The sequence below is a fragment of the Phaethon aethereus genome (assembly GCF_964289735.1).
Source record: "Phaethon aethereus genome assembly, chromosome: 4".
In the NCBI taxonomy this organism is placed as follows: domain Eukaryota; kingdom Metazoa; phylum Chordata; class Aves; order Phaethontiformes; family Phaethontidae; genus Phaethon; species Phaethon aethereus.
In genome coordinates this window covers 76933838-77005926 of record NC_138578.1, presented here as the reverse complement: position 1 = coordinate 77005926, position 72089 = coordinate 76933838, and the positions used below count along the sequence as shown (strand labels likewise).

Below are 72089 nucleotides of genomic sequence, written 5' to 3'. Positions count from 1 at the left end.
TGGCCGTGGCGGTGCAGCGAGCTGTGTGCCCCAGGCCTCGCTGAGGACCGCTACATACTCTTGAAGGAAGGAGTTTTACTTCCATTTGGCAACTCTCAGTGCAACAAATCAAGCGACACATTGTTAGTTTGAAGACGAAAGAGGAGGGGAAGAACAAAAGATCAGAGCAGGACTGATTTCTGTCTTGTCGTCTTCCCCGGGGCTCTTTCCTGTTTATGAGAAGTTTGCTGAGGGCTACAGATGAGCCTCAAGTACAACCTCTGCTCCAGACAACCTCAAGTACTTGGGAGGAGGAAATGACTCCAAACTTGGCAACGCGAGGCCCGTCTTTGCCTGCACGTCCTGCCACTCGCGGGAGAGCGGAAAGCAAAATCACTCGGAGGAGGCATGCAGAGCACTGCTTTTTGTCACAGCCCTCAAAGTGAAGGTGAATCCACAGTGAAACCGCAGCACTTAAAAGGATGCAGGGAACCCACAGGTCCGGCAAAGTCATGGGTGTCATGGAGTCGACAGCACATCTAGAAATTAGGTTGTTTTGCAGTGGGATCACACAGGGTTTCTCATGAATGTGACTCAGAGGGAACAAAGATCTCACACCTCAAGGCTGCTGAGTTTGCTTGTTGTGCTCACATGTGAACGCTTTGAGCCTACAAACCTCAGGCGTGCTGCCAAATAGTTATGGGAAGACTTTCCCCTGTCCAGATTGCATTTGCAAGAAGGTAGCATTTGCTGTGGTACTTGCAGAGCCCTTGTTCCTGCAGCAAGGGCATGTGTGGAGGGTCCTGGGTTGAGACCTTTTTTTTTTAAAAACCCTTGGTTTGCAAACACAAGAGCCACTCTGCCCTCAAAACAGGCAAATCTGCTCGTGATGGCTTGGCTTATGAGCACAAGTGCAGACTTAGGAGAACGTGCAGGGTTCTGGTGGTTCTGTGAGAAGACCCGCATGTCAACCAAATCGCTTACCAGCGGTGTCTCTCCACTCTCCCCTCTGGGCCTAGCACAATGAAGTCCTTCAGGGAACATGGTCCTCCCTCATCCAGTGCAGAGTATGCTGGCCCAACCAGCCATCAAGATCCATATCCTCACCTCACCAGCAGTGCTGTCCCATGTAAGATATAAGGCTCAAGTAACATTTCACCGCTTGGGCTGGACTGTTTCTCCCATGGAAGAAGAGGCCTTGGCACCACCTTCCAGCAAGGAACATTTTAAGTTGGACCCCTCTTGGGGCACCTCTGCTGTCTCCTCTTGCAGTAACCCCAGGCACTGGGCAGAGCCAGTGAGGAGACAGCCATGACTGTCATCAGTGCACCAAGTAGGACCTATTTGGGCTGCCCACCTGGGAGGGAAAAGCCAAGAGCCTCTGTAAAAGAGAGGATTTGTCCACCAAACCCTTTGTCTTTCCTTATGGGAGGAAATCCGGGGGGAAAATGCAAAGCTGCTCCTTCTCTACAGGGGCAGGTCAGGATTTGACCTACCAATGATGCTGCAAAGGATAATGCACACACAACCTGTGCCTGTGCACTACTGCTCTTGACAGAGACCTCAGGGTGATGAACAGAAGGTCAAATAACTTGGGGAGGGGGGAGATAAAAAAAAAGATTTTGCCCAGAGGACAAAGGGAAAGGGAACTGCCATGGCACTGACCCTGTCCCCCTGCTTATCAGCAAAGCTGCTGCTGCAGGAGCCTGGAGAGGCAAGACCCTGAGGACCAGCTCTTTCCTCAATCCCACTGCTTCAGCAACAACCATCACCCAAGAGAGAAGCAAAGGCTTTTACCCAGGCGAAGCTGAGGGACCTTTACCCTGCCCAGGACCCTTCTGTTCAAAATGACCAGCTAAAACATGCTCATTGCCATGCCCCGGAAAAACCCTCCTGAGGCCCCTCGTGTAAAAAGTCAACACACAAACCATCCCTGTGGTACAACAAGGAGTGCATGTGTAGAATCATAGAATTGTGTAATAGTTTGGGTTGGAAGAGACCTTTAAAGCTCCTCCAGCCCAACACCCCTGCAAGGAACAGGGACAACTTCAACTAGATCAGGTTGCTCAGAGCCCTGCCCAAGCTGACCTGGAATATTTCCAAGGATGGAGCATCTACCACTTCTCTGGGCAACCTGTTCCCAACCTGGGCGACCAACTTTAAAGGTGACCTTTAAAGGGAGAGCAAGCACAGTTCAAAGGCACTCTGTTGACCAGCAAGACAATGTTTTCCTCCCAGCATCAGCACATGGTCTCAGCGCAGTGCCCCTTTGGCTGTAGCTGTGGCTCAGTGAGGCTGTAGTCCTCCAGAACCCTGCTACGTGTGCTGGCACAGAGACACCCCGGCTGTCGGGAAAGAAAGGAGACGGCTCAGCTTTCCAATTCCCAGACAAGTCTCAAAGGCAGGCAGTAAACAACCCACAGCAAACAGAGCAAATGGGACCAAAGAGACAGTAAAGCGACAGAGCCATTTTCAGAGGACTGGAGTATTTTGCAAACCAGGGGTGATTTAAGTGGAATTGCCCCCAGGTTTGTGTGTAGGCAAGGCACAAATAGCCTTTGTTGTCCAAAACCCAGCATGTCCTACAAAGGTAAGAGAAGGAATCAGAGGAGATCCTATAGGTTCCAAGTGCTGTGCGCCCAAAGCGTCCTTCAAAGGTAGGACCCCACCCTTGCTGGCACCACTGGTACACAAAGATGCTGCTCAAAATGGGACAGTTACATTTGCACTGCATGAAAGGCATCCTTTCCCTATTCTGCTTTTCAGGCTGTTTAATTCATCATTTAATTTAACCTCTTCCCCAGCCCTGGGAGTTCAGGGGCTGTCACCTTGCAGAGCTCTTCCTTCCCACAGCCTCCCCGTGATCAGGTCTCTCTGGCCAGAGAAGCAGCCACCAGAGCAGCTGTGTGCAGGAGACCTCCTGATCCCCTGCGTGGGCAGCAAGGCTGCCCTGGCACAGCCGGACTCATGCCACCCAGCCCTGGGGAGGTGAGACTCTCGGCCGCACAAGGGCAGTTGTTCTCCAATGCAAGGCCCATAAGTGTCCCCCCGAGGGCAGGTTGGTGCCAAAGGACACTCTTGAGATGGGGTGAAACATCCCACACGGGCAGTGGTCTCCACCCCTGCCAATGCACTACAGGTGGCCACAGCAACTGCAAGCTGTCCTGAAACTGGAGCCTTTACAACTAGTTAGATAACAGATATGGTCCATTAGTTTGGCAGGCCGACAGGCCCCGGTGCCAAAAAGCCCATCTCTTCTCAAAAGGGACACTGTTAACAGTAACTCAAGAGGATGCAACAGAAGAAAATAAACAACAGTTGAGGCAGTTGGTGTAATTGGCCAGCAGATGAAAATAAATTTATGCCAGCTTGTGAATACGGCTGCTGAGCATGATTCAGTGTGTAAATCTTGTAGCACAGAGCATAGGGCAGGCGGGAATAAAATTAAGTAAGAGACAAAAGCCAGGCTGCCTCTTGGAGAATATCACCCCCCAACCACCCAGCTTTTCCCATTTCTGCCTGTTTCACACACATGTGTCCCCTGATGTCATTAATGTATGGGTTTCCCAGCCAGCCATAATGTTTTTCAGGAGGGACACATGTCTGGGCCACTGCTAAAACAAATACCCAAATCCCGCCAAACCCAAGCAGAATTAAAGAAAGAAAATGTCCGCAGAAAATCCCAACCATTTCAAGTGCTCTTTGAGCACCATACATGAATAACAAAGAGCAAGCCTGCCATTTATTCCTTTGCAGATCACTTTTAAGATCAGCTTTTGTTCTGTGCTTTTTAGAGCAGCTCGAGCCCAATGGACAAAAATTCCATTCCCAGGAGCACAGAAGAAAGAACTGGGAACCCTGGGCTGTACATTTCACCTTTACTTTTTTTATTCTATACTATAAATGTTCAGCGTGGTCTTAACATGCTTGAGCCAGCGTCTTCCTTTATGCAGTGGGGCCGACAGCTTGGAAACTGGGATTCAGCAAGGAGGAAAGGGGCATGATGGCTAGGAAAGGAGGAAAGGCTATAGATGATGTGAATCACCTAGAGAAAAAGAGACCTCAGCCAGGGTCGATGGGACCCTACCAAGCACGACCATAACTGTTGCTTTGCAGATGTTGCTTCTGGATCTTACAGGCAGCAGAGGAGAAAATGCCTCCCTTTTTTGCATCCTGACCTGGATACGTATACGGCAATTTAGACACCTACTCATCTCCCAGTTTAGCTGCACCCCACTTGCTCTCGTCAATGCTCTCTCTGTGAAACACCGACCTATCTTTTTTCAGGAAAGCTACAGTTCTTGCTCACACAAAGGTGGTTTCAAAGGCAACAGAGCCCCAGTGCTCCTGTTCTCTCCCACCTTCACAGAGATGTCCCAGCTTGTTGCCAGCTCAAGCCCGTCCTTTGCAGAGAGCTGGGGGTCTCCTTCCTACAGAGAAAGCACTGAACTAACTCCTAGCGAGAGCTGCTTTTTCTGCCTTTTTCCTCAAACTAATGGGCTGCTTGTTTCCCCCCTCAAATACTGATTTAAGTGTTCAAAATTACTGATTTTAAGTGTTCAAAAAACGTGTGGATGTGGCGCTTCAGGACATGGTTTAGGGGACATGGTGGTGCTGGATTAATGGTTGGACTTGATGATCTTAAAGGTCCTTTCCAACCTAGTGATTCTGTGATTCTGTGATTTATTCACGCTACCTATCTTTTTCAAAAAACAGTCAACTAAATCACAGCACAAAGCAATGAGATCAATATAAACTCTGCAGATGTCATCACTTCTATCCTACGATCCCCTCAGCCTTTGCTTTGACTGCCTTGTTTTCCTGAGCCGTATGGGAAGATACTGCCTCTCAGCAAAATATAGACATGAGAAGTCTCAAGGGCTATGCCTCACATAACAAAGACACTAGAATTTCCTTGACAATTATAACTCTAAGAACTAGAATGTTTCCTTTTTTTAATTATAGAAGAAATATTTGGGAGATGTTTTCAAAGATTAGTTCAAAACCCATTTAGATACGGCGAATAAATGGCCTGGTTTTTTCCCCAGAACTCAGAGGCTCTTCGAAAAATCAGGTCATAAAAGTCACAGTGGGAGCTGCTGAAGGCAGAGACCTTCTGCCAAACCTTGCCTCAAACAGCTTCCCATGCTGAGAGAGTCACTCCTCTTTACAGCCTCCCATGGAGCCTGGGAAATAACGTCATACTTGTGGCATCAGACAGCTGGAGGAGGTAGGGACCACCAAAGTTAGTGTCGTTCGATATAGTTGGCATATTTCAGCAAATATATTTTCAAGATGCCAAGAAGATCCACAGCAGTCATCCAGCTTGGCCTTGCATGCCCAGTACAGAAACCATTTCCTTCTTTCAATACGACAAATGCTTCTGCAGCATGACCACAAAGTCTCCTAGGCATAAGGCATTTTAGGGTAAAGTTAACTAACTAACAATGAATTGTGTTTCTTGTCCATTTGAAACCGCACCGTTCTCTTAGGAAAGGTGTTTGTGGGCACATGTGGTTGTGCGCAGGCACGTGGAGGCACTTGCTGCTGCATCGTCTGACGGTGAGGACAGTGTAATGCATGTCTTTGTACCTGCAAACCCACTCATCCAAAGTCCGCCAACTGCCTTGCAAATATTAATTGATGATTCATGTCCTGGGGATGTAGGTAAATATCAACTCCCTTGTTTTACAGACAGGTCAACTATTGCATAATGCCAGTCGATGTCATTCAGAAACTAAAACCAAAAGGTCATTTTCTGTTTTAAGGGCTATATCCCATTCCCGGTATTGTGTAACATTACCTCACGTTATGCAACCATTTTTTCCCAGTATTTTATATGTGTGTCTGTCCTAAATTCTGCTGGCTTCCATGGTTGTCTGTTCTGCAACCACAGATAAGTGTTCTGGTTATTTATTGGAGATCTCCCTTATCTGCAGGTTTTCATCACATGTTGGAGTCCCTAGCAGCTCCCGTCCCTACGGAGCACCACCAAGACCCATGCACAGGTACTGGAGGTGACTGTCTGGACCAAAACCTTGAGCAGGTATCACTGGGGCAAGCTGTGAACCAGACACTCGGATGTTTAATGACTGTTCAGACACATGCGAAACCCAGAAACCCTGCATCAAGCCTGGGTAGAAGGCACGTCTGCACAGGTAACAACTGGCAAATCTAAGCCATCACTTGGCTTAGGTTTGAAATGGACCCACTTGAAAATGGACCCATTTTCAGCGTTTGGCACACAATTCCCCCTTTTATTTGGAGAAACTTTGGCACTGATCAGAGGATTTTTAACTCCCTGGACCTCCCTTGGGCAGTGGGTGTGTTAAACCACACCTCATAAAGAGGGAGAGAAAAGGTGTGATCTCAGGACAGACTGTTTCTGGAGGGTGACCAATTCCAGTGACATGTATTTCAGCTGTGGGGCAATTTCTGCTCTTATTGTTGGGACCTTCTGCTGCTGCTTCATTATTAAAGCATGCAGTGCTGGACAGCTTTAGAATAACCTTGTTTGCAGCAGGTCTAGCTCCAGATTTCCTATCTCCAAGTTCATCTTCTGTTTACTTTCTCTTGTTGGCCAAACCTCTGGTAGAGCTCTGCTGAGGATGACAACACCAAGTTACAAAGGCTGTGTAGATAAGGAGCAGAAGACAAGTTTCTCTAATGGATACAAATGCAGCATCAAGATATTACGGTCAAGCAGAAAATGAGATTTCTTTCCCCTCCTTCCTTTTTTTGGGAAACGGGGTGAAATAAGAGTGTTATTCTTGTCACAACTGCAACATAGCTGGTAACAAGTGACTCTAGAGGTTGTTTCTTGACTCTCCTCTCCCCACTGCTCCAGTGTCCCATGGAAGATGTCCCAGGGAAAATAATTACCTTTGACAAGACTGTGACAAAATGCGCAGCCCAGGAATATCACCATGGGAGTAGCCAGAAGCTGGTTGTGCCACCAACCCAAGGAGAGCCATGTGATCTGCCACAATCCAACCATCCACCTGCTTCCTCCTAGATCTGGGACAGTGCAGGCCTCACATTGCCTCTGCCTCCACATTGCACAAGTTACCCTTTTAAATAACTAGACAAGATATCGTGCAGTCTTTACAAACACATCTTCTCAGTATTCATTGTGGAAGTACCATGTTCATCCCACCATAAGGATGGAGCATGCATTTTGACCCATATCTACCAACCCAATAGCTATGCCGGTGCTTGAGGCTAAAGTATCTTCTCAGCAAGTTACTCTGAGCTTCAGTTGATTCCTCTTCCATGAGGACAACATGATGCGTCTGTCTGAGATCTTCCTCCTAACCTAGTGGTGTTGGAGGGCTTGACCTAGGAACAATCACAGTTCAGCATGGGTTAGACAAAGAGTAAACGCCACTTAACAAAGGTGCCCTCCCTGCCCAGCAGCAGCTGAAGTTATAAAGCATCTTCTAGGTTCCTAAAAGGACCATTTTACTCTTAGACAAGCTCTTTAACTTTTTTCTTTCTCTTTTTGCAGCACAGAAGGGGAAACACTAGCCTTGATGATTGAAAACTTTGTTTCATGGAGTGAAAGCTGGCAATACTGAGGAGAAACATAAGCTCGAGAAGGAATCCTGCTCAAACGAATGCCCTATTGTGAGATAAGTTTTTCTTTCAGCAATGAACCAACATAATAATCCATCTGTAACACTAGATGCGTCTGCCTCTACTACAGCAAAGGGCCATCTGCCCATCTGCATATATGTTCAAAATGCTGCTGGGACAACCACGATGATCTCTTAATGAAAGGCACTCAGCAATTAGTACTTAAGCAAAATAATGCCCGGGTGCTTCTGAACCCTCATTTGTCCTTCCCACTCCAATGCAACAAGTGTCTGTAACTTTTTCTCTTTGTTTTTATTCCAGCAATTTCTTTTTAAAGCCGGTGGGGAAGGGCGAACACGTCCCGATTCCTGCAACAGCAGGAGCCGAGTCAAGTTGTAATCAACATATGTCCGGCGTAAGCTGCGTGGCCGCGAATTAGAGGGGCAAACAGCTCATCGCTTCCAAAATACCCACCTGCTCGGGGGCCAGGCTGCAGCAAAGCCATCCACTACGTGGTTCCATCTGTCTGATAAAGAGGCTGCAGATTTGCTGAAAGCTGAATCATTTTGCCTCTATTTACTTCCTTTCTTTTCCTCTCTTCTCCCCCCCACCCCCTTCTAATTGGAGCTTGCTTGAAAGGTGCAGACACCCACAAAAACAATGCAGCACAATGAGGCCAGCGCTGACGTTCGTTAAACCACTTCAACCGAAATCCGTGCCCGGCAGAGGCTGAGCAGGCATAAAGGAGACAGACCTTGTCAGCCCCCAGCCAGAGCGGGAAAATTAAAAAAAAAAAAATTAACCAGGCTACAAAATGGTGCAGCAAATCCATTTGGGGTGCATTGTGTTACGGTTACAGAAAGTAGCTGCAACCAAGATGCACAGGGAGCTTTAGCACATCGGTCCTGCTGGGAAAACCGGGTGACAGAACATGCCTGATGTTAAAAGCCCTGAGGACCAGCTCTCCAGCACCATGCAGCAGTGGGGCAATGCGGGAGGGAGACCAGAGTATCCTTGCGTCTGCCCTCAGCTCCACCACAGGCTCTCTCAGCAGTTTTAATCATTGGGGACAGTATAGTCCCAATGATTAGATCAAGCACAGGACTTGAGCACTGACCCCAGAGCATACAAGAAAGTAGTGGAAATGATGTGTGTTGGTATCATAGTGTCCGAGCAGGTGTCACTGGGAAGGCACAGCTTCTTGGAGGAAGTCTTTCCTTGCTCTCCATAGCCTAGAACCATCCCAGCAGTCCTGTCATCGGTAACATAAGGGTATTTCTATCCTTGCTGCAAAAAAAAATGATGGCCAGGAGGCTGAATTGCTCCCAGCCTGGAAAGTGCAGACTGCTGCATGGAGTGTCTAGGCCAGGACATATTATGGTCACAAATTTCCTTCATCTGATTACTTAACCACTTACAAAGGAAAGGGAAAAAAAAAGAGAGAACTAATTGTAATTCTACATACATTTTACCGAAAACATTGAACAACTTCTACCAGACAGTAAAGACGTCCAAGGAAGACACATTATTTTCCAAATAGCCTGGACTATCTCCTTAGGAATCAGTTAAATATTTAGATGGGCTACTTGCAAAAGGCATTAAAATTAAACAGTAAAAGCTATTTGCAAGTATTAACATCAAGAGAAGCACTGATTTTCTGGTGAGAGAGTGAGAAATGGAGAATAATTGAGGTTTCAAACAAGTCTAAAAGGGGTCTTTCTGGGGAAAAGACCTCCTCCCTGCAGATGACGATGGGGTTTCTCCTCAGCAGTGGCTCCCTCTCCAGACAGGAGAGGGCTGAGAGGATCTGGTAGATGCATTGAGTTACTCAAGCATTTAGGATGGGAAGAATATGGGAGAATAACATCCACCGCACACTTACGAGTGTTGCTACACGCAGCCGACACTGCTGCCAAGTGCAGTAAATTCCTCCGTGACTTACACTGCTCAAACCTGGTTCAACGTCTTAAAGAGTAGCTATTTCCGTTTGTTTTAGCCATGATCCACTGTTTTCCTTTGGCTTTGGAAACCCGTCTACCAACCCGCCTGTCCAAGACAACCTTCCTCCCCCACAAATGTCTCACCATGATGAGCAGCTTCCCCTCAGTCCCCCACGAACCCCCACTGCCTCTCAGTCCCTCCTGACTCCCCCCTCCAAACAACGCAGTTAAACATTCAAGAGCCCGACAATTTACATGACTAATTGCAGTTCAAAGTTTGTGGGGGTGCATTTCAACACTGCCTGAAGTCCCAGCCCCTGAGGCGGTGCTCAGCCTTCAGCCAGATAAATTGCCATTCCTATTTTTCCAGCCCTGCTCCCATCTCTGCCCAAAAGAATGGTGCAGGGAATCCATGTGAGTGTAGCCCAGGCTGCAGCGAGGGCAGAGCATCCCTGCCTCTTGCCTTTGGGCCACGCGTAGAACCGCGAATTGGGCTTTTGATGGCCACGGAGACGCGTGGTGTGCTTTCCAGGAACGGCTTTTACAGGAGCGTTTCACAACCACGCAGGTGCGATGGCCAGGTGAGAGGTGCCGGTGCCGCGCATGCCCCCACAGGGTGCAGCTCGGGGCAGCTTCTGCCGTTGGCTTCCAAGGGGAGCGCTCCCAGGCACCGACCTGTGTTTAGCAAAGGATGAGAAACTCGACCGACATCTCGGCAGCAAGTGGCGGGGAGCCGGCACGCCCACGGCAGAGCCAGAGCCCAGCGGGCAGGGTTAAAGGGAGACCAGCGTGACTTTTGGGTTATAGGTGCTGCTTTTGCAGGCACCCATGCCAGCACGCAGCGGTGCACCGCTCTCGCCCAGTCTCCTGCTTCAGCACCCCGTGCTCCTCCCTGCCCCCTTATTTCGTAGGGATCACTCCCGCTGCCCTCCCGCCCAGCGTGGCTGAGAAAGCTCTGGAACGGGTACGGAGGAGGGAAGGGGCAGATGCCCTTCGGAGAAGGTCCGTGGGACATCCCGGACCCTGTTTCAGCCCAGGCCAGGGCCATCAGGCCCTGCCCCAGCGACACTGTCGGATGCCAGACCGCAGCTCTGCCAGAGCCCTCCCCACCGTGGGCATCGTGGGGCCAGGACTGACATGCAGGCTGGTCTCCCACCCCCGCAGACGTGCCCGATGCCCGGGGCTGCCCCACTCCCTGGCTGGGGGCACCCAGCCCCTTGCTCCCCAACGTGCATCTCCAAACCCGAGACCCCGTTTCATAGCCCAGCCGTGGGATGCAGCTGCCCCGTGCTGGAAGCCCCCACGTCCCCCGTGGGAGCTGGGTTGAAGCCAGCCGGCATCGGCTGCCTCGCGACCCACGCAGTTCTCTCCCAAACAAGGTGCAAACCTGGAGCTTTCTGCCCCATGGCAGGACAAATCTGACACCGGGGCAAGGACAGGTGGGTACAGCCCCCCACGGGCCCCAGCTCATAGCCAGAGGGATTAAAATGGGGGCAACACACGGGACCAGCCAGCCCGCTGTGGCAGAGCCTGGGTGCTTGTTGAAACGTCGCAGTTTTTATACCTCCGTGCCCAGTTTCAGACAAAACCTTCCTCATGGCACTGAAGAGATGAGGGTGGGAGGGAGGACGAGCAGGGCCACGAGCAGGAGGACTTACCCCGACTGCTTTACAACCGCCATTTGCACTGACCTTGGAGATCCCACGTCCCTCCCCTTAAACAACTCGGAGCTTTCGTGCGTGCCTCATTGTGGGGCCAAAGGTAAAGTTTCGGCTGGCAAACAGCAAGCCCCATCCCGAAGCATCACGGGTACAGGCAACAGCCCAGTTAACGAGCAAGCCCACGTTACAAAGCCCAGCTTACCGCTTCTGCCGGTGGCCCAGCTGCCTTCCTGCGCACCCCCCGCCCCCATCGGTATAACTATCCATGGGGGGAGCGGGGCAGCCCCACAGCCGAACAGCTGGTCGATCGCAAAATGGATTATATCGCCCTTTTGTCGCCACGTCCAGCTCGCGCCGCTCGCGTACGCGAGCTGCTCCCCCCGCCCAGGCACCTCCCGTGCTGGGGAGCCGCAGCGGCGCTCGGGGCGCTCCCGGCTCAGCCCCGCTCCAGCGGCTCCGTGAGTCCGGGCGTACAAGCACTCGGGTGAAGGAAATGAAAACAGATCAGTCGGGGCAGAGCCCTCAGCATGAGGGAAGTTGAAAGGAGGGTGTGGAAATGAGGTTGGATGTCACCGTTAGCAAGTGTGTAACTGAATACTGGAGTGGGTGAACACGCAGCATTAGACAAATTAACTAGCAAAAAAACCCCAACAAACATTGAGGAGTCACTTTTTTCCTGCCCTGAGAACCTCTAGGGTCACCGCCACCATTCTGAACAGCTCTTACTATGCGAGACACACATGTCTTCAGGAGTTCAAGGTCTAGGTAGCTTTGTGTATGCACGAACAAGACTTACAGCCCCAGTCCTCTCCCGCTTATGGGCTAATATCATGTTCTTTTCCTGAAGAGCAATTGTTTTAGGAAAATGTTCCTGGTGAGAGCTCAGAGACTTGTGGCTAAAGACTATCCCAGCCATTCCCGCTAGCCCTGACTAAGGTAGACCGGTAGAAATGCCTTCCTTCAGAAGGAACATGTGTTTCAGTTAAAAAAAATAATACATGGTAGGACAACTTGCATTTGCTACAGTTCTGACATAGTGCCACAAGACTTTTGGTTTAGCCGATGATCTCCCATACTGGATTTTTTTTCCTATTCAAATTTCTCTATTTTTGTTAATTTCCATGGTTTTTCCTTCTTTGTTTTTGTCACCATTTTCTCATTTGCCATAGATAGGCTCTGCCATAATGTCATTTGAAAGCTGAACATTCACATCAGACAGACAAGTCAGACACACTCACCCTGCCCTGCATGATGGAGAAGAGTTCCAAGATCAGGTCACCCAACATTTTCCATTACAAGATCCTGATTTTAGACTTGTTTCCAATGACTTGAAATTGTTCAGGATGAAGTTCTTCCATCTCAGGTATGTGCTTTGGGTTGATTCCTTCAGTTTGTTAGAAAAAAGCTAGATTGGTTCAACGCTCTTCATACAAAGGTAAGGAAAAAAAAATACTATGCTTTGCTCGATTAAAAAAAACCCTAAAAACCAAACCACCGATCATCTAGCTAAGAAGCCTCAGCATCTACAGGGACTTGGTCAGGGTTACTGTGATCGTCACAAAGCTTGTGTCACAAATCAGCATTTGTGATTCCTGTGAAATTTCATCCAATTTTGACCTTGCTTTAAGGGCTGGAAAAACACAACAGTTTGTAAACTCTTATTTGAGATTTGAGACTTCAGCATCTCAACTCTAAACATTTCATATGTGCTGGGCATGTGCCTGCCGTCCCAGCTCGCTGCTGCTGCCCGGATAACCCACACACCATACAAACCCTTTCAACAAACCAGCTCTGGACACGATTTTCCAAACTGGGAGAGGATGATGGATGCAACTCAGCAGCACGGGGGACAGAACATCTTGATGGGGATGGGGAGGCATTAGGGATGGTAATGAGTCAGAGGGGGAAACAGAACTAGATCATCTTCTAATAGCCAGACTTAAAAAAATTCAGAGTAAAACCCATGGTCCCTATGCACGGACATTGCTGTCTTGGTAAATAAAAAGCTATGAAGACATCTGCAAAACATTCATATTATTTCACTTCTGGTGGATCCATGTTAACAGACAATAAATAAAGTAGTAGGCTGTTAGCTCACAAAGTGAATGACTTTGTTGTAGGTCTTAAGATCATGACAACATTGATAACCAAATCTGGAGAATTAATATATTTTCATATCTTTTTTCAGTGGAGGAGTTGTATCACAATGTTTTTAAAACTGTGTGTTAGAGGGAGATGAAAACGGCAAAGTCCCTCAGAACTGGCAAATGGCAGATGCAAGGCTGCCTACAGACTCGTAATTCACTCCCCTGCACCTTTCTGCATTACGCAAGATTCTCCATTCATGTAACAACGTGCTCTGTCTTCCAGAGGAACACGTCTCCTTCAGTGCACGCAAAGCGCCGTTGGGAGGATGCAGCAGGGTCACGCAGCAAAATCAGGTCATCGTATGCTGGACCAAAGCCTCATTAGCTGCAAAAAAGCAAAAGCTGCAGACAGTACAGGGCCATCCTCTGTCTCTCTTTTCCAAGATCTCCCTCTTCTTCTGCCTGATAATTATATGAGAATGGATTTTGAGGAGTATCTGCTTCCCTGAGAAACGAACAGCTCTGTTTTGATGAGCAACCCCATTGCTACCGCACACGTCCCAAGCCAGGGCTACAGCACTGACCTGTCCCTTGCTGTAGCTACCGAGCCACGAGCCACAGCTCTGACACTTCCAGAAACCCGTCCAGACAGTGGCTCAAGCCCTCACCTGATGCAGAGCAGCTGTAAGATGAAGCGAGGAAGAGCAAAGGAAAAAAAGAGAAGGCAGCTGGGTCAGCTGAACATCACCCCAGTCCGTAGCTGAGTGCTCTGGGAATATGTTCTCATTCCGCGCTGCTGCAGGGAGTTCAGCCAAGTCTGTTTTGGAAAGTGGGACACAAGTTTTGACTACCCAACAGAATAGCCCTCACTTTAAATTCACATCATCACTCACATCAGATGAGCTTACCTGAATCAGGACACTGCAATTCTTTGTCCAAACTGAGACACCATGAAAAATTTAATCTTATGGTCTGGGTTTTTAAGAGTTTAAGAAGTGAAATGCTGCTTTAAGGAAGTTTTAAACTTGCTTCCATAGAGTTAATGCAAGACTTCCCCAGCTCAAATCACTTGCAGCATAGATCTCCAAGTCACTGCAATAGCAAAAAACCATTAAAAGCAGTACTGCTGGGTAGGTCCAAGAAGCTGCAGATAGTGAAAGCAGCCTCGTTTTCCCCTAGTAAATACCAGCTTTCGGCATACCAGTGACTATTGTGCCGACCAGATGGTGGTGGGAGCAGTAACTTGGATGATGTTAATTACACACAAACTCCAAAACCACCGATGTGAAAACTCACTTTGAAAACACACCAGAATGGGCTGCTAAGCATATGGTAGCAACGCTCCTCTAAAACTGCATTTTGTGTGTGTTAAACAACTACCAAGTTCCACCAAGGGGTCCAAGGATAAGCGGCCACAGTGGCAGGGCCCCAGATCCCAACTATTTGCTGCTGGTCCCTTTATAACGCTGAGGGAAAGGCACAGAGATGTGGTGGAAGCGGCAGACCACAGCTCCCGGAATCAACAATGTGAAGCACAGGATTATCTCTGGTCTCACCAAATGTATCACCATTTGGGAACCCTAGCCTGAAGCTCACTTTTCTTCTACCAGAAGGACAAACTGCCAGATCCCTTATCTGAACTAGTTGGCCTGACTAAATTTAGTGCCTTGCTGAAAAGGATCTTGTCTTTCCCCACCATCTCCTCCCTGTCGCAACCGTTCTACAAGTTGCCAAGACTACTTTGAATTCTAATGCTATCTTATCTTTTGCATCTGTCCAGCTTCCTGTTGACTGCAAATTTAACGTGCACGCTACTTTGTGATCCAGGTTGCTAATAAAAATGAAAGATAAGTGACCTAGAGCAACTCCCACAACCCCATGCAATACCATCTTCCTTTCTGACGCTGGGTGCAAGTCGGAAGGAAACCACTCCCAGAGCAAAGCTGCTTACAGCTCAGCTCAACCCACTTCCAAATACAATCCAATCTCTGAAAGCATGCTTTCCCTTTTTTGCAAGCCACCTTCTGTATTTGCCCAACAGCCACTACAGATTTTATCCTATAATCAAGTGCAACAAAGGTGCCAGATTCATCATCTGTGAATTTCTTTGGGACTAGGACTTCAGATCTTGTGGGCAATGCAAAGTGAAGTAAGGTTTAACCAATAATTCCTTTTACACTTGGTTCTCAGCAGGGATTACATTCGCACCTATAGACAAAGTGCACAGATTCCTTTCTGCAGATTTCATTTGCCAGTGTTACTGCACAGCTGTTCAACTACTTATTTTCCTGTCACCCACTAATAAGAGCCTAAACTAGATAATTACTACTTCCTACTTTCATGGAGCTTGTTCTTCAGTACCTAAACCCACTCCTTTCTGCTTGTTTCCATGAAAGGGCTATTTAAACAGCTGGCTTACCAGGAGATGGAGTCCTGCGTTGCCATAAGCAAATGTATCTGTACCTTCATTCGGAAACCCCCTTCCTACCCTAAGCATGGAGGTAGGAATACGGCTTTGTGTCAACTGAAAAGAGCGTACGTACAGAAGGGAACTGGAGAACCTTACCTTTGAGGCTAGATAAGTCAATTCATCGAAATCAGAGCCAGACCATATTTCAGAGCAGTAAATATTATCTGGTCCTCTACTCTTGCCTTTATTTTATCATCATCCTCTTAATAGCTTCAGTTCTTGGTGGGGGTTTTTTTGGTGGTTGTTTTTTTTTCCTTGGCAAAGCACATCTTGCCTCCTTTTATTCATACCCTTTAAGGTTGTGGGTTTTTTTCTTTTACTTCTTCCTTGGGGGAGGAAGAGCCAAACGGATTGCCACATTAGCTTTCTCATTCCATGCCATTACACTTTTAACTAGAGTGCTTTCAAATAGGCAAATTAGCTTTTAAGTGATCCCAGTTGTACTATTGGCCTTTGCCACAATCCTGCATTAAAGCTGATTCAATTTTACTTACCTCTATTGCTCAATTAAGAAAGAACATACAAAGAGAAGTGTAGTTCTGCAACTAGTAACTGCAGTCCAGGAGGGAGCTGGGTTGTTCCATTACCCATGATGATCCATCACCGCACTATAGCACATTTGCCATCTACCCACAAGGGGAAACTACCTGCACCTCAACTGCCACTTCTTGAAGTAGCTATTTCTTGAGGAAGTAGCAAGAATAGTGATCCTCACTTGCATAAGATTTCAAATAGCTTTGTGCACGTATACGCTACCATCTATATGCTCTGTGCTAGACCAGAGCAAGTATCTGTGCTGAGACACACACGGTTAACAGAAGCTTCTGAAGGAACTGAAGTCTTTGCTCCAACAGCAACTCCTTTATTTACTCATCTAGAAAAAGGAGAATGATTTTTGTCAGTGAGCAGCTTCTTTCTCCCACACAATCTATATTAACATATCAAGAACCTAACCAGTCTTTCCAGTGTTCTTGCACCTTACTACACACCTATACCAGTATCAACATCACAGATCATTGCCATTCACAGTTGTATATGCAGTAGGAGTCATAAAAGCAAGAAAGAAGTTTAGAGCTTCTTACTGGCTACCCAAACTTTAAAAATTTTGTATAGCGTTATATAAGCTGGTTCAGTAATTAAGGGTCAATTCTCTATGATCAAAGGCTGGCCTTAATCACAAGGATGGAGTCTGTGTCATACTTTGCCTCAGCCTTTGTCATGTGGCTCAAGATATTTATTTCTTATTTTAATCACATTCCATTAGCTGACTTAAAATATGTTGCTGTATTTTGGTTTTATGGCACAAGTTACTGCAGGACTTGGCTTGCTTAAGCAGACTAACATGACACACTGAAATGCCATAATCTGAACTTCCCCATTTCTATCCAATTTAAAACCATTTTGAGAATAATTTCCCCCTTGTTCACAAAAATCCTTATTGTAGCTGAACAAAATAAGTATGTGTTGCAATAGTCTGCATTGATTACAGTATTGCATTTGAGATGATTACAGCATATGTAATCACCAAGACACACTTTTGGGATCCAGCACGATTTATCCCCAGCTCCCCAGACTAACTTGACTTCACGTTTCAGATAACCAGAAATCTGCCCTCCCCCTCCACCCAATTCTGCACAGAAGTACCACATTACAGAATCTGTCACAAACTACACATTTTCCACTAGTAAAATTCACAAGCAGACACAAGTGCAAAGCAAAATGTCATTTTATTTAATTCAAGGACTATTTTCCTTCTAGTATTGCTGAAGGGATCACCTCCTGGGGAATTGATCATTACAAAGTCCCTGTCTAAAAGTTCAAGTGCTCTTGTACATTCTTTTGAACCACAGAAAACATAATGACCAAGTAGGTGGGCAGCTACTTGCAGTTTTATCCCACCTAAATTAGCATTGCTTCAGGCTAGAAAACAATTCAAGTAGTAAAATCATGGAAAATGTTAACCTTTAAGGTCACTACCATATTTTGATCAAAAAGTCCTGAATGTATGAAAAGAACATTTGTACATGTTATGAAGTTTTTTTAACCAGACACTGACGAAGATGGCAGTTAAGTATTTTGGACCAGTTGCCAACCAGATATTTAAGAGTTCTTATCTGAAGGTTTATTACCAATTTCATTATGCAATTCACTTTCCACATTAAGCTCTTTAACAAAAGCAACATATACCCGCACCAGAATCACTGTAGACAGATTAGTTTTATAGAATGCCCTTCTGAAAATTCATTTCAAAATAGAGATGCTTTTTCTCCAGAACTGTAAAATCCATAAAAATGCAAAATATCTGTTAGGAAATTTTTAATCAAAATTATTCCTTAATGTTCAAAATAACTTTTAACCTCCTACTTTTTTGTTGTCATCCACATATTGATCAACAGACTAAACAGGTAACAATGGTTCACGTTCTTCCCCCACCTGAAACATTTCTTCTAACACAGGCCCAAGATAGGCAATACAGAGATTCAGGGACATGGATTATGCATGGCAAAGGTAATCCTCTATCACTTTAATTTAGAACAATTCTGATTCTAGCACACAACTTTGACTCTCAGTTGTTTTCAATCTGCTCTAGGTCCAAGTCCCCACAGTCTAGAGGAAAGATGCCTTCTTCAGTGCTCTCACAATCACTCGTGTCCTCATCGCTTTCACATACTGCAGCTGCTTTCTTATAATCCCTTGTTTTGAAGCTACCTTGGCATGACCCATGATGCCTTACTTCATCCAGCTGTTCTTTCATCGGACTGGAACCGGGGGTGATGATGTTCATAAGATCATTTGAGTCACATGGGGATGACACAATTGTCTTCATTTGTGTGTCATCATCATCATCTTCATAATCAAGGGAGCAAAGACTTTTGGAATTTTTTAAAGTCTGCAATTAAAAAATACATGAATATATTAACCATGACTGTACAGAAAAAGAAGAATAAATTCCTTAAACTCTTGAATGGATTGAGAGTACGTATTCAAAATTAAGAGTGACACATGTTTAAAGTAATCCTGGAAACAATGAGGGACATGAAGAAAAAGGGAAGAACGGTATTACTAGGTAATCTGGTTTCACACAGGTATTTTGCCTATGTAGATTCCCACCAGTGAGAAAAACTACCAGGTTTTTTTTTTTACGCAGAAAAGACTTAAACCTAGCTTCAGTCAAGTAAATGAGGAACTACAGATGCCCAGTTTGATGTATTTGCTTTCTGGCAAATCCAGAGCATAGCATTTGGTAACATCAGCATTTAGGTCAAACAGCTGCACTGCATCCTAGTCAACAATTAACTTCTCACAGTTCCAAAGCGTGCAGATGATGAGCCCTCAGGCCTCAGAGCAGACAGCAAGAGTCTGCAAGGCAACTAGCACATTTGGGTAACCTCAAAAGAGGAGAAAACCAAGCTTCTACTGGAAGCATCTTGCTCCAGAGTCAGCTTAGTTCATCTTACATTTGGGTACCATTTGAACAAGAGCTCAGGAATTTGAGCAATTCTGTTTAAATGAAAAGTATATTAAAAACAGAGCAGCACTCACCTTTATTTAGACAAAGGAAAAAGGAAACCTCAGTAAATGTGCTACCTCTGACCCTCAGATAAAGGAATAAAATGCCCAAGTTCCTCACATAACTGTAAGAGACCCTGGACTAGAATCCAGAAGCAGCATTTAAGAAAAAACAGAACTACACAGACAACAGAAGTTAGATTTCAACAAGTGAGAAACTTCTAAATTCTGCCTAATACAAACACACAGTGGGAGGAAGGTGAAATAGTCAGGGCGCCTCTCAGAGGTGGTAAGGGCCAGGAGAATAAAGTTGTGCTAGCTTTCAGTATCTTACTGGTTAAGTGACTCCAGTCTCAGATACACACAGAAATCGTTTTATTACAAGTAGATCCACAGGGAACAGAACCAACTTTCACACCCATTTTCAGCTTCCTCTCCCACTTTCTCATTTCTTAAGTATTTTATATTTGTTGATATAGTCAGATGAAATAGGAATATTGCAACATTCCTAGTATGCTATATTCCAGATGCTCTTCCAGAGCACTGGATAATCTTTCTACTACATCACTGCACATCAACAGCCACATGAGCAGCTGACCAGTATTTTTGGGTGGTGTTTAAACAAAATCAAAAATTCACAAGAACTCTGAGTCAGCCTTGCCAGTATACAACTGGCTGAAGGAGAGGAGAGTGAGGAAGCCTCGCTGAGGTCAAGTGATTTACCTGACCCCTTAGGGTCAACATTACATATGTAACATCTTGCAGACAAGCCTGCTACCACTCTGAGTTCATACAGTTCCTTGGACATCCCTACATCAAATCTACACAGAAAGTTTGAGGGAAAGTATGGGTAAAGGTAAAATGCAAAACACTTGAGTTTCGGAGATCAATCATAGCACAGCTAGGCTGAGAAGTGAACAGCAGAACTGGTACAGGATGGTGGGTCACCACAGAACCCTTGGGTTGGAAGGGACCTCTAACGGTCATCTAGTCCAACCCCCTTGCTGCAAGAAGCAGGAACATCTTCAACTAGATCAGGTTGCTCAGAGCCTGGTCCAGCCTGACCTGGAATGTTTCCAGGGATAGGGCATCTACCACGTCTCTGGGCAACCTGGGCCAGGGTTTCACCACCCTCAGTGGGAAAAATTTCTTCCTTAGATTCTGTCTAAACTTACCCTCTTTTAGTTTAAAGCCATTACCCCTTGTCCTATCGCTACAGGCCCTGCTAAAAAATCTGTCCCCATGTTTGTTATAAGCCCCCTTGAAGTCCTGGAAAGCTGCAATAAGGTCTCCATGGAGCCTTCTCTTCTCCAGGCTGAACAACCCCAACTCTTCCAGCCTGTCCTCACAACAGAGGTGTTCCATTCCTCTGATCATTGTTGTGGTCTCCTCTGGCCCCGCTCCAACAGGTCCATGTCTCTCCTATGCCGAGGGCTCCAGAGCTGGACGCAGCACTGCAGGGGGGCCTCACCAGTGCAGAGTAGAGGGACAGAATCCCCTCCCTCGCCCTGCTGGCCACGCTGCTTTGGGTGCAGCCCAGGACACCGTTGGCCTTCTGGGCTGTGAGCGCACATGGCCGCCTCATGTCCAGCTTTCCATCCATCAGCAACCCCAAGTCCTTCTCGGTCAGGCTGCTCTCCATTCCTTCATCCCCCAGCCTGTACTGATACTGGGGGTTGCCCTGATCCAGGTGCAGGACCCTGCACTTGGCCTTGCTGAACCTCATGAGGTTCACACAGGCCCATTCCTTGATACCATCATTGGTATCTCTCCATAGATAACCCTGCAGCAGTATTCCCCAAGACTGCACCACATAAAACACCTGTGAAGTCACTTGTCACACTAGTGAAGTGCAGTGCTCTTCACTATGGATCAGAGGTGTGTTATGCCTGTATTGCACAGCTCTTCTCTTGCTCAAACAACTTTGATATGTTATAATATGCGTGAGATCATTAGTTACCAAGTCATAGGTTTCAGGCCAGAAGGATCTAAAAGGGATAATCTAGGCTGCTTTGACAGACATAAAACAAGACTTCATTCAGGAGTTCATTTATGCAACTCCAAGACCTGCATCCAAAGATCAACTTTCAGAAAAAAAAAGATTGACTGTTGACCACAGTTCTGTCAGGAGGAATTTAAAGTCTAGCATCAGCAAAATTGATAACATTGCACAATCAAAAAGCTTTCTATTTCCAAATTTCAACCCCCTATGAAAACAGTTTTGGTGTAGAATACATTCCTGTTTTCAAAACATTTCTATATAGCTTACAGCTTATTCAAGTACAAACATTTGAGCTCATTTTCATGACTAAGAGGTGTGAATTTCATACTTACTTAAAAGCAAAACAGTATATTTTTGAAGTAGAAAGTGTTATACGATATTTTAATCCTAATTCTACCTCATTGCTTTGAAAAGAACACTTTTCCTCTTGTGTATCTCCATACAGGGGACAGTATTTTCTGTTCTTTAAATCTTATAGTAGGTACTGGGAAGGAAAGGGATCAAATAAAAAGCTTTGGAAGTTCTGCTTTCAATGTTTTAAAAAGGAATTCCCAAGTCCCCCTTCAAAAAAATCTTTTATTCAATTTACTGCTAGAAATTAATCCAACCACACAGCTGTCTTTCTAGAAGGTTTGTGTACATAAATGGAAAATTGCCTGTTAGCTCTACTGTGCTGAAACCACTTGAATGGGAACTTTTAGCCGGTTTCAACACAACAGCAAGTGCATTCAACTGGTTCTTTGTTCACCTACTTGTCACAACCGCACCACCGAACTAAAAATAGGTGGATTTATTATCTCGCAGCACAATCCCACTTCTTTCACAAAGCAAAAGGTAGAAATTGCAATGCATTCAAGCCTTCTAAACTGCAGCTTTACATGTTACACTGGTACAGTACCACACCTTTCAAGCACAGTTGTGCTCAGTGGGGAGCCTGCGAGTACTTGCTCAATGGTCCTCATTTTATAAAGGATGCTGAACTAACAAGACAAAAGAGTCCACAGTTGGCAATGGACAGAACTCAATCAGCTAAAAGTATTCTTTTGTGTGATGGAGAAAAAAAGAAAAAAAACCCTCAGTTTTAAAAGAAGTGAGGCGATAAAATGCCTGAATATTAAGAAAAAAAAACTTTGTACTGAAAACAATGGTGGGGAAGGAAATAAAGAAATCTCTCTAGACCCTTGCCATACAAAGCAAACAAGAAAGGCCCAGGGTAGCTTGAAAGGAAGCTCATGTCTGCACTCTTTACTAAACCTCCAGTTCAGAAGCCCATAATACATCACTTTCCAAATATAAAAAGCAATAAAAAGGTTGTTTTTGTTTTACTAACAAAACTAGAGCACTTGCTACAGTAGTCAAGGGAAAAATAAGTCATTTATGTGCATGAAAACCTACTGTATAATGGAAGCAGCAGTTCTCATGGTTCTTCCTCATGCCCCCATCATACACAAAGTTCACCCATTTTCCCCCTCAGTTTTGAATGGGGGTGGAAGATACAGCTGCTCTGAAGAGGTGCAGCTGAAGCAGCTGGCACAATGCAAGGAGCAGAAGAAGCCTGAAGCCAAAAGCCCTAAGCCCGTCCTACCACTCCTCAGCACTAGTCATCAGCACAGGACAGGCTGCTCCCTGAAGCCATTGGCTTCAGACAAATTAGACTAGTTACCCAGCTTGCTTTCTGTCCCACTCTGACTTTTGCTTTTGACTGCACAACACAAGAGATGATGCTTTGAGAGATACTGGCACACAGGGTGTCTTGACTGTTAAGGTCTCTGTAAGGGGTATGAAACGCATGGGTGATGCAGTGGTCCTCATGATGCGGCGAGCCTGGAATTTCCTGGAATATCAGCAACCAACCCAAGTGTAAAACACTGAAGAGGCAGCCCAAGCATGACTTTTTCTGTTGCTTCCCTGTACCTAACCAGTCAATAGAGATGGGGAAGGATCAAGTTAGATGGGCTGCATTTCCCTTTGAGGGCTTCACAGGTCCTTATTTCACTTCCTGGACTTAGGTTTCCTATAGATTACTCAGACTGGTTCAAAATGAAAAATGCCTTTACTGTTGGTAACTCATACCACAGTTGAGTTGTAGATCAGAAGTACCACATACAGCATGTACTTGTATCTCAGACACTAAGCTATTCCCAAAGAGGTTACAGTTTAGCCTCAGCAATAATGAAGTCCAATCATGCTACAAATTCATTACATTGAAGAGACTTCATTTCATTTCATGAAGCTAAGAGGGAGACTTACAGAAGGACTTAAAGTAAGAACAAGCTGTCACAAAAGACAGGTCCTAAACAGCTCATTGAATCATGTTGAGAATTGCCTTCTGCACATACCATCACCTGATTGACATCACATCCTACCACAAATAGATGTGAACAGTGTCCCTCCCTGTAAACTGAATTTTCACTTCATGCATCTAATTACTGGCATTAGTATCATTACCTGGGACGATTCAAGTTGGAGACATGTACAGTGTTTATTGTAAATCATTAGAAATGTCAGGTGGTTGTATAGATTAAAAAAATATCCCATCACAGCCCTAATCTCTGCATCTGTTACTATGCATAAAGTGAAAAATAGTAAGAACAATGCTATGTTTCTGTAATAAACTATTAACCTTTTTGTGGAGTAAAGCTCTTGACATTTGACTCTGACTTTTCTGTCCTGAATTGCACTGAGCATTTTGTGAACACTTCAGCGTTCACAGATAACCTTAGCTTTAAGAAGCTTGCAGTTGAGATGAAATACTGCTTCATCGGTATGAAGTAGTAGTGACAGAAAAAATAATATAGTATTCTTCATAATGTTATATGCTTGAAGCCTGCCAATACAGTCTAAAAGTTAAAAAATAAAGTTAACTGGGAAACAATTTCTCCCTGCTCAAATGAGAAAACAAATGCGTAGAAATACATTAAGTTTAATTCAAGTGTCTAAAAAATTGCTTCAGGTCAAAAAACATTGCAGATTTTTAAACTATGCATTTGAAATAAAAAGTCTTTTTTTCTTGCAGTGAGCTACAAACCAAGTAGTTAAAAAACATTTCTACCTTTGTATTTTGTGGAAACAGAATCAAATCCCTAGAAAATTCCTGACACCTTCATAGGCAAAAATCTAATCTCCGATCAAATTCCCTTTGGGAACCAAACATGCTGTTTGCTTTTTGTAACGTTGCAGTTATCACTCATTTTCCTAGAATTTTGACATGTATTTTTATATTAAAAAATGTAATGCTTATTTCATCATCTAAAACTGGGAAGCAGAAAAGACACAGAATACTAGATATGAATGAGAAAGGGCAAACAACCTCCACCATATTGCCATATAATTAGACACTTAACTATAATAACTATTCCTTTACACCAGAGATAAAATTACTGCTACAGTTCTTGAAGTCACAAATAAGGTAAACCCTATTTGCAAAGCCAAAGACCTAGTTAAAAATCAATATAAGCTGACACACAGCTATATAGCTATGACTTTAAATGAAAGTTGTTCAGTACTTTGTCTCTGCTGTACCTTCAAAGGTTATTTTAATTTTTTAGATGTAGGTGTCCGGGAAGAGAAGTAAACTGACATCAACTCATTTTACATCAGATGCTCAGCAGCATCATGAAGTAACAGGCTTTCATCTTCCACTAGCCAGACTGTTCTACATTTAAGCATGCCGTTTTCTGGTATAGTCTGCCATGAAAGTTGATCTATTTATTGTCCTAGATTTTTATGCTTATACTCTAAATTGTGCCACAGTATCCTTATAAGTTTTGTTTATGAGCTGTAAGAAATTGTGATTTAAATTTGGCTTTTTATTAAGTGCTATCAGTTGAAAAAATACTATGCCTTAATGAAATAGAAATATCTATGGGAAGTGCTGAATTTGTCTAATTATACTCACATATGCAAGAATACAAAGCTGTTCATCATGTGAGATAACTGACAGAAACCATTGGAGTAATTAAAGGTCTACAAGTGAGGAAAAAAAATACAAAGACTGGGGCAGGGTTGGGGGACCAGTTCTCTGCCTGAGCGCCACTGCCGTCCACACACATTGGTCACCCACACTGGTGGGGAGATTTTGGGAACACTCATGCACTGGAGTCTTCAGACCTGTACAGCAGCGTACTCTGGGCTAAGAAACTTTGTAAGACACAATTAAAATCACTGCCATCAGACCACTTTTGCAAATAGCCACATGTGAAGTCACAGGCATGGCAGATCCCACATACAGCAGGGCTCACAACCACCACAGATTAAGTTCAGCCTAACATCTGCCTCCCCCTTGCCCCAGAGTCAGACAAAAATTATTCATGATACACACTCCACATATGAAAGCAGGTTTCCCATTAAAACTAAATATCCTCTCCACATCTTTTCCTTGTAGTGGTTTGCATAGATCATCTCAACAACTGAGAAGAAAACCCACAGGCCCCCTCAGAGCTATTAGCTTACCCCTCTATGTGCTTAGTGTGCACATGTGCTCAATTAAGTTTCAACATTAAGTAACATAAACTAAGGAATTTAAGCAGATTAAAGAAGAGTGTCAGTCTAAAGGTGTTTCTCTAAACGAATTTAAGCAGATAAAGCACTACGGCCATTTTTAATTCATTGCTTTCTAAGTCCCCATCCAGCCTGATCTGGAATATTTCCAGGGATGGGGCATCTACCAGCTCCCTGGACAACCTGGGCCAGGGTTTCACCACCCTCAGTGTGAAACATTTCTTCCTTAGATCTAGTCTGAACCTGCCCTCTTATTTTAAAACCATTACCCCTTCTCCTATTACAACAGGCCCTGCTAAAAAGTCTGTCCCCATCTTCCTTACAAGCCCCCTTGAAGTCCTGGCAGGCTGCAATAAGGTCACCCCAGAGCGTTCTCTTCTCCAGGCTGAACACCCCCAACTCTTTAAGCCTGTCCTCACAGGAGAGGTGTTCCACCCCTCTGATCATTTTGGTGGCCTCCTCTGGACCCTCTATGATTCAACAATAATACTAACATGAAGGGGGCAATCATATATGGCAATTTTCCCCTTATATAAAACCCAAGCCAACATTAAACTGCTTTTTAAAAAATTTAGAGTATGGATTTTTAATTAATATGTAGGCATCTTACATCTTCTAATTCTATGGACCTGTCAGCTGCAACCTTTTACCTTTCCTGTTTCAGTAAGTATAAATTATGCAGTCTATTATGAGAATGTGGAATTACATTCTACAAACATCAGATCTACCTATTTTCACCTGTATGTAATTAAATAGAAAAAGTCACAACTATTAGTACTAGTCCAGCAGGCATAAATACCTACAGCTGCTATGAATTATTTCATTAAAAAAACCAGAAGAAGCTCACACAGTAGATTTAACTGTTCTGAACTGTCTGATAATCAATATATTGTCAAACAAGGTGAAACATAATGACATTTTCTTTGTTCAGCTGCATAATACAGTACAAGACTTTGGCCAGGGAGAAAAAAAGATTAAGAAGATTAAGACTTCAAAACAGCTACTAGATACAGCAGCAGTGTTCATCTGAAATGCACTGATGCATTAGAACAGAGGTTTCCTCAAAGGCAAAGCACCACCACAGAAAGACAAGACTCAAAGAGGGCACTGAAATACAGCAGTGAGAGTGGCCTGGAAGATGGGTTCTAGCTCTGTTCTTGCTTAGGCAGCAGCTGCAGTCTGGGGTCTCTTACAGGACCAAATACCACTGCTCTGCCTCAAGGGAAACAAGTGTCTTTTACACCTTCATCCAGTTGTGTTTCTACTCCTCGCTTGACCCTAAGCACATGTCTAATATGGATAGTGGATTTATCCACCTTATGGATAAACTGAAGAGCTGTACAATGTGGAATTGGGTCTCTACTGTGCTTGAGCTGCACAAACTCCAGAGGCTTCAGTCTGGCAAATTTGCATCAGCCAACTGCATTAATGAGTGATGGTGTGATGAACAAACAGCTGCACCAGTTGCACCCATACAGGGATGATGAACACATCTGGTTTTGTAGTAGAATGGCACAGAGGGAAACAACATAAGCACATGTTCTCTCCCAGCAGAAACGATTCATGTTTTGCCAGAGTTGTTCCATCTTTTCTGATTGAAAAACTTTTACCTTTCCTTTAAGAAACAAACACAGGCTCTGGAAACAAACAACTTAACATGCATACTACCAGCTTCATTAATACTATGAAAGAATGATTTTATGAAGATTTCATTTTTAATAATATCTAATTCATACATATTTTAGAAAGATGCATCAAGTTTTCTGCATTTTAAATTGGGAAATAAGGAAGCACACATCATTAACATGAGCTACACACATGTATCTCTTCAGACATATACTAAAATACTTTACAGTTGCTCAAAGTGTTCATATCCCTTAACAGTACAAGAAAACTGTTTTGCAATATCATCTCTCAGTATTCTGCTTTTTGGATCCTGAATGCTAGAGACGCCACCCTGGGTAGCCAAAGCCTTCTAGTATATTAGTCCTCTGATGGAGGAATTAACAGACTTGCATACTACAATCATCTCTGAAACAACACAAAAAAAGCTACCCCCAAACAGAGGACTTTTACTAGGTTTCTAGATTTTTAATGAAATGCATTCAAAGAAGAGAAAAAGCTGTAGCTGTGCTTCCACAAAACTCCTAGTAATCAGTCACATTTTGAAGTTCACTTTACCATGCCAAACTCTGTTCTCAAGTAACAGGGTTTAAGTTGACTGATTATGCACCAGAGTAACACAGGACAGGATTTGACCCTTGTGGCTTCAAAACATGACCATATTGGCTTCATTTCCTGCCATTTATGTGTCATCTATTTTTATAGAGAACCTCTATTCCTGAGCAGTTTAGCCAAGGTCTTATTCCTCCATGACTTTGCTATGAGCTGCAAATAATTACTTTCACAACAGAATCACATACGTCCTGATTTTTGCAGAGTACACTCATGTACCAACTTCTCTTAAAATTCTAGCATATTTACTTTTTTTTATCCTCAGGTCAAATATTGAGTTGATATGATGGGTCAAATCTATCAGAAATTAGAGAAGTAAACTCTGAATTCTGATTCTAAGGCTGCCCTCATTAGTTACTGACAGATGTCAGCCTCACCTATATTATTGGGTTATGCTGGCACTCTATCATAACTAGCATTTTAAGGGATTCTATAATTGGGCCATAAAGTTCACTTCTGCCAGGGAGGAGGGTGGGGGAGAAAGGGAAACCCGACCTCAGCTTGGCAACTGTTCCCCCTTCCTCAGAACCTTCCATGACAGAAATACTTGTCCAAAACAAAACCTTAAGATCTTGTTATACAAGTGCACACAGGCATGCACGCAAAGTATGTTACGAATCTTTTGCGCAACTCAATGCAAAAACCACAATTTAACAATAAATTCTTGTAGGAGCATGAATTTAAACTGTAGGTGGACTCTCGCCACTAATTATTTCCAGAGACAAGTTAAGTTGAACACAACACATTTGTTTAGAAAGAACAGAATTAGCACTGTTCACCTTCAATCTCCAATACATATACTGCATTTTTCTAGTTTGTATCTGATTTTTGGACTATTCTGAGCATTTCTGAAACTGGGTGGCTAAGGAAACGCTCTCAACATCAAGTGGCAAGCCTGCTACAGATTTTTTAGTACCGAGTCAACTTGTGCTAAAACTTCTGCTTGATAAACACAATTTAGACAAGTTTGTTTATTCATTCAAATACCAAAGCTGACAACACTTGACACTCAATATGTTTTTTAAAAAAGTTAAGTCAGGAAACCACATATGTGGTCCTTTATCCTTCAGCTGCACTGAAAAACAATACATGTTTTAAAATGCATCATACCCCATCAGAAGAGAAGCAAAGTACACACAACCTCCGTGTAAGACAGAGTCAACATTCAAAATCCTAAAACACTGTGGTAGCACTAAAACTGAGTTCAATTCCTCGCTGTATGGCCAACCTCAGTTTTACTCTATTTTATAATAAAATCAGAGTTTGCATGAAAAAGCTATAGCATTCAAAAAGGTATACAGGCAAGTATTACACACAGTTTGTTTTAAAGATTCAAATTTGTTTATACTACCACAACTTGCAAGCTTCCTAGCATACCATAAAAGCCTTTTAAGTTTTAATCACATGGTTACTACTATAATGAAAACTGAAGTCAGGAAACTCATCAGAAGTCTCATTTATTTAAAATTCAATTTCTGGTAATACTTAAGTTTTATTGCATAAGCACGTGTCATTGTCAGCATATAAAGAACTGAGTACTTTCAAGTATATGAACAGATCAGCTATTTGATTATCTGCAGCTAACTTTAACACCAAACCATTACCTCCCAGATCACTTATGCAGAAAACATCTGCTTATAACTGTACTCCCTTAAAAGTAGTATCTAACACCAACTTAAAAAAAAACCACACAAACTTCAGTTTGTATATACTTCAAGAGCAGGTAAACAAGTAAATATTTCCCACCCTAATGGAAGAACAAATTGACATAACTAACTGATGTAGATAAATTCCAATCTGTTCATTTTTACATCCTTGAGACATCTGTTTTGCTTTCATCACACCTACATGCCAGTATATACATGCAGCAGGAACTGAGCTACGCAATGCGAGACTAACAGAAGACAATGTGACAGTTAATCTTATGACTTTTCGAAGTGATTTTAATAAACCTCTCTGTAGAGAAAAGCCTCAGGTGAAGCAACTTGGCTTAGGTCTCTTTCAGAAGATGATGCATCAAGCCAGAAAGTAACTGTCAAAAAGCAAAGGAAGTTTCATAACTTAGAATATTCAGAGTATGGAAGACCAAAGCCTAGTTTCAGAATTAAGAGAGTCCTTCCACTCTGGTATCATAAAGATGCACTAATCTATTAATTTCATTAACATGTTATTACAAGAATACTGGAATATTCAAGAGATTTCCCCCCCCCAATTACACAAAGTTAAACTCAAAGAGGTATAACTTATTTTCTAATAAATTTTTAAAAGTTAAATGGTCCTTCATTTTTTGCCTAAAGATGTGTAAAAAAGTTCCCATATCAATGATTAAACACTACTCAACTCTTCTGCTAGTCATCATATCTTGCAATTTAGAGCAAGAAAAAACCCAACTCAAATCCCCTGCCACCTGCCAAAACCCAGATGGCAAAACCTGAGAAAGTGCTCTCACCTCTCTTTAAACCCTGTGGTGCAGCTTAGTCACATTAACTATTAGTACCCTACATGTAACACTGAACCATAGCTCTTAACTCAATACTGTATTGTATTCCAAACAACATCACCAATAATTTTAGCATAATCCAATTTTATGACAGGCTAAGTAATAATTAAAAAAGAAAATATCCACAGCTGGCTGAAACCTGGCTTGTGAGTTAATAGATGGCCCCTTTTCTCATAATGTCAAATGCAGCTGGTCTGGTACTCATTAGCTCTTTCAACAACGAATACTTACTTGTTCATACAGGAACTTGCCAGAAAGGAAAAGCAAATCTGCAGCAGATATTAAGCTGCCTCTTCCTCTTATTAGCACACTGCTTACAGAAATGTACCATAAACATATAAAGCTAGTTTCAGGTCTGACAAAGCACCACAGTGCTGAATTGCTGAGAAGCTCCAGCGATTTGCAATACATTTGTTACAGAGCACCATTTACAAAAGAGAGGGGAAAAAACCTCTCTCCTTAATGAGATTTCCTTTCCTTCACTACCCTCAAGGCTTATACTCCCTTGCTGTCAGAGCACAGGGATCCTCCAGCACAAGGGCTCACTTCATTAAATGCTATTTCGGGCCTAATTTCACATTGTGACCCACTCTGCTGATGCAAAGAAAGCAAAACGCCAGATGCCCACTGCGCCTGCTACCTCAGTAGCATTTCATTCACTAGTCCAAAAAACTTGCAGGCATCCATTCAAAACCAAGTACCCCCAGCCTGGTCTGTCCTGTCACAGGACAAAGTGTGGGCTTGTCTTCAGCTCACTTTTGATGCTTGCCTATCGTGTCCCAGCCCAGCCTACTCCTATCTCCTTTGCTTCTTCCCAAGCCTGCTGGTATTTGAACTTTAAATGGACGTCCTCCATGGCAACAACAGATAAAAAAGGAGCCTTTGATTGTTCATGCGTCGTTGCGAAAGAGAAAGGAGGAGATTCATCCTGGCTGCGACCTAGCAGGAACTCAAGCACAGCTCCCCTTCCATTGCAATGGGATTCCTTAGCCTGTAGCTACTCATTCAAGCTCCCTGCATCTATGTTTCCATTCAAAGCAGATGAATTCTTCAGGTTTCCCCTGTTAAGGAATTAAATGTTTATCCCATGAATGAAGGGCAACACCATGCTTGGAAAGCTGCCAAGAGGTTCTGTAACACTCAGCAGTTTGGAGTTAATTCAATACTTATTGATATCTAGCAGGATTTATAGCTGCATTATTTATAAGGAAAAAAATCAGAGCCATATTTAGACCTTTGTAATAAACTATTTTTAGCACCATCTGTTTTTCTAGTTTTTTCACTTGCTTAGGCAAGAGCATACTTTTACCCCGTTCCTTCTTCCTTGCCCATTTAAAAGAATCCACAGAGCCTAAACCAAAGCACACATAAGGATAACACCAAATATTTATCATGCAGCAGTCCTCCTAATCACATTTTTGAAGTCAAAATTGATGACTAAGGACAGTCTTGGGCTTATGCAACAGTATACATTGTCTTCAGTTACAAAAATGAACCGATTTGGGTTTTTTTAATGCAAGGGGCAATGTGTTTCACACAAAGTTACTATCTGGAAAGAAACAACTGATCATTAACTGTATTAAGCCACCTGAAAAGTGTTTACACCCCTGGCAGTGCTTTTCTGGGCAGTAGTTGCCAAGTGTCACCCCCATTAAACCCACAGATATTTTGTCCCAAGCACATTCTGCCAGGCCAGGCTGGGCTGCTGTTACAGGGGAGACACGAATCGTAAGCAGCTGCTGCAGGCACCTCGCCTCTGTGAGATGAGGTGTTTCAAGCTGCAGTGCCACCCAGTCAAAAGCTACCCCAAGCCTCGAATTACCTCTTCAAGCTTACATTTATATTCGGCTTTTAGTATGGGGCATGACACTGGTGGCCTCTGCAGCATGACAAGAGGGATAGGGTGAAAGGGTTGCCTGTTCCTTGAATTCCGAGGGAAGCAAGGCTTTGGGTACTTGCATGCTGATTAAGTTCTCAGAAACACACTTGAGAGCAGCAATATAGTCATCTTACCCTCCCGACCCACAAAAGTTTCCTTTTTACCCAAAATGGTAGCATAAGTATTTGAAAGCTTTATTGTTAATTGTGTCAGATTAAGAAATTTTACTTCAGAGCAAGGCAGAAAACTCATCTAAAATATGAGCTCATGGAGTTCTTACTCTTTGCAAAGGGTAGCAGCAGTTAAGGGTTGGCAAGCTGGTTTACCAGGGCTTACAGCACAAGTCAAGCATTCCTGGGAAATAGAAGACATGCAGCAAAAAAAACCCCAAGACTAAATCCCAGCATGTAGCACAAGTCAAAAATAAATTCTACAAATGTGCAACAAACATACAGCCATTTTAATAGGTTCCAAAGAGTCCCGAGAACTTTGAAACTTTCAAGCAATCAATATTGATTAATATGACATTCATTTGGCACTGGCATTATGCGACAATATTTAGAGTGTGAAGGAAGTAGAACATGACAGTGCTGTTCAACTAGCAGCCCTTGGGATGCTTCCTTCCACTTTACCACTTTTAGTTCAGTGGAGAAAACAGGGCACAGCACTTCAACAGCAAGTACAAACTGCCAGGTAGATGGAAGAACTACTTGGCAGTGTGGGACAGTCAGGCCATTCCCAAGATCAGAGCCAGGATTCTGAAGTCTGCTCCTGGTGAGAAGCATCTCCCTACACCCTAGCAGCAACTGCTGTGCCCCATCTGCCAAAGCTCACTGGCTGCTACCAACTGATGTGCTGAGGAGTCTGTCCCGCTCAAGGGGAAAAAGCTCCAAATCTGTGCTACTTTGACAGGACACATTTCAAAGGACAGTCTGCCTCAATTGAGAGGAGTTCAATACAAACCGTTCAAAGGAGAGAATCAAAGTCTGCAGTATTTTCCGTGGCCAGATAAAGCACATGGACAAAAGCCAACGTATACAGTAACTGTCGCAGTAAATTTAAGAGCTATTGCCAAGTATGTTTAAGAGTAAGAACTAAGCTTGCAACTAGTAGTTCAATTCCCTAAGGCTGTTGCATAAGCTGCAAATATATTACAACATGAGAACAAATTAATACTGGTTATTAACCAGGAATGTAATCGGAGGATCTGGAAGTCTTCAAAACGCGGCTTGTTGCAGGCATTGTACCAAAGCATCTAACTTTCATGTGGGCAAGGATGCTCACTTGTTTGCACAGTCTTATACATAACCATGCACTTTTACAAGTATTTGGAAGGTGTAACCTACCTTACTCCTTTTACAAAGTTTACACCTTATTAGCTAGCACATCTGTGTATTTAGTATGATTATACATTAAGACAGGACTATAAGGACACACGAATTAGTCTCAGAAAGCAACTGGAGAAGATGATGGCAAAAAGGGCCAAGCCAAGAGGCTTGTTAGGATCTGCCCATCCACCCTTCCCTTACACACCAGATGGCAATGGAAAGGCAACAGTTACCTGTCCTTAAAAATCAGATATAACAAAGAAAAGGACTTTGTGATTAACTCTGAAGTCCATAGCCGTTCGGGAGATGGCTGGATGCCCGTGAAGGAACTGTGGCAAGTCAGAAGCGTCTGTACAAACTCCATTTATATTCTAATCCATTCAGTGACCTCTCCCTTCTATCCCAGTGCCTGGAAGGGATCTAAGCAACGGTGATCCACAACTCCAACACTGAAACCCTTTCTCAGCCCATATTATATAGCAAGCCTATGTATATAGCAAGCCTATGTTAAAGTGATCTACATCTGGTGCTAGCTGTATCAAATCATATACTGGCAAAAATAAAAAACTATTAAGATATTTGCAATTTATTCTACTTAAGTAGCTAATAATCTGTAAGTGAAGTCTGAGTTTATCTTCAACCCTTGATTTTAAAAATAACGCTCCAAAAGCATCAAGTTACTTTTAACTAAGAATGTGACTTAAAGGGTCATACAGTGGAAGTATTTTTTAACCCCAATAAGCTTATGTCCTCATGATAACCACTGTTCAACATGCTTCCATGTCAAGGTCTCCAAAAGCAGAGCTCAAGGGGAAAAGAAACAAAAAAGCCTTTTAAAATTTATTTCTATATATATATAAAAATATATATATACATGCTCTTTAAACAGCCAGAAACAAATCACTGTCTCCTGAAGCTAGTTAGAACAAGCATATCGATACTAGTCTACAAGGTCACCTATATTACCTAGTTCAGTGCAACTCCTAATTTGGAGTGGTATCACCCTTGATAAAATACTTTCCTAGGAACATGACACATATACAAACTTCCTTGACCATTTCCAAGAGGTCACTGTTTTCTACGATTGCTGTATTTTCAGTAGAACTTGCTGGCTTATGGCCACTACAAATGTTTGGAGGCCATTTGAAGAAGTCCGCATTATACTTTACTCAAGCTAAAGGTGGAATTCAAAGTCTTTAGTTGACAAGAAGTAGATGCATACTTCAGGTATTGCAAGTATGCATTTACATGAGGATTCCTGCTACACCCCCCCTTAAACAGTCAAGAGTGTGACATTCTCACTACTTCTAAGCATACCCTAAAGTTCAACCAAACTGTTTTTGAATCAGGCTGCATCACTACAAGACACAACAAAAGCATTACACTTGACATCCAGATATCCTGTTGGCTTAAGGAGTTCATTTATTCTAAAACTGAATTCTTTCTGCTGTCCACTCCCAGGGAGAGGACACCACCTGCAGAGCTCAAATATCACAGTGAAGCAGTAAGCTAACCTGAATTTGGAAAAATTTTTTTTTTTTTTTTAAGGATAAGGTAGGGTCTGGAAGAGGCCACAACAATGCTCAGAGGGAGATTGAACAGCTCTCCTCTGAGGACAGGATGGGAGAGTTTAGGTTGTTCAGCCTGGAGAAGAGAAGGCTCTGGGGAGACCTTATTGCAGCCTTCCAGTACTTCAAGGGGGCTTAGAAGAAAGATGGGGACAGACTCCTTAGCAGGGCCTGTAGTGATAGCCCAAGGGGTAATGGTTTTAAACTAAGAGAGGTCAGATTTCAACTAGATAAGGAAGAAATTTTTCACAATGAGGGTGGTGAAACCCTGGCACAGGTTGCCCAGAGAGGTGGTAGATGCCCCATCCCTGGAAACATTCCAGGTCAGGTTGGACAGGGCTCTGAGCAACCTGATCTAGCTGAAGATGTCCCTGCTCATTGCAGGGGGTTGGACTAGATGACCTTTAAAGGCCCCTTCCAACACAAAGATTCTATGAAGTACTTTGGATCTCAGTGAAGAATTTAATAGCTCCTTAAAAGATGGGGATCAATTAAGTTCTTTCCAGTATACTCAAGCCACTTCAGTTCATTAATCACTACTTAACTACTCAGGGTCTATGCTTTCTGCAGTTAAAGTAGCTTGGGCTCAGTAACAGAAAGGACAGAAAATTCTTAATTCTTCACACAGTTTTTTGAACTCTCCAGGTGTGTCCTCTCCCTAGGAGAGGGGACAGAAGGAAATCAGTCATTTTAGAATATGACTAGCAGGAGACAGTATTTTTCAACATAGAGTATGTATTTTCTTTACTTACAAATTTGAAGTGAGTCTAGAAGTTAAACACACTCTGCCACAGAAGTATTGTGGATGATCTGTATCATTAAATCCCATGAACCCATTTCTGCTCACCTGACTTAGTATACAACACAAGCACAAAGTACTGAAATTTAACAAGCTTAAGACATATTTACGAACCCAACCGCACACTTGCACACCCTGAAAACACACCCTCCTGTGCCAACTACATGAGCTTTACAAGATTAAAAAAGCAAGGTTTTTGTTCTGGAACACGCAATTTTAAGAAGCCTTGGAAATTGAACTGAAAATGATTTCTCGTTCTATAGTAACACAAGCACAAGTCACAAGGGCTGCCCTATCTAGATAATATTTTTAAGTGCTTAACCCAATGAACACTGCATGGAGCACTTACAGCAGAATACAATCACTTTGGAATCTTGAAGTCTGTATTTTGATTCAGGTAAGTATCCTTAAAACAAGTACGGTGAATAATATTCTCAAAAAAACCAATCTGCTTAGGCAAGCTATTAAGCAAAAGTAAATTCTTCATTAAAAGCTGAAAGGAGGGAAGGGAAAAGACACCAAAGTTCACATTTTAAGGATTTAGAGCACATCAGGAGTCTCAGCCTCTGGATCAATTTTATTATTGTGCACTAATGGAGAATTTCCAGTGAGGCTCTACGTTGACTATGCTTTAAGCACATCCGATTTCTGCCACTCTAAGCACACAGTATAGCAGTTACAAGTAACCTTGAAACTTTACAAAATCGGACATGACAGTTAAGCCACAAGGCACCTGTCATGTGTTGTAAGATCTTATTTAAGATCTTTCATACTACTTATCATAACACTACTTCGTATCACTTTATTTTTAACCTACTATTTCAATCTAAATATCCTGATAACGTGCATCTTTTTCAAAGGACAAGGTTTAACACACTAGCTGAAGTGGAGTTGCCCAGCATTACTGAAATCCAGAAAGGTTTTACTCCTGCTAAACAATTTACACCACAGTATTCTTTTTCAAATACCGCTTTTCAAATACTTTCAAAAGATCACAAAGTTCTCCTGCTTCTTACTGTTAACTTGCATTAGTCTAGAAGACAGCCAAAGTGCATACTGATCAACATAAAACAGAATTGAAAGCTGAGATAGTTAAAATGTAACTACACAAAGAAAAAAAAAAAGCAGCTTCACACAGTATCAACAGCTTAGCCTGAAGAATACCTGGAATCTGCAAAACCCTTTCCTAGAATGACAGTACCTTTTTGCAGGGCTTAAATTGCTCGACCCTTGGTCCTAAAGGATCTATTAAATTCCATGTTCATAAAAAGTATGAGTATGTTGGGTGGCCCAAACAATCCCATACGAAGTCTGAGTTGTGACAAACTAGTCTACCTCTTGCATGAGAGAAGGAACCGCAGGGGTTATGCACCTTCTAGTTTTCCTGCTGAGGCTGGGCTGAGGCAAGGCAGTTTCTTTGGCTGGTCGGAAGCCAGAAACAAATATCGAGTGTGGGACTGAAGCCTCCTGCTACGTACACCCTCCCTGCACAAGGACAAGGGGGAAGGAGAAGAGACTCATGCCCATGACCCACGGAAGATTCCAGTGACTTCAGTGAGGTGCTACAGCACCCAGAAGAGGGGACACTGAGCCAGGCCCCAGTACTGATACAGACCTGAGTATCTAACAGTGCGAGATCCACCATTCCTCCCTCCCCTTACACTGACACGTACAGCATGTTCTTTTCCCACTGCACTAAATCCCCTGCAAGAAGAATCATGTCCTTTTGGAAATAAGGTAAAAGCTAATCATTTTGACTGATAAAGGCAGTTACAAAAAATTCTGCACGTCAAATTTCAACACTGATATTTCTGATCAAGGCAAACTACGTAGTGATACTGGGGTACTGCAAATACTGGAAGTAGTTAACAATTTTCAACAGGCCTCCAAAATACAACATTTTATGCCACTGCATCATGAAAACAAGCAGACACACCTTTGTGCTAGAGATACTGCACCTTCAAACATTCTGTTGATGAGCAAAAGGTCTTTTTTTTGCACCACCCTGAGACAGTAAGACATGCTCCTTTTCAGTTTTTAGAGGCAAATGGACACTACTAAGGGTTTGTACCTACAGAGAAAGAACTGATCAAAATGGCCGAACTAGAAAAAGGCACTAAGAGAAGAGTGTCTGCCTTCAGCTATTCTTCGGTAGACATTGTTCTTCAGAACTCACGCCCTTCCTCACATGGTAACTGTGCTACACAGGCAGCCCCAGTCATCTGTACATATGCGGGGCCTTGCTACAACTTGTCCACTTAAAATAATGGGTTGTCAAACTGATGGTATGATTAGGGGAAAAATATTTTTAAAGATCAAATTTACTTTGGTGATACTACAAAATCATTTGTGTTAAAGATCGTTAGTGCTGTTTTCAAATTAAAACCAGAGGGTGTTTCCCTACTACAAGAGAAAGATGTTTGACAGTCTAAAGATACCCTTTGTCAAATTGTCCTGTATACCTTGCAATAATTAAGCACAATGCAATTAAACATAACTTCAGTGCAGATGAATTTGCTGGCTTTCGTGCAGCTGGAAGCAATGGTCTCAGGTTAGAGGAAGAAAAATTTGTCTAAGAAGTTGCAAAAAGTAAAAGAAACTGATCCTCCTTCCCCAGTTTCTAAAGTATTCTGCGTTTTTGCTTCCCCCATCATCCTTCATTGTAATGCCCAGAAGAAAAGATTTTGGATCAAGAAAAACAAAGTTATCTGGCAAGAAGATTAGCTCTGAAGTGTTTTAAGTTAAATGTAACAAAGCATCCACTGAAATTGTTATAATTTAGATCACTTTCTATACATAATTTGAGCACTTCAGTACTTTTTACAAGCTGGCCACATTAATAATGAAGCTACCAGCACACAGAACCCCAGCGTTGGCTGCTTAGTATGCAGTTGGAGCAAGCAGAAAGAGTTCCATCTTAAGAACTGAGGGTGTCTTTGGTGTTTTCTCAAAGTTATGTGAAGGCAGTTAAAAAACTGGAATTACTATTAAGCAAACATCCAGATTGATAGAACAAGTAATTTCAAAGGGCACTGAATGAGCTAAATTTTTTTTTATTACTGCAAGTTCAAGATTCTTAAAAAAGGCTGTTAGGTGGGTAAAATGTGTCATACACCAGTTTTGCAAGGTAGCTTTCCATTTAGGTTATGTTTCATACAGGGTGCTGCAGTTGAGACTCCAAAATGCTAAGACAAGCTTTTAATTTTTTGTAGTTTTACTGTTAAGAGTCAAAGTACTAGTTTAGTCATTACAGGTTTATCAAAAACACACTGTCAGCAAGATACAGCTTTTGATAGCAAGATTAAGCTTAATATAGAAAGATGTATCTACTACTCACCTTGTTGATGAGTTGTTACTAGAAATTTTATTTCATCCCAGACTACCTTCTACTGCACGTCAGAGTTAAGTCATCCTGTTCAGGAGCTGCATTTCTTTCCTCCATCACTTCATTACTACAACAGATCTAATCTCCAAGGTACCATCTTATTGGCTAGCTAAGGCAAATATTTACTTGAACTATTTAATTGCATATTTAAGCTAGACAGGTGATGCCTGATCAAAGTATTTTCCTGGAAGTCAGATACACAATGTAGCAGATGTGTTCACATAGCAAAGCAACCTCAAAATCTATGGTGTGATCTCCAATATTGGCAACAGTGCAGAGAAACTATAACCATGACAACAGCTAGTCACCTAGGGAAAAGCTGAAACACCTCCTGGTACCAAAACAACGTGAGTCCTAACTTCATCCTGTGTTATCCAAATACAAGCAGTATTTTTCACCTCAAACTGACACCTTTAATCTTGATCTCCGAAGAGCAAATTTGAAACCAGCTCCTTCTGCTACACACACAAAAAGCAATGAGATTAGAGAATTATTGAAGAACTAGGACAACCAAAGACTCCAGAACCTAAAAAAAGCATGTTAAAATAACTGATTTTTTGACCTCTGCTTGTACAGAAAAGGTAGACAATTCCCAACATCTAGGTAAGAAGCAACTAGCAAGATGTGGAAGAACTTTAGTCTCATTTACTCCTCATTTTCTTTTATATAGATTTGCCTAGAAATGACCATACTAACTTCTATGATAAAGAACTTTTAATTAAACAAAAATCATTTAATCTTTTGCTTCAAAATGCACAGTAAGAACCTCATTCATCTGACTGCTTGATTGCTGGAAATCCCCACATGGATTCCGGAAACACTCAAAATCCTAACCAACAGACTGCATACTAGCATTGGGTGTCCTTCCTGCCTCTCTCCCTTCTACCACATAGTTTAGAGGTCTTATTGATAGTCTGCTCCCAGATAATCCTTTTAAAATACTGAAAAGATTCCCCTTGATTTTTGCAAACTTAAGCCACTCATTCTAAATGGAAATTCCCTCCCACGCATACACACAAGTCTTCACCCTTGTAATTTTAGCAACAAGAACTCATTTCATACCAGGACTGCAGCTGCATTTATTGTAAGTCAATTTTATTATTTCACCAAAAATCCACACCAGCCATTTACACTAAAAGTAGTCTTAGAGAGAAAAAAAATGAAGCAAGTTATTTTCTTCAATATATTTATATACCACACCAAATGAAAAAAGTTTTTCTGAACATCAAAGACCCCACAAAAGATGAGTTTTATGCACTAATCCACCTAAAATCTAGGACCTCCTTATCTTCTTTCTGTGTGTACAGATCTCACAGGAAGTTTCTTGGGTGGAGACTTGAAAAAGTTTTAGAATGCATCTCAACTGCATCTGCACTAATAGTACTAGTTCCATTTTCTTGCACATGCCCATTTCTGCTGTCCAAACAAACAGACCTCAACCAGAATATGGTTCCAGTGAAAAACCTCAGCCCTGGCACATCTTCAGCCCCTTAGAGCTGAAGGCATCACACACCCCACTCAGCACAGCAATTAATTGCAACTCTTAACATATTCTACTACCCTTGTTGACACAATCAAAGCAGATTAGAACACTTTTCCATACGCAAGATAGGCAAGGCAGCTAAATGACCAGACTTCAGTCTAAGGGGGCCCATAACAGCAGCATGACACAACTAGTCCTGCAAGTTACGCCTTATCCCAAAAGGAAAAGGGTTAGTTCTTCAAAACCATGCTATGACATAGCACTTGGCATAAAAAGTCAAGATATAGTCTATTAAAAACCCTAATAGAAACAAACTTGAGCTGTCTACAAAAAAAATAAACTAGGCATTGAACCTCAATTACTTTACAAAAATACATAGGAAAAAGTTCCAGATCAGAATAATTGTTTCTTAACTATTCCCTTCAAAATCCATCCAGTGGTCATCATGATCAGATAGTTTTATAGCAACTACAGCTCTTTTAGTTTTATGTACTTCACAGCACTGGCATGTTTACCTCAAATCCAGCATACAAACCTGCTCAACTCTCATGCTATCTACCTTAACGACCAGCTAAAACCTCATACATTAGTTTTGTCAGGAATAGTGCAGCAATACCAAGAACCTGATACAGAAGAGAGACCTGGTCAACAGGTAAAACAACTGCACTGGGATGGGCGTGGCCATCTATAGACAATAGATCTGAAAACTGGTTAAAGGGAGAAGAGTGCCCAAACGAGTACATTATACTAACACACTTCACTAGTTGAGTAGCATCAACCACACAAGGGAAGGCTGGAATATTCAAGAACTCGACTGAAGTGATATCATGGGCACATTTATAGAAAAGCACAAGGTCACACTATCAAAATGCATCATAAGGAATTCATCAGTTGGAAGGGTCAGAGCAGGACAAGAAAAACAAGTGACTGCAGTCACCAACACAACACAGCCGTAAAAGGAGACAGAACAAAGCCAAAGCAGGAAAAAAAATGGTAGTGTTTCAAGAAGACTCTAAGGTAGGAGGAAATGTTCACAGAAACACTACTTCAGAAGAGCCCAGTTTACTTAGCATGGGAAAAAGGACAATCTGCAATAACTGTGCTCTAAGTATACATACAGTAGAGGGATCAACTGGAAAAGAAGAGCTAAAGAATCACTCTAGAGAACAGACATAAGGACAAGCGATATAACCATCCATGAAGAAATTCATGAGATTGCTCTTACAAGCTTATTCTTCTCACCAGTTTCCTAATAGAAGCCAACTGTGGTGGGAATGAACAATAAAATCCAATTTTAGTTAAAACCCGTGTTAGCTGGTACTCACATGCTAATCAAAGAAAAAAACAAAACCCCATCAACTTCTGCTTTATTCACTTGCCTTTTGCAGTAAATTGAAGCCTAGAAACCTGTGTAATCTCTTTCAACAACAGATTCAAGTTTGGCTATGCATCTGTCAGCTATTACTTTTTGGAGATTGATGTTTCTACAGTATTTAAACCTAACCAAGAAGGTTGCGGAAGAGAAACTAGCGGGGTGGGGAGTGTTACACAAGAACAAGCTTCTTATAAATCTCAGAATATATTTAAATAGATCACAAAGTATTTTGAACACAAGTTGGTCACTGACGGGTAAAAGCAGCTAGTACAAAATGAAATATTCTGAGCACTGTATCTTACAGTAAAACAACATGGAACCAACATTTAAATAGCCTTGGTGACAGACTGACACTCCTAGGAAAGATTTTGTTTAGGAAAAAATATGAATGGAAACATTTATAAAAAGGAACCTGTCCCAATAACTGAAACAACTAGGAACTACTGCATTTAGTTGATCAATGAGCTTCCTAAAGGAAACAAAATGCACATTAAAACCAGAAAATAGGAGAAAAGGCATCACTAATAGTCATTCATGCATACTTAACACTAAGAAACAGTCCAGAACATTTTGCTTACTGTTTTTTTCTTACTGGTTTCTAACACCTAAAATTTAAATTGGAGAAGTAAAAAAACCAGACAGACATTAGAATCTATTTTTCTTAAAACACACTTTTAAACAAATTAGTGATACTCAAGCAACTTACCGTGTTAGGAAAAGGAGTATCATCCTAGGCCTTACTCTATGTACACAAAGCATTTTCAGATGGAGAGAAAAAAATCAAAGCAGATATGAATCACATGAAAGAATTTAAATGTGACCAATCTGGAATTGACATGTAGAAGGCAAAGGAGCTTTAATGCAGAGGAAGTTAACAGCAGCATTCATGGTTTGCTAACAGTTCCATTGAGGTTTGTTCTTTCAGATTAGAAGTTATTACAAATATGAATGTTCACTAAAAATGCATTTCAACAACCTGCCATTCCTCTTCATTTCCTTCTCTGTATTCCTTGGTTTTACAGTTTCCAAGCATGAACGTCAAGAATCAAGTTATTTCTGCTGTAACTTAAAGGTAAAACTACTACTATGCATTACAAACTATATTGCCACCACAAAACTAGACTTGACCCCCTCTCTGAATGGATATAAATCAAATGATCCCCCATGGAAGGCACAACATGAAGTCTGTTTTGTAAGAAGGGAAGGACTTTACCACAACAGAGGAAAAAAAGGCCAAGTATGACAGCAGCTGAAGCAGCCAAGCAGTACTGTTTGCAATATTTCCCACGAGATATCAAAGCAAAAAAGGTTCTTTTTTTTGTTTTTAAATAAACAGAGGAGAAATTCAAAGTGTCCCAAACCTGTCACTTGTTATGCTCTGCAGACAATATATTGTAGCACTAGTTTGAATCTTTCCTATTTAGGTCACAGTTCCTACTACTCCCACAAGTTACTGTGGTGCTCTGTGACATGGACTGAGAAACACCTCGAAGTGGCCCTTATTAGTTGGAGTGAACGTGGCAGTTGATCACTTTTTCCTTTGTATGAGTAGTAACTGCTTTTTTCACAGCTCTGGAGAACAAGAGTCTGAAGCAAAGTTATTTCACAGGTGTGTGAAGAACTCCCAAGGTAGAAGATCCAGCATGTATCAGTAGACTTGTACCTGAAGAAGAAATACTGTTTATACTTAAAAAGACATATGAAAGTAAAGGCCATCTCAAGAACACCAGTTTTACAAATAGTGCTGCTTGGGGAAACAATAATTGGAAGAGACAGGCACTGGGAGCTATTCATAGACCTAGAGCATAAACCTAAAAAGGCTGCAGAGGGCAGATTCCTTCCTTCCCCCTTCAAATGCCAGCACCCCCGCCTGAAGTACAAAAGTATGCTTTTTTTAGCCCATAGCTTTAATGCACTAACTTCCAGATTGTCAAACTGCTGGCAGTGATAAAGAAAAAAATATCCCCAAATTCTGTTTGGGAACAGAATTTTTGGGAAGTTCTTATCCTTTTGCCACCATCTTCTGGTTGCCCACTGTGCCGTACATCCTGCTTGTGAGGCTTGTATCATGGCTCCCCAGAGATCTTTGTATTTTTCAGAATACGCACCGAGATAGAAAAAGCCAGAACCATGCTAAGTGGATTACAATTTAATATGGTAATGTTAAAGATTCAGAACCACAGTCATTGTGGAAATAGGCTTACTAAAAAATACAAGTACAAGCCATAACAAGTGCTGTTTCAACAAATGATGATCACATCTCAATAGAGATGATCACATTTGAGCCATCTGGACACTGGAAGAATGACTTTTTTGTTACAACAGTAGTGTCTGGGCAAGAATTGTGGGTGGGGATGTTAAGGGAGTTCACATGGCTTCACAGATGCTTGATACTCTCAAGCCTGGCCCTCAAACATGCTATGGCTACACTTAGGCCATCCAGTAAATGTCAGGGTCACTAGGTCCCAAGCCTAACCACTCAGGGAACATTTCAGTAAATTTTTGTAAGGCAGCTTGTACAACAGCCCAACATCAGGTCAGAGTATTTATATAGGAACTGCAGACACTACCATCTGTTGGTCAATGCCACCACACATGCAAGAATCAAAGAGAACTCAATTCTACTGGATCTTTCTGGTAGAAGGTAGAGCATATTTCTTACTGCCATGAAGAAAATGGAGCAGGATTTAGCCATGCTCAACACCAGGAAGCACAGCTGTTTCTCTGGACAATTATTCTCTATAATCTAAACAGGATTTTGACACCAGACCAAAGAACTTGCAAAATCCCTAAATAGAAAGCAGCAAAGTAAGGCAGAGCAGCAAAGATAACTCAAAGCAAACCCAAAAGAGACCTGCAGAAGAGTAATGTACAAGAAGCAGGACCTGAAGAGTGGCAAGCTGTGTAAACTACTTAATTCAGTACATGTCCTGGTCTCACACAGTAATATAAGAATAATTAGTCCTGCTTCCAACATTCACCTCTTATCCTCCCTCCAAATGGAAGAGAACTTACAGCAGCAAATAATAGTCCATAACTTCCTTATAAAACATAAGCACATGCAGGCACACAGAGATCCAGTAATGGGGAAAGAAGCTGGCAACACTTCGGAGGAAAAAAGTTTTTAGACCATGTGGAATTAGTCAGGAGACATCATGCTAGCTTGCCAGTTTCCAATAAACACAGACATGTATTTTGTAAGGATGCTTAGCTGCCATTTGACAAAAATGTTGATTCCGAGTAGAACAGATCCATACTTTAGGTTTGTATCATGTAAGATTCATCCTAGAAGCAAAAGCCTTACATGCCTACGGAACAGTTTGCTTTCTCAAGGCCTGCTACTGAAGGAGCTTTTCAAGTTCCAGTACCTACATTTTTTTAAATTGTTTTAGAACACAGCTGCAGAACAGCATACAAATTCAACAGTAACAGAGGCAAAGACTAGAAGCTCTTCAAACCATGTGTCAAATCATCAGACTAACCCCTTCAGGCAACAATGTTCAAGGTAAGAAAAACAGTAATCTGTCTTTGAAAAATAACTAGGTCAAGAAAATACTCTGCCATGGTTAGAAAAAACCACAAGACCACTTAAACTTTATGACCCGTACAACTCCGCTTTGGAACGTAGTTATCAGTTACATTTCAGTATGGAAAACTTAAATCTGTTCTTGACAGCAAGATCGTTTGAGGTGTAAGACTGGAAAAAGTGTTCCTTTCTAAAACCGCTCAACCTAAAAAGTGCTTTCTAACTAAATTAAGGATTTTATTAAGTAGCAATTAGAGATACAGGTAAAGGAGCTTTTACTCATCATGAAGGGGGGAATTACACAAGATCTGGATTATCCAAGCTCTGATGCATCCGAAATGGAGCCCTAGATGGACAGCAATCTGCACCCTCCCTGCCTTTTTTTTTTAAGCTATCTAGGTAATTCATCTTGCTTGGGGCAGGAAGAGGTGAAAGCATCAAATTTAAGACTTGCATTATCTCCAGCAACTTGGCAAACGGCAGATTCATCCTCAGGTATTTGTACTGACACCACAGTAAAACGAGTCCCAGTTAATTGGGCCTGTTTATTAAAACAGGATTAGAAATATTAAGAGCAAGTTCAAATTCAAGCCTGGTAGAGGCCGAAGGTATTGGGACCGAATCTGCTGGTCCTGCATAAAGAATCTATCACTGATACCTCCACTTGCTCCCGTAAGTCTAAGTCTATACAACAAGCCTCAGATGTGCCCTAGGGCACATCCTGCTCCAAGACACCTAGACGCTTATTTTGAAAGGTCTTCCTTCTCAAAACAGCTTCTTCCTTCTCAAAATTCTTCTTCCTTCTCGGCTGGCAGCCAGTCACAAGCGGTGTTCCCCAGGGCTTGGTTCTGGAGCCGGTCTTGTTCAATATCTTTATAGATGATGTGGATGAGGGAATCGAGTACTCCCTCAGTAAGTTTGCAGATGACACCAAGTTGGGTGGGACTGTTGATCTGCTGGAGGGTAGGAGGGCTCTGCAGAGGGATCTGGACAGGCTGGATCGATGGGCAGAGGTCAACTGGATGAGGTTTAATAAGGCCAAGTGCAGGGTCCTGCACTTCGGCCACAACAACCCCATGCAACGCTACAGGCTTGGGGCGGAGTGGCTGAAGAGCTACCTGGCAGAAGGGGACCTGGGTGTGCTGGTTGACAGCTGGCTGAACATGAGCCGGCAGTGTGCCCAGGTGGCCAAGAAGGCCAACAGCGTCCTGGCCTGTATCAAATAGTGTGGCCAGCAGGCGTAGGGAAGTGATCATGCCCCTGTACTCAGCACTGATGAGGCTGCACCTTGAATACTGTGTTCAGTGTTGGGCCCCTCACTACAAGAAGGATGTTGAGGTACTGGAGCGTGTCCAGAGAAGGGCAACGAAGCTGGTGAGGGGTCTGGAGCACAAGTCTTATGGGGAACGGCTGAAGGAACTGGGGTTGTTTAGTCTGGAGAAGAGGAGGCTGAGAGGAGACCTTATCGCTCTCTACAACTACCTGAAAGGGGGTTGTGGCGACGAGGGTGTCGGTCTCTTCTCCCAAGTAACTAGTGATAGGACAAGAGGAAATGGCCTCAAGTTGCGCCAGGGGAGGTTTAGATTGGATATTAGGAAAAACTTCTTCACTGAGAGAGTGGTCAGGCATTGGAACAGGCTGCCCAGGGAGGTGGTGGAGTCGCAATCTCTGGAAGTGTTCAAAAAACGTGTGGATGTGGCACTTCAGGACATGGTTTAGGGGACATGGTGGCGCTGGATTAATGGTTGGGCTTGATGATCTTGAAGGTCCTTTCCAACCTAGTGATTCTGTGATTCTGTGAAAATTAACAGCTTTGGTGTCAAAGCATCTTCATCAGTAACAGAAGACTATCAAGGAATTTTACCAGTTTTGTACCAACCACAGAGCTATACATGAACAGCAGCAGATGTGCTGGTATAGCACAGATTCAGAAGACCACTCATGTTCAGTAAAGCCATTAAATCCTACAGGGAAGAGTCTCCCATTTAATAGAAAGTGTGAGTTCTGATGGTTAAGCACCCGAGGCTACCCAAAAGCAGCCCAGTACTGCCAACTGAAAACTCCTTGCTTGACAAAATAATTACTTGTAATACTTTTAAACTAAGCTAAAGGTACGTAAAGTTAATTATCTTAAGAAAAAGGGGAGTTATGGTCACCTAATTAAGTTAAAAATAATCTTTGCTCCATCAAGGATGCTTTTCCTGCTCATCTAAATCAAATATGAAGCTAGTGTTACATGAACACCAATACAGGCAAAATATATCACTTGTCTCCCAACTATAGTAATGATTATTTTTTAATAGATTAAACTTTAATCTCTGCTGCCCTAGAATAAACCCACAAGAAGTGAACAAAAAAACCCCAGCAGGTAACCCTGTGAGAGCAATTCACATTGCTTCTGTACCACGATATAAAAAGTTAGCATTGAAGGCTTCATATATTAGATCAAATTATAAACTGGGTAGAAAACGTTTCTCTACACAACCCCACAAAAAGCAAAATACCTGTCAGATACTAAAGCTTAGCAGGAACAGGACACTAATAATCTACCACTCATTAGCCATCCCACAAATCTGTTATTGCTTCCTCATATGGAAAGTTCTTAAAGACTGTCATATTCTGAAGCTTGGCAGTCAGAAGATGACTCACTTGCTTTGAGACAAAACATTATTATCAAAATATAATGCCTGTTTCATACAGACATTGTAATCACCATTGTATTTGAAAGAGGAAAACAAGGAAAAGGAATTCAGCTTCCCTTCCTCTGAGTCCTCCTCATGCAGAACTCAAACCACAGAGGTGGCAAGGGGAGGGGAGTGAGGAAGAGGAAAAACAAATACTGAAGTGGTTTCTACAACCAAAAACCTCATCATTTCAAAGCAGATTAAATGACTGCACAACACTAACATGCTACAGGATGATCACAGGAAAGCACACCTTTAGAGATAATGCACACTGGCATTTGCTTAAAGAACAACATAAAAATACCAGCGTAAGAATTCAAGTGTTTGGAGAACCCAAACTTAAAATCGCACAAGAGTGGATGTAAAAAGAATGAAGTTAGCACATCATCTATATAACAAGATGGATAAACAGAAGAAAAACTAAAGCAAGTGATGAAAGACTTGTAATTCAGAATAAGGAAAAACCAGTTTAACACGGTTTAAGTTTTTTTTCTCTATATGACTTCTTGGGGGAAAAAAAAAAAATCAATCCAAGTTCCCAGTAAGCACTTTGTTGAACGGGGCAGGGGGGAGTCTTGTTCTCAGTCATAACCCAGATTCAAAAAGAATTTGGAGGAAGTTGACAAGAAGTAGTTTCAACATCTCATTTTGTATTTAAGCACACTTATTTTAGCTGTCTTGAACTGTAAAGTTCAGAAAATTGATATAACAAACATTAAATGTTATCAGAGATGTTTTCACTTTGAAAAATTAGATTTTTAAAGGAAAAACAGAAATGCTGGAAACCTTGAAAAATAGGCATCCTTCCCAGTTTAATTTGTTGGACTCAACATGTATCATCAAGCAAGGAGGATCCAAACTCATCAACCCAGTCTACTGCTAAACAGTCTCCTACATCTTGCTTTTTTTATAATTGCACTCTTAGGGGTTAGCGTTGTTCTGCCAGGAAACCCTTACAGCTTACACAATCAACTGCATGTATTGCAAGCATAAAGGTTCACACAGACTATTCAAAAGGAAAGTTAATTCCATAGGACAGTGTCTCTCAATTAAATCCACAGCATTTTTTCCCCATTTTGAGCTGAGTTACATGTTACTTATATGTACTTGGATAAAGCCTGTAAGTTTTACCTGAAAAGCTCAGACAAGTCAGTTCAGCAGCTACAGACCACAGCACCATCTGGTATCCAAAGCCTTATGAGATTCATTGTCAAGTTAAGTTATAACCTGACCTGCCTTTCTTATAGCCAAATTTTTAGAAATGTTTACCTCCCCCTAAAAGAATGGTATAATCTAACATCTTCATTTTAGGAACCTAGACTCTTTTCTGACTTCCACAAGAATTCATCACAGCACACTAAAGAACTGAAAACCATCCTGAAGTCTCTGCACCTCCCCATCAACAGTAAAAGCTCCTAACATCTGCTCCCCAACCTGCCCTTTAGTCATGGCACAAAGGTTGTCTTTAGGCAATGCTGCTATTTTGGTGAAAGACTGAGCTCTTTGTACAAGACTAATCCTTATTTCACCTGCTCCTAGTGCAGTGCCTAAACTTACTTTAAAAAAAAAAAATCAAGATTTTTGAAGCACTTCATATTAAGAACCATTTAGGAAGGGATGGGGGTAACCTTGCTTATTGAAAACAAACACCAGTTTTCAAACACCACAGTGTTAATAAGAACTACATAAGTATAGATAAGCCCTTTAACTGATGTTACGTTAACAAAGTCACTCCTGAAATAGAAAAATTTAGAGACTTCCTACATTACTTTCACACATCAGATGTGCAGTTCATCTATATAGGTTTAGAAAGATGAGCGAGCCATGCAACTGTGCCTGAAATGACAAAATCCAAACTTGCAACTGATTGTCAGATAGTAACATAAAGCCCAGTAGAAATCTGTATTTTCCAACACAGTTAAAATGCCGTCTTTAAACTTAAGTGAACTACTTATGCCACAAATGCACACTATAAAAATGGTTTAATACCTCCCTGGAAATAATATTGCTATTTAAGCAAGTTCCTGCTCAAACAATGGACACAGCAAGAGACAAGCACTAGATGCTACACGTGACTAAGTTTAGAAGAACACTAACAAGTACAGGTGTATTTAAGCTACATGAATTCAAACACAGGAACAAACTCCTGGTTCAGACCCAACATATCATACCTCAAGCAGAAGCACTGAGCTTGCACAGGGAATGGCTTGCTTTCCTCAAGTCAGAAATGAGCACTGGCTTTTCTGTGACAAGCTTCCCCAAGTGGAGTGAGCACTAACTTGTTTGAAAAGGCAAACACCATTTGAACTAAACACCTCTCTGTATAAGCTATAACAGTGCAGAATAAAGATGCATTGGGTTTTGGGGGTTTTTTTGTTTTTTTTTAAATGTATTTGGAGTTTAAGTCCACTTATTAGTTATGCACATCTTCACTGTGGATCACAGGAATACAGGCTTTTTCTGATGCAATACAGCTTAAGGATTTTTTTTCTAAGTTTTGAAAACAGCAGTTGATTTTTTAACATAAGAACTTCAACACAGGAAACAGCATCTGTACAACACTTCACAAAGAAGAGTAAATAAAACTTAAGATGACTGAAAAGGTTCATCACTTTCTACATTCATTTTGATTAACCCATTTTACTGGAGTACTTTGAAGAGCTTTAAATTATTAAAAGACATAAGTATTTGTGAAAAGAATAATCTAAATGTTTGACTGGAAATGGAAATCTAGCTGAGCACTTCAGTAGGACCAGCTGAAGTGTTCAGAAAGCTCTGCAAGAAGCTCTAGTCCTTGACTATTACTTCTTACAGCAAAAACTACTGCCCATGTGTAATTCCTCTAACTCTCATGAAAAAATATTCTAGGCAAAAAGCACAATCATTCCTAACATTTTCACAAAACAGAAAGGAATAACAGGATATAGACTCCTAGTCTCTAGACACCATACTTATCTGCTATCCCTCCTCCCACTCCTGCAGAAGTTGCTTACAAATACACCAAGAGAGCTCTTATGTTTTCATTAACCAGAGGACCAGGAAGCTTAAAGTTTTATTTCCATAAAATATTACCTATTATCATGAAAGTAGGAAAGAGATCCAAAAATACATGCCACTATCTTAAGTGAGTCTGAATGAGTTTTATAGCTTAAGCAAAACTGCCTTTGCTTCCCACAAAAGGCTCTTTATCTGCCAAGGAAACCACATCCCTTGAGGTACTTAAAAGGCTACACTGGACCAAATACTAGAAAAATATATATTGTGGGAAGTAATCATACATCAACAGAGAATTAGACAGGATGATTTAAAACATCTTTCCTCACCCATAATTTCCACAATTGGTTTTTAGAGAATGATAGTAAGCCAAATGTAAATAGTCACCCACACAAATTTCAACTCAAACTACTGTATGTTATTTTTCATTTAATTTGAGGATCTGGGAGCCATAATCACTACATAGTACATTCATATTGCTCAACTTCGAAGAAATCCGTTCAACCTACAATCCAAGTCAAAATACTTGGAGGTTTACCAGACATCTGTTATCCAGAGACAGGTGCAGAGAGTTCACAAATATCTGTGCTGTTTCACCCATTACAGTGGTGCTGGGACTGCCACTGGCCATCACCGAAGTCTGCTCAAAAAGTCTCTCCCTTTCCTAAATGCCACAGGAGTAGGTATCTGAGGAAACTGTTCCAACCTTCCACATCCCTGTTCTTCTCCAAATAGGAGGCCTTCCAGATCTCAGCAATTCTCTAGCTTCTAAATTCATTTGCAATGAATAAATACAATAGCTTGACCAACCTCTAGGAGGCCAGAGTTGACTTGCATTCCATTACTCAAAGTCCTGCAGGCATAGCAGTAGTTTATTTTCACTCTTCTGAGTTTAAAAAACCCACAAGTATCTTATTGTATCAATTTCCATTCAGACATTTGTCCTCCAGGTCATAAGGCTACCCTTAAAGAAAAAGCACTTAGACATCTGGAAATGCTGACGTCTTTGGCCTCTTGCATGTAGGGGTACATTATATAGGCAGACAGTAGGAACATTTTCCTTGTGGTCCATTACTGACTATTTCTTTTCAGCTATAAATTAAGTTTATAACTAGAATTACACAAAGTGGATTTAAACTACTGATTGATTTAGCTGCACAATTTCGATACCCAGCTTGCTTCCGCTGAACAAGACCATGGACCACTAATCTAAATTACTTCATGCCTTTTGAAATACAAAATCTTATCTTTTGGTTTCTTGGTTTATGATCACTTACAGAAATTACTACCATGGGAAGGAAAAAGAAGGCCCCAGAAATGTTTTTCAAAGCATAGGTAGGCCAGGATTAGCTCCATTTTTCACATGTGAAGTTAAAGGCTCCCCTAGGAATAGGTATTACATTTTCAAACAAGAACCAAAATTCTGTCCCTGGCTCAATTGCTTCATTCACAGCTGTTCTTAGTGTTATACAAAGGGAAACTACCAGTAAATTATGTTGCATATTTACACTCACTAGCATTTTATTGATCCCAATCAACCCCAGCCCAATCCCTCACTACATATAGCTCATCTGTATTTTATTTTCCACAGATCATATTCCAAAAGCCAAGGGCATCAAGGGCACCCTGGAACAGAAGATACCCCCATACAGTGCAAGGACATCTACCATCTATTTTATATGAGAAGCAGCAGTGCACATCAATGCATCACTGAATTGCAGTGTCATCCACAGGCAGAAAAAAAAGTCAGACCTATATTCTGACCAAGAGATGCTATACTACATCTACTTGGAAGAGTACAAGAGCTTAAGCAATTAAGACTTGCAATTGTATTGAATTTATCTTTCCCAAATCACACTACAGAAGTGTAGCATGCTAGGCAGAGAACAGCCTTTGCTGACTTCACTGTATCCACAAGCAGAAAATACATCTACCCCAAAAAACCTGTTTGTTCCCATTTTGACAGGAGGCTATAAGAGACAAGCTTTACATAAGCATCTCAAACTATTTAAAGCATACTATTTAGAGAACACAATCTGAACAAACTTCATGAGCCAGCACTTAACCTACTTTAGCCAGTCCAGGCTTGACTCAGAGGCTACCTTGCTAACATTGTAAGGGACTCTTGACATCACTTTATCTTGCACATGCTAAAACAGCAGTCTGGGAGAAAGCCTAACAAGTGAGCAGCTACTTCACTACACCACTCGTGCATGATATCATCTCCTCAATGTCCACGCTCAAGTTTGACTTGTAGCAGTGACAATGCTTGTGCAGCTTGGGAACATTAATCTACCTTGTTGTAGCATAATCAGAGTGAACAAGTCTACTGTAACTATACTTAACAGGGCATACCTGGAAATTTTCTAGACAACAAGAATTCAAAGAATCAAGGAGAATGCTTCAGTTCATTTTGCTTAAACTCAGTGACGCCACAGCATGGCTAATTCATCTACCTGTCCACATACTGATCATTACAGTAACCTTAAAGAACAACAAAACAAAAATGAATGCCTAATAGTTCTCAGAGAGCAACCGCAAGTTTGTTACCCTGGTTTAGATACTTAAAGAAAATAATTAGTATCACATCTCACCCTTGTATCTATTTACGTTGGATTCTGCAAACTGGCCCACACAAAGTAAAATTCAAGTAAGTGGATGCAGAGATTCCACACGAGAGCTCAGGAGTTACTAAGAAAGCCTCTGCAGGAAAAGTAGCATTCATCTGATCGAAGTTCAGTCACAGCACTCCTGATGTGTTCTGCCCTTCATAAAATACTGCCTCCTCATCACACCCTTCAGGGAAACATATCCACCCCCACCATTCATCCCCACTGTGCGTGCATTTTCAAAGTGCTGTGGAAATCACTATGAACAAGTCCTTCTGCTTATCCTCATATCTAAGTGACACTAGTCTTGCTGTTGTGGCCACAGTTAACAAGTCTTCATGACTCAAGACACTATCTTCCATGAGAAGCCCTCCTTGCTATGTAGATCACAAAGCCACTACACCACTGACCTGAAGCATAAAGTCAATAATCATAAATCAGAGACAATTTAAGCTCAATTTACCTTAGGGATCAAAATTATCCAAGTGTTTTGCTGATTCAAGGCCTTGAACTCCAAGAAAGAAAATAAATCAAGCATTCAGGTGTTTGGAGAAGGTGATCAGCACAGAACAGTTTGGGTTGGAAGGGACCTTTAAAGGTCATCTAGTCCAACCCCCTTGCAATGACCATGGACATCTTCAACTAGATCAGGTTGCTCAGAGCCCCGTCCACCCTGAACTGGAATGTTGCCAGGGATGGGGCATCTACCACCTCTCTGGGCAACCTGGGCCAGGGTTTCACCACCCTCAGTATGAACCATTTCTTCCTTGGATCTAGTCTGTATCTGCCCTCTTCTAGTTTAAAACCCCTTGTTCTGTCGCAACAAGCCCTGGTAAGAAGTCTGTCCCCATGACAAACAGAATTTACAAAAATTAAACTGCTGTGGAATATTGTGGAGTTCCCAAGATAAAGGGTTAAAAACCAGATTATCAACAGAGAATAGATGGAGTTTGAACCACCGATGCTCACTTTGAAGCTCCCAAAATGCACAGTGGCAGAAGCCAGGCCATCACACTGGAGGAAGTATCACGTTGCACATTCATTGTTCCTTCATGCCTCAGAGCAGCTGTTCGCCACCAGGCAGGGTGCCAGGCTACACAGAGACTGGCCTGACCTGGAGTGGCACTTAGGATCTCTCTCAGTACCAAGAAAATACAGTAGTATAAAATCCAGACCTGCCTAAAGCAGCAGAAGCACCCTGTGCTACAAAACCACATCTTCAGTCCGTGAGTTCCTTCACTGTTTAAGAGACCCTTAAAATTTTTCATTGTGTTGTCTTATCTAGTCTAATGTTAATGCATGAGATGCCATAGCACTGAATAGTTGAAACTACTCCTTACTCGAATAAAGCCAGCTATTTTGTATTAACTATTTAAACAGACCAAAGACCACCTCAGAGAACACATTAGTGAAGTTGGTGGCAGTGGTTAAAAATAATACCAAAATATTTTTATTTTTTGGCAACTCCAAGCCACAGTGTTGGGAGGGGAGTAGCACAAGAATGTTAGACACCAGGAAGACTTCAAACTACAGTGTGTTGTTTGATCTGAAACAGAGTAAAATCTTACTGTCACAATAAGACTTGCTTACACGCTGAAAAACATGTGCAACCTTTTGGCTGTGCTTTACTTGTCATACCTCAGGATCAACTGACATAATTCATGAAGCAGAACATTTGAAAAAGCTCAGCAGTTTCCTCTTCTGTAAAGAAACACTTCGATCCTCCTACTGCAGATACCAATCCAAATGCCATCTTTATTCTGTGGTAGTCTCTGTGATAGAGCTTATCAGCTGCAGAAGAGCACAACTCCAAAGCCATGCAGAGTCATCTTGAAATACCAGAGTGACCTGCTGCAGTGAAGGAAGGCCAACACCCCTCACTGGAGCCAGCTTCTTATTTGGGCAACTGTGAACAAATACCAAGTAGGCATAGATACCACGTTCTGCTGTTCTACAACCCATACAGCTATTCTTGCATACATAACTGAACAGAGAAAGAACTTTGAGTCCTTAGGGGCTGAAAACAGCTCTCATACTTTGTTATAATTTCCTACAGTCTTTTCCACTTGTTTTTACAGCTGTCTTCATGTTCTAGAAGGTCTGAAGTTTCACACGTTTGTATTTTCAGCTTCAAGTCCAGAAAAAGATCCTTCCAGTATTTAGCACTATGTGAGAGCTCAACAGTGGTGTACAGAGTCTGCCCATTCATTTCAATCTATTTCTACATACATGAATTACTCATTTTACTGAATATTAAGGTAGCGTTTTCATGAGAATTGAAGATATGGCCTATTCTGCTCCAAGAGGGCATAAAAATCTAAATCAGAAGGGGAATACAGTTATGTAAAGTGTGAATGTGTGTGGAAGAAAATAAAATCAAGGTATATAAAGTGAAACAGTTTACGGTGCTAAGAGCTGCCCGATTTCTTTCCTTTTAAATAAAGCCACCAGTTAGAATAATAAAGAGGCAACAGTGGAAGGAGCCAGCCATGAACAGGTACAGAAACTAAGGACAGATTATAAGGATGGATTGATAATGTGAATGTACTCACCTATGAGCTCTAAACTTAAAAAGCAATGACAATGGGAACTTTGCTTTCAGCATTAGATTCCTGATTTTCTAGCACTTATATTTAGAAAATTAGTAGGAACTGAAGCAGCACCAACCCAGTACATTTTCCAGAACTCGGCTAGCAAAACAGTTCACTAACACAAAAAAAGAGAAAAATCAAACCAAAACCATGTTTCATCCCCTTCTCCCTCTAAAGCTTCACACAAACACACAGCTATTCAAGAACTTCATTTAGATACAACAGCACTTGCTTCAGGTTTAAGTAAATAAATCATTTAGGTCTGATAAATATTGATTTAAGAGAATTCCTAGCTGAGAAACCTTGAGCAACTTTGGCAGGTGTTTCAATGCTGACCTCTCAGCACTCCAGAGCATTGGGAAAAAATGGCTGCAGACCCAGAACTCCCTTTCTCACACAACTCTGGCTCCAATATACCACTGCTCTTTAAAGTAAGAACTCTCCCTTCCCAGTACCTTCAGATCTATCATAATACGAGTCAGCTATGACTTAAGCTCTCCACAAGCAATATTATCTAATCACTGACCTGGTTTTGAGCAACTATTTGTTAAGTTTAGCATTTTAGGAATATTTGAGGACATCAAAACATTTGCAATAAAACTTAGAACAAAAATCCTTAAAAGCATTTCTTTTCAACATAGGTCTTTCATAAACCGACTTAGAAGTGAATTTGAAATCACAGAAAGTTATTTTTGGAAACAACAAGAAGCCATCAAAGCACATGAAAGAGAGGCCTTACTGAACTTCCCCTTATCATAGTCCTGATCTTCACTGAGCTATATGCAGATATAGGACACATCCACATCTCCTTGTATGACACTTCAAAACAAGTCTTCTGTAGTATTAGCTTATGATATTTTGCACAGCAGTGATTTTGTTTAAATTTAGAGAGACATGTTTAAGACCACAATGTAAGTTTCAAAGCATATACATTTGCCAGGATTTGGGGCATGGGTAGAAGGTAGGCTGTGAAGAAATAAGTCTTATTACAATGTAATGGGGTAGCAAGCTGCCATTCTAAAAATCCCCAACACTTCTTGAAAACTTAATTCCATTTTTTACTTCAAATGTGTTCAGTACTTGCCCAGTTTTTAAACAGATGTTTTCATTAAAGTTTAGCCTGTTTGAAGACTGAGGTATTTCCAAACTATACTACTCTCTAATCAAAGGCACAAAGTATCTTTCTAGGAAGATTCTACTCAAGCAGCTAAAAATCAGGCCTTGACACTGTAGAATGAACTTTGCTGCATAAGCTACCCAGCTTATTACAAAAACAGTTTCAAAATAAGTCTTGCAGGAAAAAGTGATCAAGGCTGACTGAGTATTAGCAGCAGCAAGCCTAAATAGCTAGAAAACCTTCTGCAGCCATGGATTATATCAGGTCTGCTCCATGCACAGTATTACATGGATTATTTACAAGGTGTAACACCTGAACAACAGAAACAATTCTGCCAGTCTGAAATACTGCATCTTACCTCAAGAGCCTGAAGAGTGCAAGCAGCAAGTCTAGCCAGGAAAGGAACAGGTTTTAAATTTAACATTCAGTTTAAATAAAGAAACCTGCATTAGACCACACAGGCAGTTGAAAGGCAAATCCACCAATATTTCTGGAGTAGATTAGCAAACTAATCTCAGCAGTGATTAACAGAAACAGGCAAGATCTGATTAGCTAACTAGTAGACTTGCATCTTAACCAGAATTCAGAACAGTGCCTAGCTGTATCTAGAACAGAACTGGTTACCAGCCTTGGCAATATGCAAGCATATTCTGTATGGCTTGCCACCCAACTGCCCACCCCACATCTTCAGCAAAAAAAGCTGTATGTTTAAATAAAAAAAATCCTTGATGCTATAGGGTGTTTTACAAAGGTATAGGAGAAGGACAGATGAGATTAGACTTATCTAAGCAAAGCGACAAACTGACTCAGTGAACATCCCATAATAGACAGCTCACTTCAACTACCTTGCTAATATTTTTCACATTTCTATGGAAAGCCTACTAACACCTGAGTACCACAGGTTATAGATGTTTTAGCCAGAGTTCCATTCTCTTTGGCTTTTCTTTTGCACATTGCATCAAATGCAGGGACACTGATGTAGAACTTCTCTTTCCTTACATTTTTATTGCTACGTCTGTGAACAGTCTCCTCCCTGCTACTCTTAAGAAAGCTACTCTCACAAACCTCCCAAGTCTGGGAGGCAGTAGGGCTACATTCTCACAAGCATAAAGTATTCTCTGATCACAATGTAAGGTTCAATTTTACATCTACAGGAACTCAATAAGCATCTTCAGTTTTAACTGAAGCAACTATAGCAGTTGCCCCTGTGGACACAGAAGCTTTGAAAAATGAGCTCTGAACATGCATTTGTACTACATGCAAAGTATGAGTATGAACTGAAGTTTACTAGTTTTTAAATCAGCACCTTTACTCTGCCATAAGGAGGGAAGTAGAATTCTGAATAACTGGAGTAAAAACACCTCTCCATTGAGCTGGAGCCATCTGCAGTTGCCATATTAGAACACTATTTCTATTTCAAACTGTTTACTCAAACTGTAACAGGAGGCTCAACAAAACAGATTTGCACCAAGATGACTTAGAAATCATTGTATGCTGTTCTCAGGTAACAGTAGTGTAACTTTTTGCTCCCCGTCTGCCCTTCTTCCCCATGGCTTCCTCGCATTTTAGGAACAAGCCATTTTTCTTTGGCCTCTGCTTCAAGCATCCTTTTATAGCCGTCTTTATCGAGTAGACTGGCCTTCAAAAACTAGGCTCCCAAGAGCAGCAAGTGAATAAGTTGCTCTAGGGTACAGCAATGGCAAGTAGAAGCAGCCAGCTGTACTGCTGAAGTTAATATATCAGTACTAAATCACAAGCAGATCTAGCAACTACAAATTAGTTCAGTTTATCTAGAAATAGTCTTTCTGCAATAGTTCCCTTCACACACCAAGGAAAGTAAAATCTCACCCGTGTCATTTTAAAAAAGTCTAATGATGGTCTGTTCCATCGTACATCCTCCTCCCGTCTGCGCTTTAGCCGGCTTTTCTTTTCATTCAGAACACAAGGCTGAGAGCGGCATCTCAACAAGCCCTGACGCCGGCTGAGCTCGGGTGTGGAGGTGGGAGTGCTGTTGGCTGAAGGCAAGAGATTTCCCGTCTCGGTGATGTGCTCCTGGGAGAGGGAGAGGCGGCGCCTTGGGTTAAAGTCACAAGGGCCTCCAGAATTCCAGCGGGTGCTCGAGCTTGTGCTTCCCTCGCTACTGTCCACAAACCCGCTGCTGGCAGAGGAAGGTCTGGGTATTGGTGATGTGTTGAAGCTGGTGATAGTGAAGATGTTATTTAGCGACAGTATGTTTTGTGGCAGACTGATACTTGTGCTTCTCTGTAAGGTTGCACTTCCATGACTGTTGCAGCGTTGCAAGGTAGCGCTACCACCACTATTACACCGTCTCTTTGACACAGGAGTCCAAACCTTTGAATTGCCCGGCTTCCACGGTGACCGACAGCGAGCCAGCTCATCTGGCTCGGAGAGGGACCTACAATGGCGTTTTGTTGGTGGTGCCAAGGGTTGACTCGAGTTTTCATTAAGGTTTAATTCACTTATCCATCCTGACACCATAGACGTGCTGGAAGATTCCTGTTGCCACTGCAGACTACCATTACTGGCAGTGCCAGTGCTGAATGGGCACACTGGGAAAGGGTAAGCTGAATTCCTTGTTGTGTCAGTCTGAATTGGGCAACCGCCATTTAAAGCTTTCCAAGGACTCTCTTCTGAAAAGAAAAGAAAGATACAGATGAAAGATGCAAAGGAAAAAGACAATTTGTTTTAAACCTAGCTTAATGTAAAACCATGAATCAAACTCAAGCTCAGAAGGATAAGCCACAAATAGCCAGCTCTTAATCAAAACTTCACACTGTAGTTACATAATCATTTAAAAAAAAAAGTAGAAAAATCAAAAAACATGAAGACCAAAGTATTCCAGCAGCCAATGCGGGCATATTAATGCTTCTTACTGTATACTGAAAGATTACAGCACTGTGTTTCTTAGTTAGCAGAAAGAGCTTCCTTACCTGCTTCCTAGTGCATAGCACATACCACAATTAAAACCTGAAACAGTGAACAACTTAAGGTACAACCAAAACAGATTAACAAGTAATGTGAGAACCCACCAGGGAATTTTCAATATTTTTTTTTTTTTAAATGAAAGAGCAGGATAATCTCTTCACAGAGCACTGCCCTTCATTTGGCTGTTATACTTTTCTATTAAGAAAACCTTACTAAAGAAAAGTTTCAAAGAGATGGGTGTTCACATTCTGTGGTGTGAAAAGCTTTACTTTAAATTAGAAACAGTATAAAGTTAAATCAGGCTGCAGATTGAACATGAGCAAAACAGGAAACAAAGTATAAAGGAAAAAAATCTTAATTCAATGCATAAAATAAAGTGAGTATCCCTTAAGAACCTTCTGCAAGTTTTACTATGAATACAGACATAACCCATAGTGCACAACTCATCTCAAGTGGCAATGCTGGGTTAAAAGCAGTCTGCCAGTGAAGCCTCTCACTCTTTTGTAAAGCGTTTCTTTGAGAACATTCTGCACATTTTACAGCTGTTCCTCCACATTATACAATGAAGTGTAAGAACTACAGCAGACTTTGGATTTGCAAATTGAAAAGCAGCAGAACTATTGGCCAGTTAACAGTGCTTCATGCTTGGTTAGAAAATTTGCTAATTTAAACCAATTAGCCAAGTTTCACTTATCCCAGCTTTAAAAGAAAGAGTATTTAAAGTACCAAATTTTCCCGTATGACTACTTTAAAAACCTAGATATAGCCTAAACATTAAATACTTGTATATTCTGAGAGTTGGCTGTCTAAACTAAGTTTTAGAGTAATGAACAGATAAAAGATTTGCTGAGTAGCTTTAAAAGTTGCAAACCCAAATAGTTGTACATGTTCCATGCTCAAAGTATGTCATGGATTATCCTGTTTATTTGGATCTTATTTAAAGAACACCCTATTGTCTCAAAATCATTTAACTGTGCAGACAGCTGGCCTATTCAAACAACATGTTTTATTAGAATTCCTCTGTCCTTCCTCCTCCATTCTTTCAGATGGGTACAACCACATACTGTGCTTTGCCTTAAGCATGTAAGCTCTTCAAGGCAGGGACCATCCATAATTCAATGCAAGTAAAATAGCCAACACAATGGGATCCAGATAATGTTTGAAACTCCTAGCATCTACTGTAGGACAGTTTCCTAGATTGGACTGGCCTGTTTTTTAAAAACCCTTAGGAAGCTTTCTGCCAGGCTGGGAGGTTGGTTTAAAGTTTACTGTAAAAGAGAAGTCAAGAGTTGAACATGTGTTTTAATTGTTTATGTGGTAATGGTATTTAAGATAAAATACCATTTCCCTTTGAAACCTCACACAAACCAAGATTCACATTTTACAGGGAATCCCACTGAGCAAATAAAAATCTTTCATGCTTAAAGACACAACAGAACATGCAAACTTTCAAGTCCATCCCTTAATAAAGCAGTACGAAGTTTACATATCAATAAGTGGCTTTTTTTTTTTGCTAGATACAATTTACTCTTACTCTAATAGGACCAAGGGGGTAAAAAAACCCCAACATTTGTAAGCAGACACAGGACTTGAACTTAAGCATCATGCTGGATATTCTGTGTGGCAAAGCATGTAAGAAGGTGTGTAAAGACCAAGAGCTTTCTGCTAGCTGAGGAACCTGAAGAGATGTCTAGCATGAAAAACAGCATTGCTGTGCTTCTGTACACCACAGCAGATATTGAACGAAAAAAGTGTTACAAGGGCTTTTACTATGCAAAGCAGATCACAAGCACAAAACTAACAACCAGCTATTCCCAGTATTGTTCAAAGACCAGCTTAAACCAGCAGGCTCTACAACAGCATGCTCCATCCCCCTCACCTTATTTACAAAAGAAAGGCTGCTTGCTATACCAATTACCTCAGTAAAACACAGCTAAGGCTTCCGAAGAACTTACCGTTGATTTCGAAAGGGAACAAGCTGCCACTTTTGTTCAGCTTCTCAGATGAGTACTGAAATCAATCAGAAAAAAAAAAAGAGTTTTAACTGTGTGAAAGAGTATACCCCTGACAGAAACTGCATGCAGTTTTCAACTTCCCTATACGTGCATTTAACAGCATCTTTAAAAGGAGCGGGTTTTGCTGGGTAACTGGAAGAAATTCCTGAACAGCTGATCTTTCTAAAGAAAACCTCTGGCATCTAACTATTTGTAATGTTTTCTGTTATATTGCTAAGCATCAAACTGTTTCAAGGGTTGCAACATTAACCCATGTAAACAAACTGCAAAATTACAAGTGATAATTCACCCTTAATGAAAAAGCTTTGATTCAATTCTCATTTCAGTGGAGAGGAAATTACAGTCTGACAATTAGGTTTCCACTTGCAATCTTAAAGGTAAAAAGCAAAACACTTCGTCTTAAACTAAGAGACAGGAGTAGCTTTATATAAACTAAATATATACAAACTCTCAAGGATCCCCGGAATGAACATTGCCCAGATCAGGCTTTACTAGTATTTTACATTTCTTAAGAATCAGTGCAGCTAATTGTTTTCTTATTTCTTAAAGTACAAAAGCCATTTAAAAAAATCTTTCCTATACAAAAATCATCTTTTGCAGACTGACAGTTTTTGAGATCACAGTTTATTGGCAATGGTTCACCACTCAAACAATGTAAAAGCCATGCTTAAAACAAAGTTTCTGTGTAAAGGGCTTCAGAATTTATGATTAAGCTTTGTCAGTAGCATCTGTACACTAAGTATGTATGCAGAATGTTTTCTATTTTCTTAACTAATTCTACCTAGAAAGTATTACTACAAAGACACTCTTAAGGGGTCTAGATTTCTCAAAGGCAGCACTTGCTATCTAGCCTCCTATACAGGACGTATAAATAAATGGCTTAAGGCTCCATCAGAAGCCAAGGGCCATTATTTATTCCCCCATCACGACCTCAGGATGAAGAGGAAGACTGCTTTGAAAGAGAGCAACACATTTTATGTGAACATAGGTTTCTGTGTATAGCTAAAGAAGATAGCATTGTACTTACACTTCCTTTCCAGATACAAAGTCAATTTTTAAACAAACATCCTTGGCCTACAAAGCTTTTCTTTCTTGCTGTATAGCAACACACAGAGTGCTAGTGACAACTTTATATCCTTGAACCCCATGTACAAGATACAAACACTAAACTATGGTAATATTCCCTTGGTGTTACTGTTTTAGAGGTAGGAAATCATAGAACTGATGAAAGGATAGGACAGCAATCAGATTTTTTTACCTACTTTTTAATCAACATCTGCACATGAGACAAATCATTTGATTTTTACTTTACCTTTGCATCTGCAGAGGTGTTTATAACTTCCTGTTAAAGAAGGCTACTTTAAGTAAACAGCAGAACCCCAAATTTGAATCTCCATCAGATTTGCCGTTAATTAGCCCTATTCAAACCATCTGAAGTCTGCAACTTGACAGAAGAAGCAGCAGTCACTTTTACTAGTTCACTTTTTGTAACTGCAGTTGCCAGTTATATAGTATACACATTTTAAAAGCTAGTATCAATAGTTTACTCTAAACAGCTACTAAGGTATCACATAAAACACAAGAGCAGATTAAGATAACAGTAATAGTTACATTTCAGCCATCCCTGAAAGAAACAAACAAATTAAAGAGACTTAAAGATAAGTTTTTTCAGCAAATTCCTCCTCTCCAGTTCTCCCTAAATGAAAGGCACTACCCACTTATTCAACTATCAGATAATAGCTAAGGAAAATACGTTTTTGGAACAAAATTCTGTGTCAAAGTCTTAAAGCTAACATACCTTGAACCACATGGAAAATGGCAATAAGAATGACTTAGTCATAACATAATAATTAGGGATGTTTAAAAGACTATTCACACAGGCTGAGATCGTCAACGGTTAAAAGGAACAGAAGCTCAAGGACAATCCCATGTGGGAATTATTAGATTTTATATTTAGTTTTTACAAATAGTTTTTAGCCCAATGCATCTTTAAGAAGGTTCTCTTCATGAATGCCCAAGTTATTTTATTTCCTACACTTTAACCACCTTAAAAAAGCCTTGTCCATCAGGTGGAGACTAAACTACCACATCTTTGACAGCTACAAAGCACTGAAAGCATTTTTCAAGGGGGCATGGAAAAAGTGGGATCACATACACAGAGAATGCCTGCAATGGTCCCTAATGCAGACAGCAACTCTGTCCTTGGAGGTATTTCTGATCAGTGAAGTCACTGCTCAGTTCTATGACAAAGCAGACATAACTAAAACTTGTTCGCTTAAATGATTGTTTATATAGAATCCTGTTAAGTTACAAAAAGGTGTTAATTCTTTGGAGATTCAGACCAAAACCCCTAAGAATATCGCATGTGACATCAGTGTAGCTTACTGTCTTTTTTGCTGCATATTTCCAGTAAAAGCTCAAGGCACTGAAATAAGGTGTGATGAAGGGGAGAAGAAATAATCTCCTTTATGATATATACTCTGCTTTCTGTAACGAACTAAAAATACTTGGAAACACTATCTGGTAGTGTATTTTAATGATGCCTGGAAGTCCAAACTTGAGTAGACTATCAGCCTGTAAATTGTTTATAGGAGGATCTTTTTATCTATACAGCACATGGCAGAAGTCCCACTAGATACTCCTGTAACGGGGCACTGAACCAGTTTATCAGCTCTCCTGGCCTGGCTATGCTCTACCCTCCCCCACTTGCTCCCTTTGTGCTATGATCTACCTGAAGCTTCCTGAATGAAGAGCTCTTTTTTAATCATTATGCTTAAGAAAAGATTGCAATTGCTAAGAACCTTGACAGGGATGTCTGCTACTCTGTGAAGGAAAACTTTAGAGTAAGGCCAAATTATTCAACAAGGCCATTTTCCTGAAAAGGAAACTCAAGAGGTCATGTATGTCCATCTTCCAACTACTGCTTTTTGAACAGACATTGAAAAACCGCCAAGATGGTGATGCCTGTTGAGAACTTTGGGCGGGGGAAGCACATTTTGAGGTAGAGACACACAAAACAATGAAACAAGTTTCACTCAAGGTTGGAATTGTTTGCTTCATGTGAGAAAGTGAATCTATTTTGAAATGCTTATTCAGAAGTAGAAACACTTGTGCATTTGGAGAGACTATGCTCAAAAGGAAAGGAATTGCATAGTGTGACACTTAGGATAGCACTGCAAGTTTCAATTTGTTTACTGAGCAGCTGTTAAAATACCCACTTAAAAAGATACCTAGTGTTCAACTGAGTAAATGGAAAAAGCATGCAAGTGAGACTGACAATGAAATATAATTTACGTTGCTAATTTAAAAAGTGTTGTTTGCTAGCAAAAACCCAACTGTAACAAAAATGATTCTGACTGTTCTACATGCATTCCAATCTACTACACTAAGACTTCACAGCCTGTGCTATTCTCATTCTTCTCAGAATGACTTAATTATGTTTATGATTTTAAAGTTTATTTAATTTCAAGGCATTTTCTCCAGTTTCCAAGTATACGTGAGTTCCTCCAATTCATCAGCATTCTTCCCAAACTACAGGAAAGCCAGCATTTATTATTCAAGTACTACTTTAACCAACACCATACAGATGTGACTTTCATCACTTGATTAGGCCATGCCAGACCTCCTTCTCTCTACCAAATATCCTCCAAATACAACTAGATAGGAATTAGTGAGAACAAGCATTTGACCTTTTCTCAGAATGTAATGAAGTGATTAAGTCAAGTCACATCTTAGACTCAGCCCTCAAGTCTTTCAGCTAGTGGCTTCCCATCCAAGGAAGTCAGACCAATTCTAAGTCTTTCAACACAAGTCATCTCCATAAAAATTAAAAATAATGAAAACCCACATGTACAGAAAGGGGTTATAGTAGAGCTTATTCCTTCCACAAACACTCCTCTGGAGATGCTTACATTTCTGTAACTGAACATTCACTGGCCAAATAAGTTACACCAGCTTGGAAAATCAGCATGTCATTTAACAGAGCAGTAAAAAGCTAGAGACAGTATTTTACAACATACTCAGGCAACAGGTAAAGAAAGGTACTTGGTCATCATACAGCTTACAGAAATGAAAAAGCATACTATGTCCTATATATGTTGTCTTTATGCCCCGCTTGGCTAGCTAGAAGGTAAATAGCTTTGAAAGAGCTGTTCTTTCCTTTATAACCCTCATTTACGAGCTGTATTACAGAATTGCTTTTCCCCAGCTATTTTATCTACTTGTGCCAAGACGAGCACTTGTGCAGACACACTATGAAACATACCATGAAACTGATAAGGGTTAATGTTAACTCAGGCAAGAAAGGTTAGTCTTAATCCTTGATCAGCTTACAAAACGATTCACCACATGGTCCCACAGAACTTTGTGCCAGCACAAATAATGAAAGGTACAGGCAAGATGCATTTCAGAATTGCTCTAAATTGCTGTTACTATTAGAAGAAGCTACAGCATTAACCTGAACTTCTTGCCATAAAGTCTAAGTGTGCTAGAGCCGATTCAAGAGCCCCACTAGCAGTCTATTTTCCTTATTAAAATTTAGTCATTGTCTTCACTAACGGAAAAAGTGTACTTTTTATCATCTTAGGTTCATGTTTTAGTCAAGCAGCCATGATTTGCTCCCACAAATCCTTTTCAGTAGGGAGCAATGGAGTTGCACACTTCTATTTATGCTTGCTTCTCCATTTTCACACCTCACTTGGTGATTTCCACACTTTTTCAAGCTGCCATTACGTACAAACAGAATATGTTCCTGGCCTTACAACCCGTTTTCTGCAAGAACCAAAGCATTTACAAAACTCATTACTTGATAGGTTAAAGGAAGAGAGGAGCAGGAGAAAGGTGAGGACAAAACCACTGATGAAACATCATCTGCTATTTTCCACTCCACTCATTCTTTTTCATGCTTTATTGTAAGTACAGATAAGGACAGGAATCAAAAACAACCAACACCACATTACAGCATGCCACCCACACTCCTGTATAGACTCCACACAGTGTAAAAGCACTAATACATCCATCTTTGCTCTTCCAAGTCTCTGGTCCAAAACCTACAGTGACTATCAGTAAAAGGACAGCTCAGTTTCCAAGTTCATGCAAACTTCAGTGCTCAAAAAGTAGAAGTTACAAGATACCACAGGTTTAGAAGCAAGCACTGCTCCTGGTTACAGGTCATCATTGGCTCACATCTAGGCCCAGAGTTTAATTACAAGTGATGAGTTCACTAGTTCAAGAACACAGCAGATTCTCCTACAAATTGTGTATGCCAAGTGCTTCATTAAGATAGCTGAAATAAATACAAGCTGAGTAAGCATTTCTGTTCTACAAGAGTTAACATAATTCCAAAGCCTTATATCTGCCTTTCAAGAACAGCACATATTTAAGGTGAAAATAGTAAAAACAAGTTATTAGAAGGACTCTAAATGGACATGTTACAGTTTTAAAAATAAAAAAATGTAAAGTCTGCTATTAGACATTCTTACTGGACAAAGTATTGGACACAGGGTCAAGCACTTCACACACAAGAACTGCAGGTGCTTGTGCACAAACTCCACATTCAGGATATGCTTCACCTGGTTTGGGCTTGTGAAATAAGAAAGTAGTTCAGGTACTTAAGTACAAGTTAGAGGCAGAATGTTACTGTTTAAGTAACTGAACATGCTTCAGGTTCAATGCTTGCATTATTTTTTAAAAAAATAACAAAACTAGAGTTGAATAATACTTCAACATTTAATTAATTTTTTTTTTGTCCCATTGGTACCCTAAAGGTATGGCCTACAGAAGGGTGCCATTGCAGTTAAAGTCAGTGAAACAAGGCTAGTGCATTACATGAAGAACATGGCCTCAGGGTTCTTAGGTGGGCACCCAAAATTGACAGGACACTATTTTACATTACTCACTCCGGGGTAGATAATATCTTATTTCACAAGTGAGATGTGAATAGATTCCTTAGTGTCTGAATAGCATGCCTGAATCACACCACAGACCCACAGATTAAACCAGTGGAAAATAACCCAGTAAATATTACAAAACTTTTCAGAGCACCAGGCTTCTGGCACACCGCTAAAACAAGGATCTACTAGCATCAACAACAGTCTGGTAGTCAATAACTTTACTTTCAGTTCAACTCTATTTACCTGATGACCTGTTCTCCTTCTGCCTAGTGCTGATAGTTACCTGCACGGTGTTCACTGATTTTTGTAAGTAAACACTGTTGTCAGATATCAAGCACTTGGCTATAGTAAGTGAAGAAAACTTTACCACATGCAAGTACTTGCGGTTTTTGTTAAGGAAAAAGGAATCCTGAGAAGTTTTGGTAATTCTTTTCAGTCGTTAGAACACTTTATTTTGTCATGAGAGCAGGCATTTTGCTCATTATTTAATGAAGTTGTTAAGGTTAAAGAGATCATTAAAGTAAGAAATCGTCACTTGAAGAAGGTCCATACACTGAAGTTTCAACTTTTTCCCCTTACAATTCTCATCTACTTTGCAAACTAGTCTTAAATTGTAATAGCTGAATTCTGGCTGATCTACATTCTTGAATTTGTTATGTAGTTTTGAGTTACTTTTAATCTACTTTGCATTTCACATTTGTTACATGTTATTGTGGTAGATTCTTACCAGATTAATATTGTACGTTTTACACGTAAGATCATCCAAGCTCTGGTTCTGCAGCTTTTCTGTTATTAGTGTTACCATGGTAGTTGTTCCTTTTCCACGGCTCACACGGAAGTGTTGGAGGCTTTTCGGTCTCTTGTTTCAATACTCATGAGCCATTTCTGGTTTGGTTTAAAGTCTTGAGTTTTATGCTTCCATTTTATTGCCAAAGCTTATTTCCAAATGCTGTCAGTGTATCATGTCTGATTTTCTGCAAAATTGAGGCAGAAAAAGGAGAGAGTCAGAAAAATTGTGTACATCATAATTAGTGTTGTAATAACAGGACTCTTGTTTGGATCATTTATTCATGCAAGTATACCGCTCTGTGACCCATGCTATTGCCTGGCGTTTCTTTCATGAATAGACACATGTGATCTGAATACCCCTATTGGTATTTCATTGATTACAACTTCAGAAAGGAGATCAGACATACATAGTAGAGATCAGGATATTATTTGGCTGTTCCCTACTGTTAAGCTGATTCTACCTAGGATTTTTATCCAAGGCAAAAAGACTTAAGCTTTCACTCATTTAAACTACTAATGAAGTCTTAGCCAGGTATACTAAAACAGCGTATCAAACATGCAGATACCTACCATATGGTTCTGTTTGTTTAACACTGTTTGCCATTTTAAGACATTCTAACACATTGTTTCATTGCTAAGGTCTTAAGAGTGGAGCAATGGGTAGCTGAAATGCTATATCCATCTCCCAAACCCTTAGCTACTTTTAATATGTTCCCTGTGTTTTTTCTCTGTTAAAGGTTATGTAATTGCTACTTGTCAGCAAACACCAGATCTTAAATTTGTAAGCAGGACAGATTATCATACACATAAAAGCATCACTGACAAAAGCTTAGATATCTTTATTCTGTGAGCAGTCATCTAAATCAAAAGCACTAGGTTCACCAGCTGCCTCTTTCTATCCTAAACATCCTCTACATAATTTCTTTCCCTCTCTCTTCCCTCAGCATCAAGAACCCTTAACTGCTGCAATATCATGCCCCACTATCTTCCAACTGTCTTTATTAGCTGTTTATTTTTACCACAGCAAATGAACCTCTCTTCAGCTCCACCACATTCTTCTAGTTCTCAAGAACCAGAAGAAAACCACAGGACTTCAGCTTCTTCATTTTCCTTCATCTATCATCAAGTCTTCCAGGCTCACCAGAGTTCTCAAGTTCACTTCCAGTTTTCAAAGTCAGGTCTACATTAGTATTAGCTGTAATTTCTTCACAGTACCTTCAAACTCCTCTTCCCATAACTTTGCCTTCCTGTGTTAACAAAACCATCTTTCCTCAACTCATGCTGATGGTCCATTAGTGACATCCACTAACCATTCTTGCTTATGATTTAAGGTGGTCAGGCATATTCAATAACTCTTTATGGAATTAAAAAGGGAAGAGATCCACATACAGGCATTTCCAAATTTAAATAAAGCAACATGAGCATTGGGGAAGGAAAACTGCTGCCGCTAGGACCAGAAGTTTACTTCTATTTGCTAGGTTTTAAAGTCTACAGTAAAAAAGGAAAAGCAGAAAATAATTTTAAATTAATGTTTCCATTAAACATTGCCTCTTTTCCATAGTGCTACTTATTAGCTGTTTAAATAACCAGTAGTAGCAGGAAAAAAGCCACTTGAGGCCACGTTAAACCCAAGTTAAACCCATCTAAAACTAAGATATTAATAGCATTAATGGTAATGTTAGATTACCTTTTAAACCTGTTGCCTTTGAGTACATCCTTAAAATTGATTTTCATATGCTAGCCATACACTATTTCACCTTCACAGAAGTATGCTATGTAACAGCCTCCCTTAGCCTGAGGGCTGTCCCACAATCATAATTTCTGCTCATCTTTTGACCTCAGTCTCATATCTACTTTTATTTGCTATAAGATACGATGCTTGCAAGTGCTCCGCAACCATAAATAATGCTACCCAGGTATCCGGAGATTCAACTGGTCTGTTTTTACTGAACATGTCCTATCTTTCAGGAAAGCACCCAACAACTTGAAATATTTACCACATCTTGTTCTGAAGTTACACCAAGTCAAATACCAAAGCCACTGAAATTCATACACTCACTGGTAAAAGTCACATATACCCTTTTGAGTGTAACATCTGCCAAAGCAAAGCGCGGTTCATGAAATGCTATGCAAGTTTAAGGGCAAGTGTGTGAACAGAGCAGTATTTAGAGTAGCACGATCAAACATTGTAATGTCCTTTTTAAACCTAGTGAAGTTTAAACTAGATCTACAAATCCAGAATAGGAGTCAAAAGAGAGGCTGACTGGGGGTCAGAAATTGTCCATATACACAGACTGAAAACACACTCAAACTGAGGAGCTTAGCAAATGGCACAAAGACTCTCAGATTCATTTTAAGGATTAAGATCTCCACAACTAAGAGGCTACAATTAAGGAACAGCTGAAAAATTCAGCAGGTGTTAAATTACTTTTCTGTTTGGAAGCGTCATATAAGAATTTGTGCAGTTTTTTCCTCAAGGAAAAAAACAAATCCACTAAAACTACTGAAGACAGGGGAGGAACAAGGTTTTGATCTGTAATCAGTTAACTACAGTGTAGTTGTATTCTTGCTTAGTTCTTGTAGTCTTCAAGTGTTTCACTGAAGTTTTAAGTCTGCATAATACAAGCTAGAATAAGGAGAGAATAGACAGA

General features: G+C 41.2%; 1 protein-coding gene across 1 annotated transcript; it reads right to left on the bottom strand.

Moving 5' to 3' along the window:
• Nucleotides 1-18278: 18278 nt before the first annotated feature.
• On the bottom strand, nt 18279-69475 carry FAM53A (family with sequence similarity 53 member A; the record flags this gene model as incomplete). Its single annotated transcript, XM_081999627.1, has 4 exons — nt 69377-69475; nt 62699-62753; nt 59646-60448; nt 18279-18602 (listed from the first exon to the last, which is right to left on the bottom strand). The coding sequence occupies exons 1-4, from the start codon at nt 69452-69454 to the stop codon at nt 18279-18281; spliced, it is 1260 nt and encodes a 419-aa protein (XP_081855753.1). The 5' UTR covers nt 69455-69475.
• Between the last annotated feature and the right edge of the window lie 2614 nt (nt 69476-72089).